At 38.6% G+C, this 65230-nt stretch overlaps 2 protein-coding genes and 3 long non-coding RNA genes across 6 annotated transcripts; 1 reads left to right on the forward strand and 4 right to left on the reverse strand.

The window, feature by feature from the left end:
• Positions 1-12937: 12937 nt before the first annotated feature.
• Positions 12938-14853, reverse strand: LOC131019462 (uncharacterized). Its single transcript, XR_009100262.1, has 4 exons — positions 14387-14853; positions 14133-14207; positions 13307-13375; positions 12938-13217 (listed from the first exon to the last, which is right to left on the reverse strand). It is a non-coding gene; the product is annotated as an uncharacterized LOC131019462 (long non-coding RNA).
• Positions 14854-17151: 2298 nt separating this feature from the next.
• LOC131019461 (copper-transporting ATPase PAA1, chloroplastic-like) lies at positions 17152-19147 on the reverse strand. The gene is made up of 2 exons (XM_057948013.1): positions 18728-19147; positions 17152-17609 (listed from the first exon to the last, which is right to left on the reverse strand). Exons 1-2 carry the CDS (start codon positions 18812-18814, stop codon positions 17358-17360), a joined length of 339 nt encoding a protein of 112 aa, XP_057803996.1. The 5' UTR covers positions 18815-19147; the 3' UTR covers positions 17152-17357.
• A 10419-nt stretch (positions 19148-29566) lies between these two features.
• Positions 29567-48406, reverse strand: LOC131019457 (copper-transporting ATPase PAA1, chloroplastic). 2 transcript variants are annotated; one of them, XM_057948007.1, is made up of 17 exons: positions 47814-48406; positions 47384-47437; positions 46513-46666; positions 40639-40713; positions 39542-39819; positions 38634-38867; positions 38256-38354; positions 37550-37699; positions 36016-36162; positions 35289-35339; positions 35015-35187; positions 33992-34130; positions 33006-33103; positions 32226-32469; positions 31702-31905; positions 31143-31223; positions 29567-30024 (listed from the first exon to the last, which is right to left on the reverse strand). In XM_057948007.1, exons 1-17 carry the CDS (start codon positions 48228-48230, stop codon positions 29773-29775), a joined length of 2850 nt encoding a protein of 949 aa, XP_057803990.1. In that variant the 5' UTR covers positions 48231-48406; the 3' UTR covers positions 29567-29772. The 2 variants fall into 2 exon arrangements, with proteins under 2 accessions (XP_057803990.1, XP_057803991.1); XM_057948008.1 differs by lacking the exons at positions 29567-30024; positions 31143-31223 and adding an exon at positions 31264-31517.
• Positions 48407-52079: 3673 nt separating this feature from the next.
• Positions 52080-54615, reverse strand: LOC131019463 (uncharacterized). The gene is made up of 3 exons (XR_009100263.1): positions 54420-54615; positions 52934-53009; positions 52080-52340 (listed from the first exon to the last, which is right to left on the reverse strand). It is a non-coding gene; the product is annotated as an uncharacterized LOC131019463 (long non-coding RNA).
• Positions 54616-57092: 2477 nt separating this feature from the next.
• Positions 57093-59568, forward strand: LOC131019465 (uncharacterized). The gene is made up of 3 exons (XR_009100265.1): positions 57093-57227; positions 58639-58714; positions 59308-59568. It is a non-coding gene; the product is annotated as an uncharacterized LOC131019465 (long non-coding RNA).
• Positions 59569-65230: the final 5662 nt, after the last annotated feature.

Consider the following 65230-nt stretch of genomic DNA (forward strand, 5'->3'; position numbering starts at 1 on the left):
CTCTCGGTATGACCATTTCCGTAGTGCTGGGTCGCACTACTCCCTTGCGCTTGACGCCCTTGGGTCTTGAGGTGAGTGTGCTCGTCACCGGCTTAGCAGGGGCGATCACGTCCTCTGAGTTGGAGCTTTCGACTGTCTCGGTTCTCTCTGGATCTACTTCCATTGGCTCTTCCATCTCCTTGGCCTTCCCTTTTTCGACTGCAGTGGGTTTCCGTGGCTTCTTGCTCTGTGCAGCTCTGGTTCGGGTCTTACTGCCTGCCTGCGTCGGTTTGGCCTTGACTGGTAGTGGGGGTTTTGCAACATCTAGCTTTCTCTTTACTCCAGGTCTCTTGCTCTGGGGTGTTGGGATTTCCACTTCCTTCTCTTGAATAGCCTCAACTTCCTCTGCTTCATCAGCCTCCTCCTCATCCACCTTCTCTTCTTCGCTCTTCTCCTCCTCCGCTTCTTCTTGTTCTTTCTCTTCCGTATCCTCAGAAGCTGTCCTTCCTTCCTGCATGGAGGTTTCCGGGATTTGTGGTTGCGGGTGAGTTTGAACAGGTGGTGGCGCGACAGCTGATCGCGCCGGAGTTGCTTTGCTTTCCAGTCCCTTCTTTGATTTCTTCACAAGAGGGGTGAGCTCGGGCTCTCCTTCTCCCGGTTGAGTTGACTCAGCAGCTGTTTTTGCTACTTCTTGTTCTTCTTGTTGAAGGACTTCGGCACGCCCTCTGTCTTCGGGCTGGATTTTCAGCAAAGGATCTTCAGTGATTTTGGTGGAGGTTTCCTCCGAAGCGCTTCGCCTTGTAGTGCGCTTTGGAGGTGGAAGTTTTGTGCTTTTCTTCTTTGGTGGTTGGGTGTTTCCGGAGCCTGCTCCTTTGGTCTTCGCCATTGTGATTTGCAGAGCTCTAGAAGATTTAGGATTTGTGCGGAAGTTTTGGATTTTGTGGAATTTTCGGAGGCGAGGTTGGTCTTTAAGAAGGGTGATTGGTAATTATGGAAATTTAGGGTTTGGGGTGAGTGGTGATCGTGGTGTAGCGGTTATCGGAGGTTAGGGTTTGTGGGGAAGAAAATCGTGGGTTGAGGCCTTGAAGAAGGTAAGTGTGACGGTTTATGGCAGAAAAAGTATTTTTAAGGAAATAAAAAAAAAATCACGGCCAAAATTTGAAATTCAAATTTTCTGCGAAAACCGAAGGGTTGCAGTCACATCGCCGCCTGCCCCTGACATGCTTGCGTCATTTCCCTGTGTAAGCCCTTTCCCAGACCGTTCCAAACCCTAGTTCTCCACCTACACACTTTGCAACGCAAAGTGGGCTCGGATCAACCTCTGGGCCCTTTTTCCATTATCTCGGCCCGACTTACCTGCAAGTTAGTGCATCCAAACACAAAACCCAAACAACTTAAAGGAAAAGAAAAGAAAAGAAAATTCGGTATAGATCATACCGAAATAACCACGCTGGGTTGCCTCCCAGCAAGCGCTCTTGTTTCCCGTCTTGAGCTCGACCTCCCTTCTCTCTTCACTCGTACTCAGGGTCGAGAAGGTAGCACTCCTCCTTCTCCTTTTCTATTTCAGCAAGCTCGTGATAGGGCTTGAGGCGGTGCCCATTCACCACGAACGTATCAACTCCATTGTGATCATATACTTCAATGCTTCCGTTTGAAAAAATTTCTTTGATCACGAATGGTCCTGACCATTTTGAGCGAAGTTTTCCAGCCATCATCTTGAAACGTGAGTTGAAGAGTAGGACCTTCTGTCCCACTAAGAATTCCTTCTTCCTGATCTTGGCATCATGGATCCTTCTGGTTCGCTCCTTATAGAGCACCGCATTGTCGTAAGCCTCCAACCGCAGTTCCTCCAACTCACTCAGTTGCAGTTTCCTTGTTTCTCCAGCTATGGTCATACTGAGGTTGATTTGCTTGATTGCCCAGTACGCCTTGTGTTCAATTTCCACGGGTAAGTGACATCTTTTGCCATAAAGTAGGCGAAACGGGGACATTCCAATGGGCGTCTTGAAAGCAGTCCTGTATGCCCATAACGCATCACCTAGATGGTCACTCCAGTCCTTACGGTTGGGGTGCACCACCTTTTCCAGGATACTCTTTATCTCCCTGTTGGAGATCTCGGCCTGGCCATTTGCTTGGGGGTGATATGCAGTGGTGACCTTGTGTGTCACCCCCATTTTCTTGGTTAGCGCTCTGATAATGGTATTGCAGAAATGCGACCCTTGGTCACTGATTAAAATTTTGGGTATACCATATCTCCCGAACACTTGCTCCTTCAGGAAACCTGCCACGGTATGAGCATCATTACTTGTGGTTGCTTTGGCTTCAACCCACTTTGATACGTAATCTACTGCCACCAAAATGTATTCATAGTTCCTTGACTTTGGAAAAGGTCCCATAAAGTCAATCCCCCACACGTCGAACACTTCGACCGGCATGATTGGAACTTGTGGCATTTCATCCCTTGCGGTAATCCCTCCAGTCATCTGGCACTTCGGGCAGCTCTGTACCCATTTCCTTGCATCCGCAAATATGGTTGGCCAGTAGAGTCCACTCTCCAAGATTCTGTGGGCCGTGCGTTTTCCTCCAAAATGTCCGCTGTTAGCTGTTCCATGACACATGTCCAAAATTTGGGCATGCTCATCCTCAGGTATGTATCTCCGTATGACTTGATCTGCTCCAGTCTTCCAGAGGTATGGGTCCTCCCAGTAGTAGTATCGCGCTTGTGCCAGTAACTTCCGTTGTTCGAACCTTGTCAACCCTGGTGGCAGCTCTTTGGTAATCAGGTAATTAGCTATATCCGCATACCAGGGCTCATGTCTGGTTAGGGCGTACAGTTCTTCTTCCTCTTCTAGGATGCTCATGGAGTATAGCTTTTCATCCGGAAACGTATCGGTAATGGGCATACCGTCATCCTCTTCTAATTGTAACCTGCTCAGATGATCTGCTACGAGGTTTGCAGCCCCTTTTTTGTCCCTTATCTCTATATTGAACTCTTGTAATAGCAAGATCCACCTGATGAGCCGAGGTTTGGATTCCTTTTTGGCCATCAAATACTTTAATGCGGCATGATCCGTGTAGACCACCGCCTTTGTTCCCAAAAGGTAGGAACGAAACTTTTCTATGGCAAACACCACCGCCAAAAGTTCTTTCTCGGTAGTGGTATAGCTGGATTGTGCCGGATTCAGTGTTTTGGATGCGTAATAGATCACGCAACTCTCCTTGCCTTTCTTTTGTCCCAGTACTGCTCCAACGGCGTGGTTGCTGGCATCGCACATGATTTCGAACGGTATGTCCCACACCGGTGGTTAAATAATGGGGGCCGACACCAATTTGTTTCTCAAAATTGTGAATGCCTCCTTACAATCATCATCGAACTCAAACGGCACATCTTGTTGGAGAAGCCTGGTCATGGGCTGGGCAATCTTGGCGAAGTCTTTGATAAATCGCCGGTAGAAGCCTGCATGGCCGAGGAATGCCCGTATGTGCTTTACGGTTGTCGGGTAGGGTAATTTGGCGATGGAATCAACTTTCGCCTTGTCCACTTCAATTCCCCTTTCTGAAATCACGTGCCCGAGCACTATTCCTTCTCTCACCATAAAATGGCATTTTTCATAATTGAGGACCAAGCTCTTCTCCACACATCTTTTCAAGACGAGTTCTAGGTGTTTTAAACATGTGTCGAAAGAGCTACCATACACGGTGAAATCGTCCATGAAGACTTCAATGCAGTTCTCCAATAGATCGGAGAAGATGCTCATCATACACCGTTGAAAAGTTCCTGGTGCGTTGCAGAGTCCGAACGGCATTCTCCGGTATGCAAATGTCCCAAATACGCAGGTGAAAGTTGTTTTCTCCTGGTCCTCATGTGCCACAAAAATTTGCATGTATCCGGAGTATCCGTCTAGAAAACAGTAATAGGCATTACCGGCCAACCTTTCCAACATCTGGTCGATAAAGGGCAGTGGGAAGTGGTCCTTCCTGGTTGCATCGTTCAGCTTCCTGTAATCAATGCAAACTCTCCATCCAGTTTGCAAACGGGTGGGCACAAGCTCGCCTTGATCGTTCTCTACAACCTGTATCCCTGACTTCTTCGGTACGACATGGACTGGACTCACCCATTGGCTATCGGATATGGGGTAGATGATTCCCAATTCCAACAGCTTGAGAATTTCTTTCAGCACCACCTCTTTCATGACCGGGTTCATCTTCCTTTGAGAGTCCCGAACGGGTTTGGCTCCCTCTTCAAGGTAAATGTGATGCATGCACTCCGTAGGACTGATGCCTTTAATATCAGCTAGGGTCCAACCGATGGCTTCCCTATTTTCTCGTAATACTCTGACCAATCGCTCTTGCTGTACGACAGTTAGATCAGAACTGATGATGACTGGTAGCGTCTCTTCTGATCCCAGATAAGCATATTGTAAATGCTTAGGTAATTGTTTGAGCTCCAAAACGGGTGCTTTCTGGATTGAAGGTAGCAGCTTTTCGTTCTGCCCATACCGAGCCAATAACTCCGGTTTGCTTGTCTCTGCTCCCCCAGCTAGATAGACTTCCTGGATTAATCCCTTGATCTTCTGGTCCACCTCCACCTCGGCTTCCAAGGTGCTTTCTCTGAGGGAGTAGAGCTCCATGATAGCTTCCTTCATTTCATCGTCCTCCATATGCTCGGCATCCCGATCCGTTAGACCATACTGAATCACCTTCTCTGTGGTATCCCTGGAACCGAAAGTGATTCCTTGTTCTTGCACCAAAGGTTCGAATACATCGATCATGTCCACAGTCTCCATTGCTTGTTTCCTCTTCATGGTCTCATAGATATTGAATTCCACTTGAACTCCGTCAAACTCACATGTTAATATTCCGGTTTTCATATCGATCTTGGTTCCGGCAGTCATCATGAACGGCCTTCCCAATAGTATGGCATTCTCTCCAGTTTCAGGTCCGGTATCCAGAACATAGAAGTCTGCTGGGAAAATCAAATCTCCCACCTTGATCAGTACGTCTTCCACTACTCCTTCAGGGTAAGCGTTAGACCTGTCAGCCAACTGTATGACCACACGTGTGTTCCTCATTTCGCCAACATTCAATCTCTTGTATACAGCCAATGGCATCACATTAATGGAGGCCCCTAGATCCATCATTGCCTTGTCCATGTTGGTTCCTCCTATGTTGCATGGAATGGTAAACATCCCTGGATCCTTTCGCTTAGTGGGAAGCTTCCGTTGGATCACCGCCGAGACACTTTCTCCCATCACGTAGCGAACCTCTTCCTCCATTTTGACTTTTCTTGAACAAAGGTCTTTCAAGAATTTAGCATATTTAGGAATTTGCCTGATGGCATCGAGTAAAGGTACGCTCAACTCAACCTTTTGAAACATCTTCATCATTTCACTTGCTTCTTTCTCTCTAGCTTTCTGTTTCAGGCGTCCTGGGTAAGGTGCTTCGGTTGGGTTGCTACCTCCAACTTGTTCTTCAGTTGGACCCTTTCCGTTCTTATTCCAGTCTCCTCGAAGCAATTCAGCCTCCGCTAATAATTCTTCCTCCTTTTCTTCCCCCTCAGGAAATTCGGTTAACACCACTTGGGCATGCTCCCTGGGGTTGATTCCCATGGCTGGAAGTTTACCAGCGTTCTCCTCTAGTTTGGCCACTGCCTTAGTCAAATGACTAATTTGCTGGTTAGTTTGGTTCATGCCGGCTCGAATTTCATTGCGAAACTTCTCGCTCTCCTTAGCCATGCTTTCAATTGCTTCCTCCCAAGGTGCTCTCCGATGTGGGGGTTGGTAAGGAGGTTGTTGCTGATTCTGGTTGTGGTGTTGAGGTGGTCCTAGCTGGTACTGTTGTTGATGCTGGTTCTGATTATATTGAGGACGTTGCATTGGTACGCCCATATTGTTCTGCTGCTGGGGCTGACCATCTTGCTTCCACCGAAAGTTGGGGTGATCCCTCCACCCAGGATTGTAAGTATTTGCATAAGGATCGTACTTTCGTGGATTCCCATCATGTCCTCCGATGGCATTGACATCAACAATATCTTCCCCAAAATTTGGACAATTTTCAGATTGGTGTCCAGTGGCATCGCAAAGGCCACACTGGCGGATCTTCTTCGGTATAGTCAAACCCGACAGAAGTTCCTTGAGTTCATTCATGCTCTTCTCCATTGTTTTCTCCAAATTAGACATCTCCCCTTTCTCTTCAGCTTTCCTTGGCTTCTCCAGATTCCTTTCATGCCCTTCATCACGCGATTCCTCTGCCATGGTGCCCAACAGTTGGAAGACTTCCAACGGGGTTTTGCTCATCAATGACCCATTACAAGCTGCTAGTACCAGACTGCGATCATTCCTCCGCATGCCCTTTACAAAACTCTCCACCTGATCTTTTGGAGAGATCTGGTGATGGGGGCAATTGCTTAACATTCTCTTGAATCTCGTCCAGTATTCGTAGAAGGATTCTAGCCCATCTTGCCTGATGCTGCGGATATCCCATCGCATCCGCTCCACTCGTGCTGCTGGGAAGAATTCTTCCAAGAAAGCCTGTTGCAGTTGTGCCCATGTAGTGACACTCCCCTCTGGTAGGTCATACAGCCATCTTCTTGCATTGTCCACCAAGGTAAAAGGGAAAAGTATTAACTTGACATACTCTTGCTGCTCGTCATTTGATTGGTGCATGATTGTCATCTCAAAATCTTGGAGATGAGTATGAGGATCATCTCCTTGATATCCATTGAACTTTGGTAAGATCTGAAGCAATGATGGCTTCATGTCATACCGACGAGGTGCGAACGGATTGGCGGGTAAAGTGATTCCGTTCGGCCTCAAGTTGAGGTTAGTTGGATATGCCAACTGTCTGAGGGTCTGCTCCGGTACGGCTTCTGCATGCTCTGCGTCTTCTGCCATAGCTTCGCGTCTCGCTATCCGTGCTCCTGCGCGTAGTCGTCTCTCGGTGCGATCAATATCAGGGTCAAACACCAATGCTCTTACAGCTCTACGAGTTCCACGCATACACCAGTAGCGGAAAATGGAATGAGGAGAGAACAAAATTGCTGCGCGTCACTCCCCGGCAACGGCGCCAATTTTGACACGCACCCGTCGTGCGGTGCGGACAAAATACCTGTGTATGCCCAGTACAGACAATACACGCTCCTACTGCTCACAACAAGAACTCAGTCTTAGTGGTAAGTGTAGGGTCGAATCCCACAGGGAGTGAGGAACCACTTTGTTCTCCTACGACAAACTGAGGTGTCACAATTCTCAATCTGTATATGCTGCACAAGAAATAGACAAGATCAATAATAACAAAGGGGTGAGGTTATTCGGTTAGGTCATAACTGTTGTTAACATTCGTTTCGGTCATAGGCACACTGATGATCCGTTTATGATCCATGCAAACCCAAGGCGTGGCCCAAAGACATCGGGGCGTTTCAAGGGTTTACACTTCACATATAGGATGGTTGATCTCATTGTGGTCACTTGGTCCGAAGGTCACTCAATCCCCGGTCACAAGGCAGTGCTTCACTCCTCCTTAGATAGTAGTCATACCCGTTACTCACCAAGTATGACCCTCATCAACCTTCTCTCCCGAGGTCCCCAACTCCGCACTAGAGTGACACATGCCTCCTGGACTCAACTATTTCCGGCCTTGTCGACCGACCAGTCATAGACATGCTACGGCGCCGAGATTGCTTTCCTCGTTTGATAACCATGGCTTTATGCCTCGTCACAGTTGATGGATATTTTCTAGAGAAGCCCAAGATTGAGGAAGGACAGTGTATCCCATCAATCCTTTCCCCACCTTTCGGATCTACAACGCCTTTTGTTGACGTTGCTCAGCTACTCGGTCTCTGGTATACCGGTTGTTATTCCTCGGTACACCCTGGCCTTTGCTTGACACGGACAGCGTTTTACCGAACGAGGGTCTCCCGTTAGGCCTCTACTGCCCATGATGTCGAACAGATCCTTCCGGAACCACGAAATTCAACCGAAAGAGCAAGTGCCTCACGAATGTTTACATGTTAACAACAATTATTTCCACCCCTAAAACCTCACCTAAAGGATTACTCACACATAATAAAATTCATAGATGCAAAAAGAATTAAACTCATGATGGAGCGAAATGAAATACTGAAATAGATAAAATAATACCTAGGCTTCAAGCCTTCGAACTTGTCCAAAAGTAACAACACGACGGAATTAAAGTACGGAAATGTAAAGTGTTTTTTTTGAATGCCACACGCGGCGAATAAAAGCAATAACTGAGGAAAAGTAAAATGTTCGGGGTGCCAAGAGTTGTGCATGCTGCACGCTGTTCTTCTTTTATACTGCCGGATGGTAGAGACCTAACCCTAGCTGCGCCGGTTCCAAATCTTCGTCGGGATCTTCTTTCCTTAATTAGCTTGATCTTTGATTGATCCTGATTGAAGATGGCGTCCAGCTGCAAACTTAGTCAACCTTTCCCATCCCTTCGGTCCTTCTAGTCTCTTCTTCTTTCTTCCACTTGCTTCGAGATTTCCAAGATTGACCTTCCTTTTATGGCTCTGGCTGTCTGCTTCCTCTGGTAACGATCAGACTGACTGCTCTTATCGGTATGGCTCATACCAGGTGGTTACTCCAGGTTCCCATGCTCCAAGTTGAATTGGAGAGGTACTTGTTGGCCGAAGCTCCATGCTGGTAAACATGGTTTGGCAATCTGGGCTCGGTAATGCCCATTCTGATCGCATTTTTTCCGTTTCCGCTCTACTGATCTTCCTTCCTCCACAACTTTGTTTTCCCCCTGGACAGACCTGAACTGACACAAATAAAGGAAAAAAGAAGGCCAAATGGCCCAAAAGTCGAAGACGCATCACCCAAGATGCTACATATTGATGCGTCTTTGACTTTTGGGCCATTTGGCCCTAATTTTTTCTCTTCTTTGTGTTTGTTTGAGTCGTCTAGGGGAGAAAATAGGTATTCAGGAAGAGGAAGCTCGGAAAAGGGCATATGCATGAAATATAGTCAGAATGGGCATTACCGGAACAAAACTCCCCAAGCTTCCAAAAGTGAAACTTACTAGGAAGAGAGCTCGGCGAAGTACCCCTTAGAACCATTCGAGGCGCGGGAACCTCCGAAGTGTACCACCTGGGGTGAGGCTAACTGAAGGAAGCAATTTGTAAGGCCATGACAGCCAGTTGCAGTCAGCACAGATGGGCTATATATGAACCAGGAAGAGAGCTCGGCGAAGTACCCCTCAGAACCATTCAAGGCGCAGGAACCTCCAAAGTGTACCACCTGGTATGAGGCCAACCGAAAGAAGAAGCTGGTAACGCCATGATAGCCAGTCGCAGTCAGCAGCTGGAGCTATATATGGAAAGACGTGTGGAGGAGATTTCCCGAAAAATTCTGGCGAATTCTAGCAATGGAAGGGTATGGAATAATGTGGAATTAACCCCAAATCCGCTGAAGATCCATTATCAATCAAATCAAATCAAGGATCAAGCTAATTATGGAAGGAAATAATCTGCTAGATTTGGTCTGCCGGCTAGGGTTTGACTGCTACCGAACTGTTATATAAACTTCAGCATGTGTGGCTGGCAGAGGGGAGATTTTCAGAGAACACATTGAGAGACCTATGAAATTTTACACTTACACATTAGTTTTTAGTGCTCTCTTAGACTTAGATTTTAGTTAGTTCACCGAGAAAACAATTTATTTTCAGTTCTTTTACATTTTTCGCACCAAACACTTTATTTGCTTTTCGTATTTCAATTCCATTGTGACGAACAAAGCCAAGGTTGTTGCCTTAGGTATTTTTATATTAAGTATTTCGAATTCCCTTTCATTCATGTGTTCATTCTATTTCGCATTTACGTTTTCCAATATGTGTGAGTAGTTCCCTTGGTAAGCTTACGGGTGGAAATAATTATTGTCGATATGTAAAACTATTGTGCGGCATTTGTGCTATAGGTTGAGTCTAGTAGTTCCGGGATCTGGGCAGAACTATGGCCAGTAAGGACCTAACGAAGAACTCCGCTCGGTACTATCCTGTCCATATCAAGCAAAGATCAGATGCCCTGGGCGTGACAACCAGTAAGGTGCTGACCGAGTAGCTGAGCAATACCATCCCAAGGTGTTGTAGATCCATCCGGCGAGAAAATAATTGATGGGATACACTGTCCTCCCTCGATCTTGGGCTTCCCTAGTGACTACCCATCAACTGTGACGAGGCATAAAGCCATGGTTATCAAACAAGGAAGGTGCTTATTGCATCGTACGTATGACTATGATCGGTCGATTTGGTATCGAAAATTACAATCCTGAGAGTCATATGTGCTCAGGGTGCAATTCCGGGGACCTTGGGAGAGAAGGTTGATGAGGGTCATACTTGGTTGATAACGGATATGACTACTATCTACGGAGAAGTGAAGCACAGCCTTGTGACCGGGGAAAAACCGTGATCTTCGGACCAAGTGATTACAATGGACTCAACCATCCCAAGTGTGAAGTATAATCTTTTGAAACGCCCCAATGTCTTTGGGCCACGCCTTGAGGTTATACGGAGCATGGACGGATCTTCAGTATGCCTATGACCAATACAAATATCGACAACAGTTATGACCTAACCGAAAGCCTTACTCCCTTGTTATATTTGATCTTTGTTTAAGTTTACTTGTGCAGATAAACAGGTTGAGACCGTGACAACTCAATTTGTGCACCCGAAGAGTAAAGTGGTTCATCACTCTCCGTGGGATCGACTGTTCTTGCTGCTAAGACTGTTCTTTGGTTGCGAGCAATAGGAGCGTGTACTGTCCGTCTGGGGCATATACATGTATTTTGATCGTACCGCACGACGGGTGCGTGTCACATATTCATTTTTGGGTCGTCCCAACGAAGATGATACATTTATATGTTTGGCAAAAATAAGGTATTTTATACACTTAAGAGTGTTTTTATTCTAGCCCATATATATAGGGGAAGGCTACGGTATAAACACTTCTTAACGTATAAATATAAACTAATTAAAATGTATGAATTCTATGTAGAACACCTATGAATTATCTGTGTAAATGTCTGAATTACGGAGAAAAAAAAATTGCTACCTTTGGGATTAGAATTCAGGACCATGAATTCATTCAACATGATGATGAATCAACCATAGATCTTGATGATCTAAGGGCTGAAAATGGTTCCTATTTTATACTTTAAAAAATATTTTTATTTAAGCCCACTCATATATATATATATATATATATATATATAGGTGAAGGTTCAATTGAGAATGCCATATATTGTTAGAATTGAGAATGCATATCCACCATTAGATCTAATTCATCAAACTGTGAGTATTTATTTTGATAACGGACGATTATTATAGAATTAAGGTTATGATAGTCCTTTTATCACATTCATTAAACGGAAATCCCACGATTTAAGCTTTTCAATATATGTGTTGTTATAGAAAGTTTTGTTCTAATACCTTCTTTCCTACTCTTACGTTACGTTACACTTCATTTTACACATGAACGTGATGGACAGTCTGATGATTATTTTTCAGGTTTTGAAATTTCTATAGTTCTGTTATTAAATATTAAGGAACACATTAATATTATATTTTTTATCTCATGAATAAATGATTTGGGCTTGTATTACTTACAAGTTCACTACAAGTTCAAATGACTTCTAGTATAAGTTCATGGCTTATTAATTTAAAGTTCGACGAGTAATACAGTGACATATATTACTTAATTCAATTTGTATTACACATAATTAATTAAATAATGCAGATACCATGTTTGTAAACATGTAGGATACAAAAGAAATGTAAGTTTTTATAACTCATGATTATCTTATTCATTTCCAACGTTCTGCAAATTATGGAATATGTTCGCAACACCATTAATACAATGATTCCCAAACTCACATATCTTAGAATGGTCAGCTTTATGCAATGCATATAACAACAGTTCCTTAAATCTACAACTTTCATATCACATCCAGCAATATAATTCCTATCGTCAAGTTTCAATGGAATTGTCATGTATGTTCTTTACAAGTATAGTTAATAAATATTGTTATATTGTGAACAAGTTAATAATGTCAGCCGTTATAATTCATTTGATTTTCTTACGAACCTTCATGAATTTCTTCATGAACATCCAAGTTCAATCCTGTGAACATGAGTTTATAAAAACTCAAATGTTATTTTTATTTATATCATACTTGGTTAGATTTTCTGTTGAACTTCGTATTATACATGCATGAACTTGTATACATTACCTCAAAATTACAATTTAGTTAAATAATTAAAATTAGTTTTTATTTCTATCATACTTTCTCAGAATATTCTGTTGAACTACACATTTTATATTTATGAATACCAAGGGTCACCATGATTATAGAAATTGTGGCGGGGTATTTATCAGTATTTTTAATGCTTTGACATTTAGACAATCATTTGTTTCCCATTATGTAAGCACATCACTGGAGCATTATTTTCTTACCTCAATACTCATTTTGTTTTGACTTTTTGACAATTCTTCTGTTGGTTTTCTTTTATCTAGTATTCATGACTTTCCAGTTTTTTTCTAGTGTTGGATTGCACACGCATTTTCAAAATAGAGCTAGCATGCCCATTCAATATTGTCGGAAAACCACCAAGTTCGTCTAATTTACACCGTACGTTCAATATTTGCATTTGACATTATTTTTTGTGATGTATCATTCGCAGCTAGAACATCCTTTAAATTAACAATAATCATGATGAACAAACCCCTTCATACCAATCTTAAAATTTGTACATTACACCTCTCATCTTTTACCAAAAATTAAACATAAGTTATATAGACAACCCTAACCCACACATTAAATGAAACCATTCTAAGTCATATGAAATGTTTTTCTCATGTTCATTATAAATGAGGCAACGTTCACGAAAATTATAAAAAACAAGTCATATCCTCTTCATTCATAATACGCAACAATGAGCCAGATAAAAGCTCTAAAGAATCGATACCATTGAATGTTGATATTCAATTTGTTGTTCACGCAACAACGAACCAGACAAAAAACATTTATTATCCAATCAACAACATATTGACATTCAAATTCTTGTTCACGCAAACTTCGCTCCAATGCAAGGATGCCTGCTTTGCAACCTCTCACCGACTTGATTACCTTCTTTTTCCTCTTTTAGCTGATTGTTGCTCTCACATCAGAATCCATCACATCATCAATACCCGCATCAGCCATATTCGGCGCTTCATTTTCCTCCTACATGTATCAATGATTAAAATTTAATTTGGTGTATATCAAACAATTATCTATATACATTAACATAATATTATTCGCAAACCATAAACCGTGTTGAATTCACTATCTGTTCCCTCTTGCTGCACACCAACATCCAGCCCTCCATGTTCATCATTTGGCTGCACATGTTGAACATGAAGTTAACATGTGTTGAACTTTATAAATTATTTGATGAACACGCACAACACGGTGTGGGAGTAGCACAACATCTATGAATATATTGACCAACTTTACTGAACTTTGTTATGTAAGGGTGTATTCACTGGCTGGATGCCATAAGGAGCACCAACCGAATTAGCTTCATCATCCACAATTTCATTTGAATCCATTCCATGCGTTGCAGCAATATCAATAATAATTTCATGTAACATAACACATTATATATTTATCATTCAGTGCGTATACGTTGAATCTTAAAAAAAAAAACACTTTCCACAACTGTCATGGATAAAATGAGGAAACATTCATTTCATATCTCATTTTTATTTGTAAAATTGGACACATACATGAGCATTTACCGAGCACATAATTCATCCGGAAGAAATGAAAGTGACCTACATGGAAAATTAATATTTTCGTTGAACAAATTTAATAATACCATCTTTTTATTTTAAACTCACATAATCGCACATTGGTTACGCGTAAAAATATAAAACCACACGCCATAATTTATTACTTACATGACACTAGAAAATATCATGAAGTCAGGATCCTATTGTTAAAACCACACACACTAATTTACTACCAACACAGTAAAATAAATATAACAATAATGAATGATTTGTGCCCCTTGGAATTTTAAGGTGTAAAATCTTTTCAATTTGAATTGTCATAAAAAGCAAATACTTGATTCTAATGAAATTTAGTATACTATACCTCACTTGAGAACCTTTTTACCACCCACAAATGCTGAATCAATACTATCTTTCACAGCCATAGATAACATTTTACCTACAAAACAATTCATCAAACAGTTGATGTGTTTAATGAACACAATGTTCACATGGATAGTGACTTAGGTTCAACGCATATGTACCTTTAAAAAATAACCAATAATTTGAACAAGTATTTATCCATAGTTTCACAAACGAAGAACATCCCAAATAAAATTAAATCTGTCAAAATTGTACCTTAAAAAAATTCCTTGAGTATGTGGAACAAGATTACTCACGACAAACACGTTCGGCGGCTGATGAAACAAGCGAACAGATGAAAAATATCTCCAAAACAAATAAATCCATTCCTTCAAAATCCATTTGAATGTATAAAAATTTATTAATCTCTTGAATCAATGCCAAAAATCGATGGCAAAAATTGATAAGTCAAAACTATAAAGATGAATTAAACTATATCAACGAAATTAGAACGATCACCTTCAATATTTAGATCTGTCTGTTCCTTGAATCAATAACTTGGGGCTTCGCCAAAACCTTCCCTCGCCGTCGTTCTTCAAAAGTATGATCGGTTCGACGAAATGTTGGGACAGTGACGAGAAACAGGTAAAATATATCCACATTTTACTCATTTAGAATCCAAATTGATTAGGGGAAGTGAGTGCAATCCGGGATACATTCAATCCATAAGATTTTGATCGAAGATTTTGGACTGAATTAGCCCTCAGGACCCGAAAAATAATTATAAAGAATTTGTGTTAATTAAAAAATTCGAACAGCATCATAGATCTCAGCCGTTCGCTGCCACTTGATCAACGGACAATATGTTTTCTTTATTCTAACTATAGGGGGTCTTTCTCAATTGAAGCCCACCCTATATATATATATATATATATATATATATGGGAGAGCTAAAAATAAGTACACTTCTTAAGATATAAAATAAGAATCATTTTCAGCCCTTAGATCATCAAGATCTACGATTGATTCATCATCCTGTTGGATGAATTCATGGTCATGAGTTCTAATCCCAAAGATAGCACAAATTTATTTTTTGCAATTCATACCTTTATAAGCAAATTCATACGTGTTCTACATAAAATTCATACATTTTTCATAGTTCTTATTTCTTATTTTAACAGGTGCTCTCACGGTAGCCCTTCCATATATATTTCATTGAAGAGACATAAAATTTTAAAAGTTATGTTATGATGAATTCAAATTGGAAACATTTGGGCTAGTACACACACATGTTATACATCGAGTATTTGCTAATACAAGGTGGTACTTCATTAAAAGTTATTTCGGTGTGTAGTGTTGGCCTAATGATAGAGTGATTAATACATAAGGCAAAAGATTTCAAGTTCGAGTCTATCATCATACATGCCAAAAATTAAAAACATAAAATTTGTAATTATTCAAAATCAAAATTCAGAGAGACATTTATTTCTCTCGATATACCTCAGGGGGCTAGTAGTAATATTAATGGCTCGTTTGGTACGCGGTATGAGATAAGATGTGATATGTTTGACTGTCATGTCTTTTACTATATGTCATATTAATATCATGTTTGGTAGAATGCATTAAAATATCTGTATAATGTAATATGTTGTTTGGTATGATGAATTAAGATTATATAAAGGTAATATAATAGTTATAATTATGAAATGTACTACACATACCACCTCTGTATGTGGTATACATAATCCCTCAAATTAGTATAATATTTTCGGGCTTTTATTTTATATAAATGATCATGTGTTTCATATTACTTCTTAGCAAATAAGATATTAAGGTGTCATAAATATATTATACACCATAATCACTTGTACCATATGAGCCATCAAGTAAAGAGAATTACATTTTACATTCGCAATCACAAAAACTTGTGTTCAACATGTTGCACCATGCAACAGGGTCACCCGCAACCCCCCGACTCGCTTTGACCCAACGCGGCATATAAAAGCAAAAACCTAGGGCTCAAAGTTGTACCTATTCTCCTTCATGCACCACCTCTTCCCACTTGATCTTGCCGCTCCTCCATATCATTGTCGCCCCATCGCCTCACCATAAGATTGTGCGAGCTTGGCCCCCACTCGAGCGAGTATCACCCGGAGCCACTGTCAATCATCACGAACCACTCCTCCACCGGCACCATGTTGTGTCTGAGAGTCAAAAGAACCATTAGTGTTCAGCTTCACCTATGGAGACACAGGGGGGAGCTCGCACACCATAATGGAGCGAAGGATCCTCCTCACGTGAGGACCTGGTGGCATGAAGTCAACCTCACGTCAATGAATACCGATGACTGTCCCAGCCGCAACAAGAAAACGTAGATAATGAGTAACCTGTCAAATCACATGAGAAGCACGAAAAAGAATAGCCCTAAGCTTACAGCTATTCCTTTCCGTCAAAAGGAACCACATAATCAAACAAGGAATTAGAAACTTTAGTGTAGTAAGTTTAGTTTACTTATTAAATTTTGTAGTTTCAATTTTGAAAATCATAATTCATTTGTACATGTAAATTATAATCTTTTTAAACATTGAATTCAATAAAAATACAAATTTTCTTATATTTTGGTGGTAAATCGTAAATGTGTTATAATTTTATTTCATTTATACTATAGTTTATTGTATTTCGTCTTGATTATATTCACTAATAAATAATTCATTACATGTAATGTATTTCATAATGCAATTTCATACACAAAACATTAAAAAAAAAAAAAACACTGTCGGTTCGGACCTTGAACCGCCGATTTCCGACCCGATCTGAAACCGCAGATTCAAGGCCTAGAACCAGCCCTTCCAGAATTCTTCATGGGCCGGTTACAGTTCACCTTCCTGGTGAACTGTGAATTGCCGGTTCAGATTTGGAACCGATGATTTTGGCCGTGAACACCACTAGTACAACATATTGCACACAAGACCACCTTATCCGCAATTACCCATTATTACACAAATGAAGGAAGTTCTATATTTCTATTGGGGCTTCATACATGTGAAAATCTCAATTTCTAAGCATGAAATATTTGTATTACATTCCGAAACGATTAATCTTTTACAACCGAAAGAAGAATCAAAATCATTTGGGGTTTTATAGAGCTGTAGCAAGATTCAGGATTCAACATTCAGTCACTTGACTTCCCACACCATGCTATCTGTGTTCTAATTAGTGAATGTACAAACGATTCACCGCTTCAACCTCATCTAGCAGCTGGATATTGGGGTTGCAATCTTGCATTTTTATTCCCTGTATTTTCAGCATTCGAAGGGGCCTTGACGTGCATAGATGTTTTGTGTATATCTCTCTCTATCGATTTAAACCTCAATCTGAGAAGTAATGAGTTCGACATCACACCAATGGAACTCAACCCCATAAGTGCACCAGCAATTGAAGGTGATAGCATGGTTCCAGTCACAGGCAACAACGTTCCAGCTGCTACGGGGATTCCTACCTGTAGAAACGAACAGCATGTTACTCACCAAATGGCAAATATACCTAGGAATTGCAGAAGACAAGAGAATGCAGTGGCTACTTCGGATAAATAATACTCCCTCCGTCCACTTGGCCTGTATTCCTTTATGGGTACAAATTTACACTACATTAAATATCAGCCCACACACCTTTACACTACAATCTTACTCCTAAATAACCGTATTGAAAAGAACTAGGCCAAGTGAGGTGGGACGGAGGGAATAATAAAGAAACCAACAACGGTCTGAAACTCGAAAGAACAATCAAAGAAGCAGAACAGCATCAAATGCATCAGTCTTCTCACTGAAATGGTGGCAAGAAACATTGTGTATCATGAATAATGTTATTAACTGGCAACATAAAGAGCAGTATAAGTTTGTTACAATCTAATATCGTCCAACAAGCATCAAACTTTATATTGCCATTTTACGAGGTTAATATAAACTATGGGTTGACAGTACTCAAATGGCATCGAGAGCATAAATTCCACAGGGGTGGAGAACCAATTTGATGTAATACAATATGGGACATGATGCAAGCACCATTAAATTTGCATGGGAAATTAACATTTTCAAAGTATCAGTTGCTTCTATCCACCATTTACATGTAATCATTTTGCTAGGTCCTAAGAGACACAATCTTGGAGCTGCGTAGGTAAAATTCATAACATCCTCATACAAGCTCAACAGACACCAATTAGTGCATGTCCAGTCCAGAGGAGCAGATAATGTTGCATTATCTTGGGTAGTAGGAAGTACCCATTTGACGCAGGTTCTCAGGCCAAGATTTGATAGTTAGGACAAGCCACAGGTCACCTATGCTGAGCTGAATCAAGTGCCTAGTAAACTTTAGCCATGGACCCTTGATGCTCAAAAGTCCATAATCAGTCTTATGTGATCTTTTCACCCATGTGATATGACAGTAGTTTATGCTTTTTTAACCCACATCCTTCTATAAATATTCCTAAGTCCTAGACATAACTCCGTTCCCTTTTTGTTACACAAGATTTGTTTTACCAGGGATCTATAACTCAAGAAAGTATAAATATTAGAAACTGTGCTATGAAGAAAATAAATTGCAGAATTGCAAAAAACTCACAATGTTGTATGCGAAGGCCCACCAAAGATTTTGCTTCACAGTCTTCATGGTAAGTCTACTTAGCTCCAGTGCATCAAGCAACTGCATGGAAAACCATATCAAGCAGACACACAAAGCTGCACGTTATCTGAATTCATGAAACCCACTTGGGATCATCACAGGAGCTTTTTAATTTGGGGTTCACGACTTGGTAACTTAACTGATAGCATGTGAACTTGTTGTCCTCATTTAAAAGACGTAAATCACCAATCCCAAGTCCAGATATATGTACATAGGCCCAGAATATCTTGCTCTCACATGTCATAGAAGTCTTTGCAGAAGATAGAAAGTAAAGCATTTTTGGATTATACATGCTATGGGGCCCATAACTGACAGCTACATGTGTAAAAATAAATTTTCTTGTTATTAAAAAAAAAAAAAAAGAATCTTTAATGGGATATATTATGCACCCTCAAGCTTAGTAAAGAACTCAACCTAATCTACTTCAGAAACATAACAAATGCAGAAACCAGCAAAGCTCAAGTGCCGATGCCAAATTAAACTATTAAATTCTAGATGGAAATTAAAGGCCGATAAAAGATAACGTAGAAAAGGAAAGCAATTATGGAAACGAAATAAAATAATGAAAATTAATACTCTAATCTAGATTACAGAAATGGAATTGTAAATCATAAAACATAACATAAACGAAACTGAATTCAACAGATTAAAATTAAAAGGAAAATGCGAGTACCAATGAATGTCACGAGAATAGATCCACGCGTCACTGCTTACAACCTCTATGGAATTGAATTACTGAAAGCTAAAAAATCTCAATAAAAATCTCACTGAAAAACAAAAAGCTACCAGGACAAAACTCGAAACCCTAAAAACGTTTGGTGCCAGAATGTGGGCGGAAGTATGATCTCCTTAACACTGAGAGTCTCGCCCCCCCTTTTATACTCCAAAATAAAAACACGCTCTTTCTCCTTTTTTTTCTTTTAATTCCAGAACTTAAGCACGTGGCATAATCTTATTGGAGCATAAACCTAGTTTGAGTTATTCAGGTCCTCGACTATATGCAGGAGCAGATCGGCGATTGGAAGGTGGAGCTCGGCGAGTTGCTGTGTGGATTGCTGCTGAATCGGCGATGGAAGGTGGCGAGGAGATGAAGGCCTCGCCGAGCTCAGTACAGGTCCTCGGCGAGTTGCTGTGTGGATTGCTGCTGAATCGGCGATGGAAGGTGCTGAAGCTCGGCGATGGGAGGCTGAACTCGTCGATGGAGTAGATGACGCTCGAGCGCACGGCTCGGCGATGGAATGGAGTGCTCGCCGATGGGGGTGCTGAAGCTCGGCGATGGGAGGCTGGATCGGCGAGGGGGGCTGCAGCTCGGCGCGGAGTGAAGATGGCGAGGAGATGAAGGCCTCGACCTAGCAGTATTGAGAGATCGGCGATCTACACGGCGAGCTCTCCAAGGCATCGGCAATCTGGAATAAGACTCGGACTCGGATGTAAGCGTGAGTACACGGGCGCATGCGCCACACGTACTCCGCCTTCTTTTGCTCCCAGAAAATACTAAATATAGACATTACCTTTATTTCCACAAATTCCTACAAAGAATAGGTAAATGTCATTCAAAACACCAATACTCATAAGATATAAGACCAAAATGCACTCACAACTCCCCCACAATATGAACAAATAGGCACAAATCAACCCCCCCACACTTAGTCTTTTGCTTGTCCTCAAGCAAAATCCATAGGAATTTAACAAAGGAAGATATCAACGATGCTCATTTCCAACCAAACATTCCAACAGCCAGTTCAAAATTTCCAGTCAACACATGTCTCCCGATGATGAAAGTACCTTAAAGTTTAAGAAGCAACACAACTGTAATGCAAGTAATTCAATCAGACCCAATTCTCCGCTAGAGGTGAATTCCCTAATGTGATGCCTTTATAATCAATATCTTTCAAGTTCATACTAATTTTCGACGGTTAAGCCAACTTTCATGAGATAAAACCTTTTGGAGGTAATCCAAAGTCTTCTCACGTGGTTTCCCATGCTCATAGATAACTAGAGGAGCAGAGACTCAGAGCTGTCAAAACATTCTAAATTCGAACACTTCACACAACAGTTAGGCCATACTTCATGAGATGTGTTTAGCCCTATTTTGTGATAAATCGCTGGGTGTTTACGTGTTATATTGACTTTTATTTTGGTCTCTTTCACTTAAGAGTTGAATGATTTGAGCTTTTGTGCTAATTTTGTTGTCTCAGGATATTGTGCTCACATTGATTGATATGTGAACAAAATTAAAGTCAGAATTTAGTTGAATGGTCTGATGAAGAATCAAAGTTCGTCTCGATACGAGTTCGTAGGCGAAAACGGATCTAAAATCCGACTTGAAACGAGGGAGAACGGACCAAAACAAAAACGCCGCGCGCACGGCGCCCGCCTAGCCTCGCCGCTCGCCTACTTTGGATTCACGAAAGGGGTAGTAGGCGGCCGCCTACTTCTCTAGGCCACCGCCTACTCTTGCGGCCACCGCCTACTTCTAGGCCACCGCCTACTTCTAGGCGGCCGCCTACTGCGTGATCTGGCAGTTACGAATTTTTTAGTTTAAAACCCATCTCTAGAGTTTCACTTTATCATTCTCGTCTCCAGCAGCCTCCATAGGCGATTTCCACATTTTTCCTTGGGTTTTTAGAGTTTCAAATCAATTACTTTCGATTGTGGATTCATTGGATTGCTTTGGATGTCAATTAACACTTCATCGGATTGGTTTTCCTTGGATTGCTATGTTTTGTAAGAACTCCCTTTGATTCTCTTTGTTTATGAATCCCTTGGTTATTTGAGTTTTTGTTTCTTGTCTTTGATGAATGTGATGATTGGAGATTATTATTGTTGAGTTTAGATAATCTTGATTATATGAATTCTTTGGTTAATTGAATCCTTGTTTTATACTTTTGATGGATGTAAGGATTAGAGATGATTGTTGTTGAGTTTAGATAATCTACGTGATTCGTAGTTCGTTGCTATTGCTTACGTTTTTCCCTTCTTGTTGGTGAAAGTTTAGAGATTTCTTTTTATGGAGATTAAGATTTTCTTTGCATTCGAATCTTATGCTTGATTTAGTTTCTTGCCTAGGTAGTTATTAATCTTTGATGTTTACAAGTTTATGATCGTTTGGTTTAGTGTTGGAGTTGGAAACTCTTGTTGATTTCGTTAATGTTCAAATACCATGTTCTAGTTAGTTCGTCGTTGAGTTGCTTGCGGAATTCTCTTGGATTGTGTGTGTTTGCTTAACATTCATTTGATTAAATGTTAATATGTTAATTCGCCTAGATAATCGTTGTTTATGGTGTTGAATTGATGATTGCTTTCTAGATTGCTAGTTTAGAACCTTAGCTTTGTTTTCCTTCTTGCGTTCTTATTGGCTTCCTATCTTTTGCCTAGTTAACTTTATATGCTTTATTTTAATTACGCATTAGTTAATCGGAGAGAAAGTGTCAGACCCAATTACCCGATTAGAGTGTTTAGATTTCTTTTAAGTTTCTTGTGAGCAATACGATTAGAGCCCTGCTAAGTCTTCCTTGTGAGACGACTTGAGTCACCTTACCACCCTAGGACGACCTCGTACGATTGCGAGTCAATCCATTAGGTGTTTTGGGTTGAGTCAAGATGAAGTCTTTTGGAGGTAATCCAAAGTCTTCTCATGTGGTTTCCCATGCTCATAGATAACTAGAGGAGCAGAGACCTAGAGCTGTCAAACATTTCATCAATCAAACCACTTCACATATCAAGATACGATAATAGGCAATCACACTGACAACACTCCCTCTAGCATCAACCGGACAAATCATGTTTCACTTACTTACAAAAATGTTGCAACCAAACTCCAAAGTCATTTCACAAACAAGAGACATGCATCAAAATAAAAACCAGAACAACCGCCAATCAGCACTCATTCCAAAATTTACATCGAAAACACTTCACTTCCTCAAATTCATACAGATTAGCAAGCATCCAAGAATCTAGCCAAGTACAGGGGGACCATTTGCCCAAAGTCATAAAACCACATCATTGCACTTATCAAAATAAAGACACCCCTTCCCCACACGAAAAAGCATGCCATGTCCTCAGGGCAAAAGATAAAGTAAGGAAAACGTCCCTGAGTATTGCCAATGACGAATAGAAGGAAAGCTCGCATATCCAAACCACAGGAAACTGCAACCAAAATATTGTGTAGAGGCATTTCATTCTTTCGTCCCAGATTTCCTACTCTCTGACATCTATCACAAGCCAGATAAAAATTATGTGCATCTTTAAATAAAGAAGGCCAAAATAAACCAGATTGAAGAACTTTATGCGCTGTCTTCTGTCCCCCAAAATGTCCTCCACAATGAGCTTCATGGCACAGACTCAGAACTCGTTGCTGCTCTTCTGCCGGTACACATCTTCTGATTACTTCATCTTTTCCCAGCTTGAATAGATATGGGTCTTCCCAGTAATAATGCCTGCACATAGCAAGAAATCTTTTCCTTTCCTGGGATGTCAGATTCGGTCTTAATTCTCCACATGCCAAATAATTCACAATATCAGCAAACCAAGGCACCGAAGTCAATTCATATGCATGCTCAAAAGGAAAAGATTCAGAAATAATTTTGTGGTCAGATTCAGCCAAATTATTTTCCAACCTTGACAAATGATCTGCCACAGAATTCTCACTGCCTTTCCTATCCTTAATTTCTACATCAAATTCTTGCAGTAATAAAATCCATCGGATAAGTCGCGGCTTAGCTTGTGTTTTAGTCAGTAGATATCTCAAAGCCGCATGGTCACTGTGAACAATTACCTTAGATCCAATAATGTAAGCACGAAATTTATCTAAAGCAAAAACCACAGCAAGCAGCTCTTTTTCCGTAGTGGTGTAATTTATTTGTGCACTGTTTAAAGTTAAACTAGCATAATAAATTACACGCAACATTTTATCTACACGCTGACCAAGCACGGCTCCTACAGCAGAATTTGATGCATCACACATAATTTCAAAAGGCAAAGTCCAATCAGGAGTAATGACAACAGGAGCAGAACTCAATTTCGACTTAAGCGATTCAAAGGCAAACATGCAAGAATCATCAAAATGGAAAGGCACATCTTGGGCTAGCAGTTTACACAATGGTTGACTTATTTTAGAAAAATCTTTAATGAAACGCCGATAAAATCCAGCGTGACCTAAGAAACTTCTAATTCCCTTCACATCAACAGGAGGAGGCAATTTTTCAATTATCTCAACCTTAGCTCTATCAACCTCAATACCATGCTTTGACACCACATGGCCCAAGACAATACCACTTGTTACCATAAAATGACTCTTTTCCCAACTCAAAGTTAGGCCACTTTCTATACACCTTTTCAGGACTAAATCAATCTTAGCTAGACAATCACTAAAAGATTGACCAAACACCGAAAAATCGTCCATGAAAATTTCCACAAAGTTACCTATCATTTCCGAAAAAATCGACATCATGCACCTTTGAAACGTCCCAGGTGCATTGCACAATCCAAAAGGCATCTTTTTCCATGCAAACGTCCCAAATGGAGTGGTGAAGGCTGTTTTGTCTTGATCTTCCGGCGCAATCGCGATCTGATAGTAACCTGACAAACCATCAAGAAAACAGTAAAAATCATGTCCAGCTAAACAGTCTAACATCTGATCAATAAAAGGAAGAGGAAAATGATCCTTTTTCGTAGCGGCATTCAACTTCCTATAGTCGATGCACATTCGCCAACCCGTGACAGGACGAGTCGGCACCAACTCCCTTTTATCATTGAGGATGACAGTGATCCCTCCTTTCTTCGGCACTACATGCACCGGGCTCACCCATTCGCTGTCGGCGATGGGGTAGATGATCCCCTCCGCCAGTAGCTTGAGAATCTCCTTGCGCACCACCTCCATGAGGACGGGATTCAATCTTCGTTGGCCATCTCTTCTTGGCCGAGCTCCCTCCTCGAGGTGAATCCTGTGCATGCATGTAGCTGGACTAATGCCACGAATGTCAGCCAAACTCCATCCAAAAGCTGCCTTGTTTCTCTTCAACACCGACATCAACGCTGTCTCTTGCTCCTGAGTAAGTGCAGATGATATGATCAATGGATTCTCATCCCCTTCTTCCAAAAACACATATTTAAGATTTGCAGGGAGTTCCTTCAGCTCAAGTACCGATGCCAAATTAAACTATTAAATTCTAGATGGAAATTAAAGGCCGATAAAAGATAACGTAGAAAAGGAAAGCAATTATGGAAACGAAATAAAATAATGAAAATTAATACTCTAATCTAGATTACAGAAATGGAATTGTAAATCATAAAACATAACATAAACGAAACTGAATTCAACAGATTAAAATTAAAAGGAAAATGCGAGTACCAATGAATGTCACGAGAATAGATCCACGCGTCACTGCTTACAACCTCTATGGAATTGAATTACTGAAAGCTAAAAATCTCAATAAAAATCTCACTGAAAAACAAAAAGCTAACAGGACAAAACTCGAAACCCTAAAAACGTTTTGGTGCCAGAATGTGGGCGGAAGTATGATCTCCTTAACACTGAGAGTCTCGCCCCCCCTTTTATACTCCAAAATAAAAACACGCTCTTTCTCCTTTTTTTTCTTTTAATTCCAGAACTTAAGCACGTGGCGTAATCTTATTGGAGCATAAACCTAGTTTGAGTTATTCAGGTCCTCGACTATATGCAGGAGCAGATCGGCGATTGGAAGGTGGAGCTCGGCGAGTTGCTGTGTGGATTGCTGCTGAATCGGCGATGGAAGGTGGCGAGGAGATGAAGGCCTCGCCGAGCTCAGTACAGGTCCTCGGCGAGTTGCTGTGTGGATTGCTGCTGAATCGGCGATGGAAGGTGCTGAAGCTCGGCGATGGGAGGCTGAACTCGGCGATGGAGTAGATGACGCTCGAGCGCACGGCTCGGCGATGGAATGGAGTGCTCGCCGATGGGGGTGCTGAAGCTCGGCGATGGGAGGCTGGATCGGCGAGGGGGGCTGCAGCTCGGCGCGGAGTGAAGATGGCGAGGAGATGAAGGCCTCGACCTAGCAGTATTGAGAGATCGGCGATCTACACGGCGAGCTCTCCAAGGCATCGGCAATCTGGAATAAGACTCGGACTCGGATGTAAGCGTGAGTACACGGGCGCATGCGCCACACGTACTCCGCCTTCTTTTGCTCCCAGAAAATACTAAATATAGACATTACCTTTATTTCCACAAATTCCTACAAAGAATAGGTAAATGTCATTCAAAACACCAATACTCATAAGATATAAGACCAAAATGCACTCACAACTCCCCCACAATATGAACAAATAGGCACAAATCAACTACCCATCAGCTGTGATGAGGCATAAAGCCATGGTTATCAAACAAGGAAGGTGCTTATTGCATCGTACGTATGACTATGATCGGTCGGTTTGGTATCGAAAATTACAATCCTGAGAGTCATATGTGCTCAGGGTGCAGTTCTGGGGACCTTGGGAGAGAAGGTTGATGAGGGTCATACTTGGTTGATAACGGATATGACTACTATCTACGGAGAAGTGAAGCACAGCCTTGTGACCGGGGAAAAACCGTGATCTTCGGACCAAGTGATTACAATGGACTCAACCATCCCAAGTGTGAAGTATAATCTTTTGAAACGCCCCAATGTCTTTGGGCCACGCCTTGAGGTTATACGGAGCATGGACGGATCTTCAGTATGCCTATGACCAATACAAATATCGACAACAGTTATGACCTAACCGAAAGCCTTACCCCCTTGTTATATTTGATCTTTGTTTAAGTTTACTTGTGCAGATAAACAGGTTGAGACCGTGACAACTCAATTTGTGCACCCGAAGAGTAAAGTGGTTCCTCACTCTCCGTGGGATCGACCATATACTTGCTGCTAAGACTGTTCTTTGGTTGCGAGCAATAGGAGCGTGTACTGTCCGTCTGGGGCATATACATGTATTTTGATCGTACCGCACGACGGGTGCGTGTCACATATTCATTTTCGGGTCGTCCCAACGAAGATGATACATTTCTATGTTTGGCAAAAATAAGGTATTTTATACACTTAAGAGAGTTTTTATTCTAGCCCACCCCTATATATATATATATATATATAGGGGAAGGCTACGGTAAAAACACTTCTTAACGTATAAATATAAACTAATTAAAATGTATGAATTCTATGTAGAACACCTATGAATTATCTGTGTAAATGTCTGAATTACGGAGAAAAAAAAATTGCTACGTACCTTTGGGATTAGAATTCAGGACCATGAATTCATTCAACATGATGATGAATCAACCATAGATCTTGATGAACTAAGGGCTGAAAATGGTTCCTATTTTATACTTTAAAAAATATTTTTATTTAAGCCCACTCATATATATATATATATATAGATATAGGGAATGGATCAATAAAGAATGCTAAATGTAGAAGGAAACAACGAAGACTGAATAACTCAATACATTTACTGAATAAATCACGCGAGCGCATGAACAAAAAATGTACGTGTTTATTCAGTAAAATAACTATTCGTGCGGTCGCGTGATTTATTCGGTAAATTTATTGACTTATTCATAACGAAATATAGTTACTTCTTCATAGGTCCCAACCCTATATATATATATATATATATATATATATATATATATATATATAGGGGAGAGCTAAAAATAAGTACACTTCTTAAGATATAAAATAAGAATCATTTTGAGCCATTAGATCATCAAGATCTACGATTGATTCATCATCCTATTGGATGAATTCATGGTCCTGAGTTCTAATCCCAAAGATAGCACAAATTTATTTTTTGCAATTCATACCTTTATAAGCAAATTCATACGTGTTCTACATAAAATTCATACATTTTTCATAGTTCTTATTTCTTATTTTAACAGGTGCTCTCACGGTAGCCCTTCCCTATATATATATATATATATATATATATATATATATATATATATATATATATTTCATTGAAGAGACATAAAATTTTAAAAGTTATGTTATGATGAATTCAAATTGGAAACATTTGGGCTAGTACACACACATGTTATACATCGAGTATTTGCTAATACAAGGTGGTACTTCATTAAAAGTTATTTCGGTGTGTAGTGTTGGCCTAATGATAGAATGATTAATACATAAGGCAAAAGATTTCAAGTTCGAGTCTATCATCATGCATGCCAAAAATTAAAAACATAAAATTTGTAATTATTCAAAATCAAAATTCAGAGAGACATTTATTTCTCTCGATATACCTCAGGGGGCTAGTAGTAATATTAATGGCTCGTTTGGTACGCGGTATGAGATAAGATGTGATATGTTTGACTGTCATGTCTTTTACTATATGTCATATTAATATCATGTTTGGTAGAATGCATTAAAATATCTGTATAATGTAATATGTTGTTTGGTATGATGAATTAAGATTATATAAAGGTAATAATAGTTATAATTATGAAATGTACTACACATACCACCTCTGTATGTGGTATACATAATCCCTCAAATTAGTATAATATTTTCGGGCTTTTATTTTATAAATGATCATGTATTTCATATTACTTCTTAGCAAATAAGATATTAAGGTGTCATAAATATATTAGACACCATAATCACTTGTACCATATGAGCCATCAAGTAAAGAGAATTACATTTTACATTCGCAATCGCAAAAACTTGTGTTCAACATGTTGCACCATGCAACAGGGTCACCCGCAACCCCCCGACTCGCTTTGACCCAACGCGGCATATAAAAGCAAAAACCTAGGGCTCAAAGTTGTACCTATTCTCCTTCATGCACCACCTCTTCCCACTTGATCTTGCCGCTCCTCCAGATCATTGTCGCCCCATCGCCTCACCATAAGATTGTGCGAGCTTGGCCCCCACTCGAGCGAGTATCACCCGGAGCCACTGTCAATCATCACGAACCACTCCTCCACCGGCACCATGTTGTGTCTGAGAGTCAAAAGAACCATTAGTGTTCAGCTTCACCTATGGAGACTCAGGGGGGAGCTAGCACACCATAATGGAGCGAAGGGTCCTCCTCACGTGAGGACCTGGTGGCATGAAGTCAACCTCACGTCAATGAATACCGATGATTGTCCCCGCCGCAACAAGAAAACGTAGATAATGAGTAACCTGTCAAATCACATGAGAAGCACGAAAAGGAATAGCCCTAAGCTTACAGCTATTCCTTTCCGTCAAAAGGAACCACATAATCAAACAAGGAATTAGAAACTTTAGTGTAGTAAGTTTAGGTTACTTATTAAATTTTGTAGTTTCAATTTTGAAAATCATAATTCATTTGTACATGTTAATTATAATCTTTTTAAACATTGAATTCAATAAAAATACAAATTTTCTTATATTTTGGTGGTAAATCGTAAATGTGTTATAATTTTATTTCATTTATACTATAGTTTATTATATTTCGTCTTGATTATATTCACTAATAAATAATTCATTACATGTAATGTATTTCATAATGCAATTTCATACACAAAACATAAAAAAAAAAAAAAAAAAAACACTGTTGGTTACCACCGATTTCCGACCCGATCTGAAACCGCTGATTCAAGGCCTAGAACCGGCCCTTCCAGAATTCTTCATGGGCCGGTTACGGTTCACCTTCCCGGTGAACTGTGAATTGCCGGTTCAGATTTGGAACCGATGATTTTGGCCGTGAACACCACTAGTACAACATATTGCACACAAGACCACCTTATCCGCAATTACCCATTATTACACAAATGAAGGAAGTTCTATATTTCTATTGGGGCTTCATACATGTGAAAATCTCAATTTCTAAGCATGAAATATTTGTATTACATTCCAAAACGATTAATCTTTTACAACCGAAAGAAGAATCAAAATCATTTGGGGTTTTATAGAGCTGTAGCAAGATTCAGGATTCAACATTCAGTCACTTGACTTCCCACACCATGCTATCTGTGTTCTAATTAGTGAATGTACAAACGATTCACCGCTTCAACCTCATCTAGCAGCTGGATATTGGGGTTGCAATCTTGCATTTTTATTCCCTGTATTTTCAGCATTCGAAGGGGCCTTGATGTGCATAGATGTTTTGTGTATATCTCTCTCTATCGATTTAAACCTCAATCTGAGAAGTAATGAGTTCGACATCACACCAATGGAACTCAACCCCATAAGTGCACCAGCAATTGAAGGTGATAGCATGGTTCCAGTCAAAGGCAACAACGTTCCAGCTGCTACGGGGATTCCTACCTGTAGAAACGAACAGCATGTTACTCACCAAATGGCAAATATACCTAGGAATTGCAGAAGACAAGAGAATGCAGTGGCTACTTTGGATAAATAATACTCCCTCCGTCCACTTGGCCTGTATTCCTTTATGGGTACAAATTTACACTACATTAAATATCAGCCCACACACCTTTACACTACAATCTTACTCCTAAATAACTGTATTGAAAAGAACTAGGCCAAGTGAGGTGGGACGGAGGGAATAATAAAGAAACCAACAACGGTCTGAAACTCGAAAGAACAATCAAAGAAGCAGAACAGCATCAAATGCATCAGTCTTCTCACTGAAATGGTGGCAAGAAACATTGTGTATCATGAATAATGTTATTAACTGGCAACATAAAGAGCAGTATAAGTTTGTTACAATCTAATATCGTCCAACAAGCATCAAACTTTATATTGCCATTTTACGAGGTTAATATAAACTATGGGTTGACAGTACTCAAATGGCATCGAGAGCATAAATTCCACAGGGGTGGAGAACCAATTTGATGTAATACAATATGGGACATGATGCAAGCACCATTAAATTTGCATGGGAAATTAACATTTTCAAAGTATCAGTTGCTTCTATCCACCATTTACATGTAATCATTTTGCTAGGTCCTAAGAGACACAATCTTGGAGCTGCGTAGGTAAAATTCATAACATCCTCATACAAGCTCAACAGACACCAATTAGTGCATGTCCAGTCCAGAGGAGCAGATAATGTTGCATTATCTTGGGTAGTAGGAAGTACCCATTTGACGCAGGTTCTCAGGCCAAGATTTGATAGTTAGGACAAGCCACAGGTCACCTATGCTGAGCTGAATCAAGTGCCTAGTAAACTTTAGCCATGGACCCTTGATGCTCAAAAGTCCATAATCAGTCTTATGTGATCTTTTCACCCATGTGATATGACAGTAGTTTATGCTTTTTTAACCCACATCCTTCTATAAATATTCCTAAGTCCTAGACATAACTCCGTTCCCTTTTTGTTACACAAGATTTGTTTTACCAGGGATCTATAACTCAAGAAAGTATAAATATTAGAAACTGTGCTATGAAGAAAATAAATTGCAGAATTGCAAAAAACTCACAATGTTGTATGCGAAGGCCCACCAAAGATTTTGCTTCACAGTCTTCATGGTAAGTCTACTTAGCTCCAGTGCATCAAGCAACTGCATGGAAAACCATATCAAGCAGACACACAAAGCTGCACGTTATCTGAATTCATGAAACCCACTTGGGATCATCACAGGAGCTTTTTAATTTGGGGTTCACGACTTGGTAACTTAACTGATAGCATGTGAACTTGTTGTCCTCATTTAAAAGACGTAAATCACCAATCCCAAGTCCAGATATATGTACATAGGCCCAGAATATCTTGCTCTCACATGTCATAGAAGTCTTTGCAGAAGATAGAAAGTAAAGCATTTTTGGATTATACATGCTATGGGGCCCATAACTGACAGCTACATGTGTAAAAATAAATTTTCTTGTTATTAAAAAAAAAAAAAAATAATCTTTAATGGGATATATTATGCACCCTCAAGCTTAGTAAAGAATCTAAAATCTATCTTAAAGCATAGAATTTTGAAGAAGAGAAAAATAATCCAGAAATGTACTTCTGAAGTGAAGACAGAGTCGTTATGATACCTGGGACAACCTGTTCTGCATTAGCACAATTGAGGACACCTCACTAGCTGCCCCAACACCACCACCAATTGCAATTCCCACATGAGATGATGCGAGGGCAGCTGCATCATTGATTCCATCACCAACCATAGCAACAACATTCTGACCCTCCTGAAGTCTGCTAATGAAGTTCTTTTTCTCATCAGGTTTGACTCCATACAAAACCTGCAATTAATCATCCATTTAATGCATAGTTACTTATGAAAAGTAGTGATCTATAAAAGTATTTTAAATGAGTGAACCACACAGCAGCAAGTAAAATATTTAATTAATAGTACCAAGATCTCCATCCACCTAGAGAAACTATTATGATACTCTAACTTAAGGATGGTAACTTAACAACACTCACTGATAAAACTTGATACTAACTTTACAATTCTCGAAAATTTGATAAAACTAGCCTAGTCCTGAAAATGATGTTGACTATTCAACCCAAAACTGGCAGTACGTCTGCAATAGGAACGGTGTTTTATGCAACTGCTCACCCTTTTCCTTGGAATACCAACAGCAGAGGCCACGTATTCAGCAGCGCTCCTTTTGTCCCCAGAAAGCAAATATGTCTTGATTCCTTGACGAGTCAAGGATTCTATCACATGCCTGGCATCTTCTCTGATTTGATCCTCAACATAGATCACTCCAGCAAGAATACCATCTATCCCAACATATACAACTGATTGATTTTTAAATTCTTCAGCTTCTTGGAATGGACTATCACCAACTACTCCATGCCTGGATAAGTTTAAATATTTAATGCTTAGGCTTTGAGAAACTTTAGTAGGGAAAAAAAAAAAAAAAGAATACCAGGAAGGTTTTCATGCAACCATTCTCAGTTTCAAATGGAATAACTGAAGCAAATACCAAAGGGCAAGGAGGTTTGATTTTTGACAAATATCTAGATTCTAGGCATACAAAATACCTAGTTGCTTCTAGTAAAATACTAGATTGTTTCCTTCGGTGTCTTACTTTCAGTAAATTTCCAGAAGACTCAATTGTTTCACTGGAAGAATAATTATCATGAGGCCGATTTGCACAGTAACTATCATTGTTCTAGAGTTCAATTGACTGGTGACAACTGTATTCACAATAAGAAGTTTGAACAATGAGTACAACTGCAATCAATCAGTGTTGGGCTGCGGTCAGAGTAATTAGATTGTGCTACACACAAGACCGTCAAATTAGATTGTGCTACACAAAAAAGACCATCAAAAGGATTTTAAGTAGCGGTTACTTGCTACCTCAAAAAGAAGAGTATAGACATATGTTACCTTTGAACCCACTCCATAGTACCAACAGCTACCTTTTTCTTATCAACAGTTGCCACGGCACCAGATCCAGGTTCCTCAAAAAAAGTTCCTTCCGCTACCTACAAGCACAATACTTAGTAAATCTGAAAGTTTTCTTAATAATTTGATAGGATAAAGTTAGAAAATAATTAGCTGAACATCCTACACAAAGTGATGATAATTTCAGTGATCAAGTGAATAATTGACGAAACGTAAATCTGTAGAGCATCAGAAAGTTCCCTTCAAGGGCCTTAATCAACTACACTACAAAATTATACTCCCTCCGTCCACAAAGATTGTGTGTTTATTACTATTTTCGTCCGTCCACAAAGATTGTGTGTTTTCTTTTTTTAGAAACCTCCTTTATACTTTAAACCCCATTCACACTCAATATTTACAAAATATCCACCCTTTACTTTTACAATTTGGTGGGCCGAATACTACCCTTTAACACTAAATCACATCTTTCAACTTTTTTATTAAAACTCGTGCCCTCCACTCCACCACACACTCTTTGTGGACTGAGGGAATATCAAAAAAGAAATGTAAGATACTAACATCACAACAAAAACAAGAGATGAACCAAGTTTGTGCCAGAAATTGGCAATGGAAAGTCATATAGACTGCATCATGTTCAGGATCATACTATCAAGATGTACTACCTAAATAAGTAAATAAAAAGATGAAATAATAGACAGAAAATTATACCAAACAAGTTCTTACAGTCTCCAATAAATAGAACTCAAAAGCAACTGAAGGATGAGGCTCTCTCATATATGATCATAGTAAGTGATTCTAGTCATCGCAAAAACTCATTACTAAAGCCCAAGCCATGAATTTCTAAGAAAATCATCAAATCATTCTTGACTGGAATGCTGAGCATGCAGTGCAGTCAGAACTTCATACTGCAAGTCACAATTCACAAAAAATCCTTGTCTCTAAGTGGCATCAATTGGCAGAGCATATACCTTTACATTCAGACAGTTCTGAGCTTTTGCAGCCTCAACAATTGCTTTTCCGATTGGATGTATTGTACTTGATTCTACTCCAGCTGCCAACTTCAGTATGTCAACTTCAGACCAGTTATCATTTGAAGCTGAATTTAGCCTGCATTGAACTATGCTAAATATCATATAATATCTGGAAAAAACAAAAAAGAAGAAGCTAGGTTGAAAATTTAACTTCAAGCTATCAAACACAAAAATTACAATCATCTCAACAATGCCAGCATTTTTTCTAACCTACCCAAGAATAGTTGAAACCAGCATTTTTTCTAATCTACCCAAGAATAGTTGAAACCAGTTTCACAAAGTCGATAAGGAGAGGACATCTATGTTTCCACCCTTTACTCTTCTTTAGGGGGCATGATATTCAGTGACCATCAAGGGATACTTTCCACATTTGTGTTCACTGTTAAAGTGCACAGAAGCACAACTATCAAGAAACTGGCAAACGCTCTTAATTGGGTATAAGTTGGGCCGTCTCATCTGTCTCAAACACTGAAGCCTTTTTCCTCTCGCTCCAAAAACTCTCAGAAAATCTTTCATTTGGGGACTCAGAACTTGGTGCAAAACTGAAGAACCGTGATCTTACTCCAACGTCTTCCCTTTATCACAAATCATATAGTTTTCCAAATGAAACAGTTGAGTGACTTACTCAGACGGCTATTTGATGTTTAGTCACACGTGTTGGTCCCAACTTTATCCTAACTATTTCAGTTTCATGTTTACTAAACAGGATATCAACAGACAGAGTTGCGGCAGAAGTCGATAGGTCAAATATCTTGAGTGGTTCTAATGGGGCTTCAAAAATTTCAATACCGAGAATCTTAATGAACATTACTTCATTAATTACTTACTATAATGAGAAAACTAAGTTATAAATTATAAACCTGGTTCAGGTAATATCAAGGAACTTAAATGCCAACAGCCTATCCCAGACACATGTTTAAGCAGTATAACAAAATCATATTACAAAATTTTGTACTCAACTCTGGAGGTTTATTGGCTTGAGAGTCTCGTAACACTATTTTTTTCACAATAGGTCTTCCAATTGTTAACGTCCCTGTTTTATCAAATACAACTGTGTTAACAGCTGAAAATCTTTCTAAGATACTTCCACCACGCAAAAGTAGCCCTTTTGTAGCACCGAGTGAAGTTCCAACCTGAATTGTGGACTAAGAGTTAAATAAATGCACTACAAAGTTAAGGCTCTATCCGAACCATGTAAGAGAATAATGGAATCAAATCCCATATATTATATTACCAGAACTGCTGTAGGTGTTGCTAACCCAAGAGCACAAGGACATGCAACAACCTGCATGCAGTCAACAAGGAGAGAAATATCATTTTAATAACTTCGGAAACATAGACGACCAACCACTGAACAGATTGTCAAATAAAGATAGATGGAAATTACAGGAGTTTATCCGAGCATGGAAAAGACCAGGGTTTTGACTGTGATGTCAAGTTCCACAGGTTAGTTATTGATTTTTATCTATTTTCAGGAACATCACTGTAAAAGATGCAAAGTCTGATTATTTAAATTAATTTTGATGATAAGTTTAGATCAATCAGTGAATAGCATGTACTAGTATACCTCGTGTGATTCTTGACACAAGAATATGATTCCACAGACTTCTCATAGGGGTTCTATCTGGAAAGAAAATGGATAGCTTCTATTTCTGTATGTTGATTATCATTTCAACAGTACAGTTATTTTTCTTCCCGGAATAGGAACCCATTTGTACTCACAACTCAAGTCAAATAACTCTAATATAGCAAATCAGAAGATTGACCAACCAGTGGAATAGAAAGTGAATACTTGATGAATAAGGTAGGATTTAAGTGGACGGAAGGATAATTTTTAGGGGTTAAAAAAAGAGCTTTTAGATCTGCTTACTTATTTTTCCAACTCTCTCTCTTTTTCTTTTTTTTCTTTTTTTTGTTTCATATATGACAATAGAATGCCATGTGAGATCAAAAAGGCATACCAAGACACTACAGGAGAGTTGCAATGCCAATGACATGGTATTTCCTTGGTGAATAGCTGCTGGAAGAATTCGTGAACCAAAAATATTCCAGAACATAAATGTTGCAGCAGAAAGTGCCATTACTCCATAACTAAAATGTCCAGCAACCTGGATTTTAAGATAGCAGAGTTGGTGAATTGTCTGAAGTAAAATCAAACAGGAAATTACTCGAGAGTATAAAGTATGGACAATGGTAAACATAATAATAGATTAGTGTGTAAATAGATCACGTATCACAGACACGGTCATCTGTCAAAAACGCAGGAATTGGGGGAAAGAATCACTGGAAGATACGCAATTTATTTAGTTCCAATTTGCACTATGTTAGTTTCTACTGGTTTCTTCTCAAGTTATTTAAGATGGTAGCCATAAACCACTTAGTATCTTGTAACGAAATGTGGGTGGATAAATGTCTTTGTGATCTGCTAATTCTCTACAGAATATGACCCAGAACACACTCCATGCAAATTTAGTCATTCATGTTTAAGAATTTTAGTCTACATCAAATTGGTTTCACCCAGTTTAAAACTTACACAAATGACACAGATAAACCAAGCGGTGGAACCGTGGAAGTAAGTAAATCAGAATTTACCAGTTAACATGACACCCAGTCCCACACCAGAGACTACTCTTAACATTTAAGCACAACAGAACTGGATAGTTTTGCATTCAACAGCACTGAAAAGGATAAGAAAATTATGCCCCTACAAAACAAACATATGACTTATGGTGATGTAAGAAAACTTTATTTACACTCTTGGTGTCCTGTTCAAAATGGTCCTTATAATTTCAGCAACTAACTAAAAAAGCTAATGTTGCCTTAAAGCTATTTCAAGGAGATACTAAGAGAAGCTAACAAAATTAACTTTCAAATATACCATTTGCTAATATCAAAATAGCATGCTAGTTTCATTCTGATTTTTAAGATATATAGATTGGTGGACAAATATAAACATTAAGAATTTAATAAAATAATTAGTTGATGTATAATTCAGTTATAGTTAATTAATACAAGCAAGAGAATATTTTTGTAAACATCTTTATTTTGAGATTAATTTAATTCAGTTTAATGAAATAATAAATTATGAGAAAAAGATAGTTGCAAAATAAAATTTAGTTACATAATTTTCAGTATGTTGATTAAGAAAAATGTGGTTAACTAATTTTTTATGAAAGAAGGAATATGTATATATACAGATAGAGAGAGAGGTCTAGATATCTAGGGATGTAGCTCAATTGGTACAAAAGAAAAAAGAAAAAAAAAAAAGAGAGGTCAAGATATCTAGAGATGTAAGATACGAACATTATAACCAATGGGAGAAAGGAAAGTTACGTTATCGACCTTATCTGCTAAGCATTGTACGGGAGCTACTCTAGAGAGAGAGAGAGAGAGAGAGAGAGAGGGAGGGAGGGAGGAGGAGGAGGAGGAGGATATAGAGATGTCAACTGTAGACATCATAATTAATGGGAGTACTAAACAGTTACGGTTATGGACCTTGTCAGCCAACCGTTGTACAGGAGCTTCTCTGGTCTGTGATTCTTCAACCAACCGGAAAATGTCTCCGATTGCAGTCTCACCACCAGGCCTCCGCACCTCAATGGTGATTTTTCCATTTAGGTTAATGCTTCCAGCTGCTACATCAGCCTAAAACAGAAAGACAGGATCATGTTAACAGAGGGGCCATTTAAAATAACACTTTCAAAATGGAATACCACCCACCATATCCAAAGAAGCAATTATTCAACAAAACTAAGACTGGAAACCCCTCCTAATCCACTCACATTTCCCCTACTGTGGGAATCAAGGAAATAAATAGTGGAAATGCATCAACAGAAAAGGGCACAACAGAACTTTCATTTTATTTCAAAGAGATTGGAGGGTGCAAGTTTGTTTGAAGAGAGGTTTCTGAGCACAACACATTTCTGTGATTTGTGGATAAAATTGCTAGCTTAAGAACAAGAAAGATTAGGACCAAAACAAGATCTAAGTTATTTGTTGAGTGAACTCTGACAAGTATTTTATCACCCCTAAATTTGTTGCTAAGAAAGAACATCCTATAAAAACTAAACTTTTATTTCCTCAACCAGATGCCCCTTCATGCCAACCATAAGCCACAAAGGGAACCACAGTAAACACTAGCAGCATCTCTCTAAAAAACAACAACACCGCAAAAAAAGAAAAAAATCGGCATTATCATTACCCCAGGTAATTTAGTGACAGGTAGAGGTTCCCCAGTAAAGCTAGACTCATCAACGCTGCTTCTGCCTGCTCTAACAACTCCATCAGCAGGTATACGATCCTACATGGATGGCAATATGTGAAAAACATAATGCGAGAGCATATGCGATGATCATGTCCTCATTTTCTTGATGCAGTACCCATATGACAATGATTCTCATAATTGATGATTACAGAAGTTCTAATTTTCTGAAAAATCTAAAATTTCACCAGCTTCATGAAAAATTAGTGGTAAGATACAGGCAGGGTGGATGTATTTTCTCTTCTTTTTCGTTTAGTTTGTTTTTGTGGTGGGGCAGGTCAATACAATGTTGTTGCAAAAGCAATAGGCAATTCTTACACCAGGTAAGACAACAATATGATCTCCCACGGAAAGACTGTTAGATGGTACTTCAACCGTAGAGTTCCCTTCTTCTTCATCACCATCAATCACAAGACGAGCTTTAGATGGTATAATACTAAGAAGGCTGGTCATATCGCTAGATGCTTTTATCTTAGCTCGTTGTTCAAGATTTCTTCCAAGTAGGACGAATGCTATCAACATAATTGGCTCTTCAAAAAATGTCTTCCATCCCTATGCCAAAATAAATTACAGTTAATATAGAATGCAGCCTTAAATGCCATAGTTACACACAAAAATGCTTCAAGTAAGGGATGAAACATAGAGATTAGGGAAAAGATAAAATACTCAACAGTATTAAGATTTTCTAGTAAAAATTTGTAATTGTTGAACAAACCACCAAAAATGAACAGCATAACAATCCACAAATGAGATAACATGATAAAGTAATATGATAAAAGGCCACTGACTATAAATTTCGACTCCATGAAACTACGGGATTTCCGAAATACAAGATTGGAGTATTTCCAACACAATTTGTGAAGATCTTTTAACTGGTCTTGAGATCATTGGGACATCTATGTAGAAGATTGAACTCATTTTTATAATGTGTCAGACAATAATCCTGTCAAATATTGTTTTGGCACTTTGTGAATTGCTTTTAAGGAAAAGAGAATACTTATTAATTGAATCACTGAGTTTAGCACATTAGTATAAAGCATCATGAGCCACAATCTTTAACTTTGCACATTAGAATCTGATTAATTAGGTATCCATCCCTGATGATCATGTAAAAAATTGTAAGCTTCAGATCGAATCAAACATTTTTTACAACAATGTATGTACAGAGATTTGTGTTTATTTTTTATATAAGACCCACATAGAAGATTTTGTTTATAAACTTTTACCAGTTTTGGCACCAAGGCTGCTATTGTACTGACTGAAAAGGATGATAAAGCACCAAGACCAACTAGTGTGTTCATATTTGGGGCCCCTCTAAGTAGACTTTTCAAACCATCTGTAATAAGTTGGCGTCCTGGGCCAAGCAGTGTAAAGAGAGACAAAGACATATGGAATCCCGTCGAGTGCAGTGCATGGATCCATGCAGCGTTGGCTCCAAAGAAATGAGAAATATGACCAAAGATGCACACAGCGCAGAGAGCCCAAGAAACAACAAGACCACGACCTGTTAAATAGGCAAACTTCAATTTAGGTCATATGCCAACAATTGGCCTTAAAAGTGCGCAATAATTTGAACAGGTAATCAAATTCCAAATATTTAACTCTCTAGAAATACTGGATCAGTAATTTATTTAAGATATAGCAGAGTTCAGTGTTGCTCCTGGATCTTGCCCAGATCTTTTTGTCAGCCTTAGGACAGTTAGGAAGGAGGGGGCTAGGGGAGGTGTAATTGAGACTCATTGTCCTGGCTGTATGTTGGGCCAGTATGGCTGGAGATGAACCATTTTTCAGGATAAAGAAAAGTCCATTTTTAGAGTGTTGGGAGGATAAACATTGGGTTTTCAGAAGTATAAAGAATTTAACCATCTGTTTTTATCAAAATTTTACATAGAGAATGAAGTTTACTCTTTTATTTTCATTGGTCTTTCCTCAATTTTGATGATTTGACTACTGGTTGTACTCACTCTGTACATTTTTTGGTTGATGCTTACAGAAAGATCCACTATTTTGCATCTCCAAAACACAAAATAAAGAAGAAAAAGAAAAATATAACAATGTTTAATAGACCTCAACTAATCCCAAGCAAAAATGTTAATTTCTAATCACTAACATTGTTGAGAATTTTCAACCAAGTGCATATCTGTAGTCAACACTCTGCAAAAATCATAAGAAAATCCTTAAAATGAAGGGCTGTAATGCACTGTATTTTTGCAATATTTCAATGTGGACTTCCATCATTTCTAACGTTGTCTTGCCAACTTTATATCAACAGTTCCATTTTTCTGACGATCTAAAGTGAATAACTGAAGGAGAGAAATTTTACCACTTTCTTTTAACAGAGCATGCTTCTCATTCATTTTCTTCTCAAATGTCTCGTGGAAGTTCATTCTTCTCAAATCTGCAAAGTACACTGGGAATTGTTATTGCCACACACAAGCTAAAAGAACGACTCTACTTGAGATCGTTACAACACTCTCACATGCAAAGCAATTACTACCACTGAATGATGCAATGACTTCTATATTTAGTCATAAACAACATGAACAAATAAGTCATAAGACCATTGAGCATGTCAATAACATCTACATTATATTGGGCCCAAACCAGAGGTTCAATTGGCAAATTATGATATATGGAACTTGGGCCATCTAAAACATAGACAAATTTTTACCATACACATTCTCAAGTAAACATTAAATCAAAAATCTCAATACTGCACCAAGTGTTGCAAGATGTTGTGTTTAATTAACATATTCTCTCTATTAGGCCTTGCAGTTATACAAAATACTGTGTAAAGAGCTTCAAAATATGGCCACATTAATGTGAACTGAGAAAGGAAGATCAGTATGTAATAAAGCTAAGATCAGTAGCCAAGAATGAATTCCGAGCTACAATATTTAAGATTATCTTTTCATCATTATGATTCAAGTTCCACATTATCCTTGACTTCAACCACAAAAATGCATTGTTTTTCTTCTCTCTTCCTAGTCTGCCACTTTCACATGTTTGCAGGAGGGAAATGAATCTCAAAACTTTGTGACAAGTTGGATATGATATATCTATATATATCTATATCTAGATATATAGTTATACTGAGAATGCTATTTTCGTGAGAAATGAGAATGACTGCATATGCAACATATATACTAGCTTATGCAGTCATTCTCCATTCTCACCACATTTGTCCATTCTCATTTGATCTTCTCCCTATATATATAGGGATTGGATCGAGTGAGAATATATAACTTATCCTAAGAAGTAAGATGCCTTATAGACCATAGGATCATTATATCTACAGTAGATACAGAAAAATATATATACCGAACAGAGTTAATAAAATCAACGAATAAGTCGGTAAAAAACTACGAGCAAATCAATTATAATCCGTATTAAATTAATGTGATAAAATTTCACCGCCTTCAGGATTCGAACCCAAGATCAAATATTGTTCGCGATTTTATCACCTTGTTCGTTAATCTCAATTCACATGATTAATCTCAACCTTAGGATTCTAATATCTGACATTCCAAATTTAATCTCGCTTCTCATTTTAAGGATCTCATTTGATCCATTTCTCATTCTCTCTCAAGGATTCAATTAATATGGTGAAATTTTTGCTCCCTCCAGTATTCAAGCCCTAGTGAAATTTTCACCTCTCCAAGCAAATATCAACCATAGGATTTGAATATCCTATGTTCCAAATTCATTCTCATTTCTCACCATATTTGGCAATTTTCACCGGATACTTTCTCTATCTCTCTCTCTTTCTATATACATAGATATATATATATAGGGGTGGGCTAAAATAAGAACATTTTTAATTGTATAAAATAGGAACAAATCATGTTCATTATATGTTGGTTGATCTTGTGGCTTGAAATTTGCCTAATCAGAACATAATTCATAACAAAAGAACTTCAAATTCATGCATAGAATATAATTCATAACAAAAGTACTTTCAATTCGTAATAAGAAAACCGTATGAATTGAAAGGGAAATAATTACGAATTTCGGATCTCCATATAATTTGATCTGGGCCATTAATTCACTATGATCTAATGGACATGATTTGTTCCTATTTTATACACTTAAAAGTGTTTTCATGGTAGCCCACCCCTATATATATATATATGGTTGAGATCCAGTGAATGCTAACTTTTGTGAGAAAATATTAATAACGAATAAATCAATAAAATCTATGAATAAGTTGTTCGTAATGCACGAATAGTTATATTTAGTTAATGTGGTGAAATATTTGCCCCCTCTGGAATTCGAACTTAGGTGAAATGGCTATTCGTGCGTTACAAGCAGCTTATCATGGATTTTATTGATTTTTTTGTTAACTAAATACCTCACAATTAATTCGAATAAATATTAGCCATAAGATCTAAACATCTCAATTTCACATTCATTCTCATTTCTCACCACATTTAACCGTTCTCACTGGATCATCTCTCTCTCTCTCTCTCTCTCTCGTGTGTGTATGTGTGGTGTGTGTGTATATACATAAGCTCTTGAGGGAAGTGTTGAAGAGTTTATTTGTATTTATGTTTCCTTGTATATATTTCTACTCTTATTAAGTTTAGATTGTAACCTACCCTTCTATATGGGAGTATTTGTATTTGTTTAATACACAAAACATCTTTTCTTAAATATATGTTTTTCTTTTATTCACTTCTACAATCGCTAATTAGCTATTATGATACTTCTACACTTCTCACACCAGTCATATATAGATTATTGCAAACCATTTAATATCCATCACGACTGTTAAGCACGCAAAAAGAACAATGAATAGGTTCTACAATCAACATCAAGAAATATCATTATTAGACCATTTGAGGACGTAATGAGTTGATAATTGATATTTTAGAAGGTTATCCCAACCAAGCCGAAAGAAATAAGTGATACACTAGCACATGAAATGAATTATTTGCTTCCTTCATGGACTAAAGGCTGGGACAAAAATAAAATAGCAAAATTTATAAAAAAGTAACTTTTTTAGCCACATTCATGGATACATACTTTTGCAATCACTTTTTTCTTCTTCCTTTTTTTTGAGAACCCTTCATGGACTTAAGGGTTGGGATACAAATTAAAAAAGCTATTTTTTTTAACAAAGTAACTTTTTTAGCCAAATCTCTTAAGAGACTTGGCGAGGAAGTCAAGGGTAGCTTCCAAGGGAAGCCAAGAGTAGCTTCCTAGGAAAGCTCAAGGATAAAAGGGCTTGCTAAGCCCACAAACGAACCAGCAGACCAAATGAAAGACAACCAATACATAAGAAGCTACAACTTAAGAATTAATAAACATAGCAGCTACACCCTCGCTTTCGACCTTCTGCGATAAACTCTATCCACAACAACTCCCTCCCCCGTCCCCTTCCTACCCTCATCGCCGACTCCCCCTCTCACCTTCTCTTCCCTTTACCAACTCCCTGTCACGGCTCCCCTTCTTCTTTCTTCCTGTTGTCACTAGCATAGTTACTGCCACAAGCAGTCTTACCCCACTTCTTCTACACCCCATATTAGTCCCACCCTTTGCCCCAGTACTGATCCTGTCCTCATATCTTCTCCCCACCAGCAGCAACTGACAGTGAAACCGAACGGTTCATTGCTGACCCGATGGGGAAAAAAAAAAAAAGGAAAAAGGATAAATCAAGGGCAAAAGGTGAGGTGGCCACGTGTGTATAATATCACCATTCTTAAGTCACATTTAGTCAAACACTCTCTCAATTAGAATATAAAAGTAGCATGTTACCAAGCACAGTATATATTCATTGGTTTGGAAGTGATAAATAGACCACTATCATTTAAAAAGTTCACCCCTAGTGTCACCCATTAAGGTGAGGCCATGCGCTTGAATCATGCACCTGTGCTCGCTAGTCATTCCCGTGGTTATAGGATCCAAACTCTACCAAAGAAAAATTACAAGCTTATCCAGAAATAATGCTGATATCAAAGATGAAACATGGATCCTAAACACTAGAAGAAAATTGAATTCAACAAGATTTCAGATTGATTTCATGCTACATGAAAATTTAACATCTTGATTTCTCCAAATGTGCAAGTTTTGCAAGGCAAATCACTATTAACATCAGATCAGTACTTTTCAGCAATCAAAATTGAATGTGATAATGCACATAAAAGAATGAATTGTAAAGTAGAAAAGAAACCAGAACTTATTCGAAGGGTGAAAGACAGATTTTATATAAGAAAGAAGTTATAGCATGAATCATAAGTAAGAATAATTTGTTAGTGCAAGCAACATATCCCTCGAGAAAAGAAAAAACATAGTAATCTGTTAATAACTGATGTGTTTCCATTACTACATATCCCAGGGTTTGTAATTTGCAACATAGACATAAACGTACAGGAAGGCTCATCTAGACAAAGCTTAGACATAAGAAAACTCTTGTATGTTCTAACAGTCTCCTCTTACATAAGCTAATGCATTAATCCCTTTGGAAAATAGTTAAATGCCTGCTTATATCTAGAAACACTTGTATTAGTAAATCTGCTCAACAGGATAGATATGTCTGCCTTCAACAAATCCACCATTAGTCGCTGAAGAGAGACACCTAAGATGAAAAAACTATGTCATTAGAATATCCTGGGGCTGACATTTTCTTTAGTTGGGTAAAGAGGGGGTCAAACTAGACTATAAAGAAACTCTCGAACATGAATAGAGCCAGGACATACCATGATGGCAAAATGGTGGCTGTTACAAGAATCCATTGCACCCCCTACAACTGAATATCCCCTTCAATAGCTCCCTGATCTGCCAATTTCCCATAAAGTTATGTGTAAGTCATATGAAGGCCACATGCATGATAGAGTTTCTTTTTACTCGAAAACTAGAAGAGAGCCTCAGTGGACAGGTAATAGGTGTCACGTGTGTTTCCATGTTTTAGCAGAAAAGAAGTGGGTGATTGGCATTACAACTATATTTTCTTCTAAAATGCTAATGGTGAAACCATCAAAGTAGATAAAGTAAACATAATTAAGTAGAATTTTAATTTAAAAACCTAGAACCCATTTGAATCACCAAAACAAGGCACAAAAACATCTTTGACAGTAAGTTTCTCCATGTGTCTAAATCAGTTTACTACCTCTGCCTTGCCTAAATATCAGATAACTACCCTCACACTGGATCATGTATGAAGAAATATCCGATAACTAACCTCACATTGGATCCTTCCCTAAATATCCGATAACTACCTTCACATTGGATTATGTATGAAGAAGAAGGAATAACTGTTTGCATCACAAATGCAAATCAAAGGGATATAACTATCAGTTCTTAGATTATCTATGAAGCAAATCATTTGGACTGACTGATTTCATAATTTTCATTATATTTTTATTCTCTGTCCTCGACAAAGTATGCCAGCTGTTCTCTCTCTCTGGGAAAAGAAACTGGTCAGTATCTCAACTTGCCCAGTGACTGAAAAATGAGAAAAGAAAACAAGAATGTTTGAAGCAATATAATTTTGACTGTGAAATTAAGCTTAATGACAACCACCCAAAAATGTATGAAGACAGTGGCCCAGTTTTTGACAGTTTAGAAAGAAAAGATTACAAGGTCCAACTTCCAAGGACTCGCTTCATCAATACTGCAATATGATAACCCCCGCTTCCCCATGAATTATAAAATATCGTGCCAGAGTACAAGTTATCTTGTTTTAACAATAGTATTATTTATAAGGAAAAGGTAACAGCATGTCTGATTCTTTCTCAAAGAGAAACAAATTGGTGGAAAGAAAGAACCACAAAGGAATCATTTGTAGTGTCTCGCCCGTCTCATGGTATAACTAGAATTAGTAGGACATTAGAGTATGGCATGCAAGGTTTCTTGTAATTTTCAACCATTCACCTAATTGGCATGTCCTTAAGAATAAATTCAGATATTTATCAATGGAGAGTGGAGATGGAAAGAAAGCCTCTATTGTGGAGTACTACTGCACCACTGTCTTATAGATAATATATGGACCAAGTGTTTTCTTCTAGAAGTCCAAGGAGATTGAAGTCAAATATGCCATTTTCCCAGATAAATAGCAAATGGAACTCCCTGTTTTAGCATTTTCACAGACAAGACACTTACTCTCTTGAAAGTTTTCAAGTAAAGATTGCAAGATCATAAGTAGCACAACAAACAGCAACTTAAATGAAACACCAAATCAAAGATACTAAATGCGGACCTCTTAGGTTTGATGTGAAACCACAGCTGCTTAAATGCTTTGCAAGAGCTTCTCCTACTTCCTTTTTCCAGTTGGGTGCTACCTTGGCTTCAGAAACAGGCCATACAATCGCTGTCTCCGTCGTCAGGTTTACACTAGCCGAAGAAACCTGCGGCTGTTCACCATTTTGATAGTATTGCAATTAGTTCTACTGTTTTAAGAACTAAATTACTAACAAAACTTTGCCACAGAAAATGAAAGAATTTGTTCATTCCATGAGTCTTCCATCAAACATTTCAACAATCTTTCTCCCACAAATCCTGGCAAAAATATTCTAGAGTAATCCCACCAAAATCCACAGTTAAGTTGATATGTGTACATCTTAAAAGCATCATTCCAACAAGTCATATTATTTTTTACTTGGTTTGGCAGATTAATTGCACTCCTAGTTGTAACCACTAATATAAGAGTAATCAGTAGTGAATACTAAAATAAACTACCTACTGGCAGCCTTATTTTTATTTCCAGTAAGACTAACCTCATTCATCTTTTCATTTAAGTTTTGCCACAATTTCCTTTTGCTCTCACAAGTTAAAAATAATAACAGCAAAAAAAGGCCACTGCCTCGCATCAACAACAATGACAGAGAATCTCAACAAAACAGATAATACAAACATATCAAAATGGGACACTTATATAGCACAAGTATACCATGTAAACAAGAGAGATGCACTAAACGAGCTTCAAAATATCAAGCATAGTGACTTCTAGTCTTCTCTGAAATTCATATGAAGGTCAAAGCAAGACGAAATGCAATACAAGAGGAAGAACAGAAATCAGCAGACATTTGGTTGAAACATATTTTGCACCATGAATGATTACGGATGCTTACTTGACTTTCTAAAATTCTCCTCACGCTTGCAGCGCATCCCCCACATGTCATCCCCTGCAATATCAAGGAAGTTAATATTCTGAACATGAGATGCATCATGTATAATATTTAGCAAATCATCATAAAAATAAGACCCGTATCAAAAAGCTTAGCTCGGATGGATATAATCAACATTCAATTCTACTAAGCATCAAAACACAATCATCTCGGGAACAATTCCGAGTAATTTGAGCTACTGCAGGCTCTCGCGTCTTGCAGTGCAGAAATATATAGAAAACAATCTAACAGAAGTGATCACTCCACTATGAATTAATTTATACAGATCATCAGAAATATTATGCAAAAAGGAACCTATTTGGATTAGCAGAGCTCGAAAAAAGACTGAAAAGAAAAAATAGAGGTAACAAATCAACTCGAGGCAAGTCCTTACTCCAACATCAAGGATAATAACATCCGAACTCAAAGCAGCACCATCGGCCGCCCCAGCAGCCACAACGCCCGGCTTAGCATCTCCACTTCCCGGAGATCCATCGCCTCCGCCGCCGCCGCCGGAACCCCCATCAATGCCGCCAAAACCCCCGCCGCCAGACGCACTCGACACCGAATACCTCGCGGATAACTGCGACCGGTTCGGGCGTAGGTCCGATACCCTCAGCAAATAACCCGGTCCGGATTGGGCCGACTCGACGCAGCGCCTGAGCTGAAGGTGAGCGAGCTGAATGGGGAGAGTGGAGGAGAAGCGGCGATGGAGGTGCGCAATGAGAGGGGTAGAATGGGAATTACGAGACTTGGAGAGGAGCAAAATTGACATTGTTGAAGCGCCGAGTGAGAGCATTGTTGACTCCATTTTCCGATTTCTCGTCGCTCCAGATTCAGTGTGCGTAGAGGTAGGAGGGATAGGTGTGAGACTGTGAGTTGCTCCTTCTTCTGTGGCTGATGAGAGAGAGAGAGAGGAGTGAAGCACGTGGGCCTATTCCGTTTTCCAAGAGAAGCACGTTTTTCATCTTTGATGCAATAAATTTTTAATTAACAATCACAGAGACCTGTCTTCACATTAATTTCGAAAATGGGACACTATTGCTCTGTCCTTCAAAATTGCTGGACGAAATAAATGATACTCCATGGTGCATTATAATATAATATTAGTGCGTAATCTGTCGAAATTTGATGAAAAAATATTTTAAATTATTATTTAAATTATATGATATTCTCATCATCCTCCAAAATTATGTATATATTTTTGTTTTGGTACGGTCCCTAAAATTATGCATACTGTGGAATCTTTTCTCTACTATCATTATTCTTTTAACTTCCACTATTTACTGTGGGATCTTTTCTCCACTATCATTACTATAAATTTCCATGCATAATTTTGAGAGACGGGGGAGTATTATTTTTATATAAATAATTATTTATATATAAATTATTTTTAAATTTATTTAATTTAAGGTAATATATTGATACACGTAATGATTTTAACACTGGTGAACCACTGCACCAAATCAGCTTTGTGTTAATTTAAGGTAATATAGTTGAAATTATATTAATCTGAATCATACTCCTCAATTAAATGTTAACCTATTGTTAGAATAATAAATATTATTTTATATAAATTTTTATTTAATAATATTTTAGAAAAATGTCAATATTGAAGATTTTATTTCATCTGAGCATCATCTCATCTGAACCACCCTATAGGATCATATCATCATCTAAAGCCCGGAAGACGACATCTAATATTTGAACACCAGACTTTTGAGCATCATTTCGTCTAGACCTTAAAATACAAAAAATGAATTTTTATGCGTCAATTTTTTTAACATCACTATTTGGAGGTTTAAAAATCAAATTTGACTTGTGAGATTGTATGATTTGGAGCTTCTAATATCATAACTAACTTGTAAACATCATTTTGTATGGAACTTGAAAAAATCTTGACAAACTTTTATGCATTATTAGCTTCAAATATTATAATTAGGTTTCAAGAATCATCTCGTTTGGAGTTTGAAAGAACAAATTTAACTTGTAAGTATCATCATTTAATTGGATTTCGAGAATCATCTCGCTTGGAGCAATTCAAATTGTATTAATCTCAATCATTCCGTCAATTAAATAATTTTTAATTTGGAGAGCAAGAGTTTCTTCTTGTATAAGTTTTATTTTCGTGAAACCTTATAAAAAAAATCAATGTAAAATGAGGTGATTATATGAATTCTTCACTCGATTGAGATTATTGTAAATTTAATACATAATTAAAGATTTCTAATGTAATCTAACACCATATCCTCTATTGTTCTTTATGTAAACTAGTGTATCACCCGCGCATTGCGCGGTGATTATAATTTTAGACTCAGGTGAGTTACACATATAATATACTTTCTCCGTAAGTACGACACTTTTGATGGGCACAATTTTTAATAAAAAAAGGATCCTACCATTTTAAGAAATAAAAGGTTGAGATTAAATTAAGGATGATATTTTTGTAAATAAATGATATTAGTAAGGATAAAAGATAAAGAAAAGATGTGGGACCATGTCTTAAAATGGAAAGTGTTGCAATTTTTGGGGAAAAGTAGCAATTAAACATCTTACATGAGACCTCTACGATGTTTAGCCCTATATACTCGACAATGCATCAATCAAGCCTCCCTATGTCCAATTTCGTTGCAATTAAACCCCTCCCCCAAACGTCCGTTAAACACCTCATGTACAATGTGCGAAGAATATTATGTGTTGTAAACTTAAATATTTTATTAATAAATACAAAGATTTTCAAATATAATACTTTTATTAAATAATAATGAAAATGTGAAAAATTTAAAAATATCATATATATCTTTTTGGAGCTTTATATTTAATTTTGGCAAACTCGCGCCCGCACTGGGCCCAACCCTCCCACTCCCCTCCCCCCCCCCCCCCCCACCCCCAACCCCAATCGGACACAATATCATTTTTTGTTTTTAAAAGTGTTATATGTATGCATTAAAATTATCATTTCTAATGTTTATCATTTTTTATATAAAATATTATTTGCTTTTATAAAAGAATATCACATGGGAAGAAAGATCATTTGCATCTAAGAAAATTATCCTTTTTTATAATTAGATGTGTCATTTGCATGTATTAAAAATATAATTTGTAATGTATCATTTATTTTTATACAAAATGTCATTTGGTTTTATAAAAAAAATAAAAATGCATAGGGATTATCACGATACATCACACAATATATATGAAACACTTTATAATTATTAATATAATACTATTGAATTTTAAATTTAATATTTATAGATATAAAATAATAGCAAATAACAAAATATAAACTTATATAGATTAAAAAAATTAGTTAGATAAATCAAGATAATTTTGAAATGTTAATAATCAAAAGATATAGAAACTTATTTTTATACCCGTAAAGATAATTGTTATGATATACTACTAAAAGACATGCATTAGAAAATAAAATTATTTTATTTAACAAAAGTAATTCTGAACAAATCAATGGTATTAGAAAGTTAATTGTGAAATAAATCACGAACTTATGCATATTTTGCAAATTCAACTAATTTTTTTAAATTTTATGTGGTAACTTATGCATATAAAGTATTTGCAAATTCGACTTAATTTTTAAATTTTATGTGGTAACTTATGCATAATCATCTATATTTGACTTTTAATTTCATTATTTTTTTTAACATATGTTAAAATTTTAATTACATAATAATTATTACTATTTTTTTTCTATTTTGGTTAGTTAACTCTATGTAATTTTAGGAATATTTTAGTAATTTATCATATATAGGCTTATATATTATATATACAAAATGGTGAAGCGAGTCACTATATACAAAAGTAGGGATATTATATATAAATATATGTACTTTAATTATTTTGAATTTAATAATCAGTATGTCCATATATATAATTTAATATTAATATTGAAATAGTAGAATACGGGCACTAACAATTTTCGACGATATATAATTCATAATTGATTTGATTTTGGTATTATTTATTGGATAAAAATGATTTTATAAACTTGTGTATAATAAGTAGATGTACATCAAATTTATAAGTAAATGACTATGCTTGATAACGTGTACGTATATATAATTAAATATATACTTAATATTCAATTAATTCATTAAAAATATTATTTTAATGTTGAATTAGTTCAACATGTATAGAGAGAGAGAGAACACTTTGGGGCGTAATAAAAATGTTCAATTATGTAATATATATATATATATATTACCTTTTTGAAAAAGGAAAACATTTAATATTGATAATATTGAATTACTTTTATGAAATTGAATTAGTTTTGTTGTATGAGATATTGAACTACCTTATTTTGTTTAGAGGAATTAAACTGCCGGCAGTTTTGCAATCAACTAATTTTAAGTGGTTTAGTGGTGATTCTAATTTTTTCCCATAAATTCCAATTACACCCTTGTAATTGAATTAAATTACATTTACTTTGCTTTTTATATATATAAAGATTTTTCATTTATGCATTACTAATTTCATAACTTTATCTATTATTATTATTATTATTATTTGTCACACCCCAATTCTTGAAGGAATAAACTATAACTGGGGTACGACTAAAATCATATAAATGAACAAGGGAAGAACCTTGTGAAATTCAGATAATAGAATAAAATGTTGGGCAATGCCCTTTGAATGAAGAAAGATAGAAATCAAGTGATACTAATCAATCAACAACATTCAAAGCCTTAGGATCACAAGTTCGGTTTCATGCTTCCGATAACCAACGTTAAATAACATAGAGCTAGAAGTTGAGAGTTTAAGCTCGATAAAAACATAATTCAGAATTTAACATAAAAGTCTTAAGTTGGAGAAACAAAAGACAAATAAATGCTAGTGCAATAGCGGAAGACAAAATACGGAGTTGAACCCTAGCCTCAGCTCTGCCCCGTCATCACCAGCCATTAACCTGAAAACATTTGAAAGAAATTTTGGGCTAAGTACTAATGTACTTAGTGGGCTGCAACTTTTAAAGTATTTCATAATCTGAAGAACAGTTTATCCAATCTTACTGACATGACATAGAAGGTTTTAAAGAGAAATAACTTCTATGCATGTTAAAACATTTTCATATATATATACTTAATTATTTTGCGCGCGTTTGCACACTCCATTCTGTTACTCGCTGTGATCCCGGACCTCTAGCCACCGACGGATCTCTGTCTCCCGCTGACTTGAACTGAGGGCGTAACCCAGCCAAGTATAATAAACCTCGGAAATTAATCCAGACAGGCCTATCATTTCTATGCTCCGGAACACATCCCGTCAAGCACCCTTATAACGCCTCTGGTTAGTGCCCGATGGAGATCAACCCACCGAGTCAGCTAACAAGTGTACACAATTCTCAAACAACGTGTTAGGTCATAAGAGAACCTCAATTGATTAACTGTACGAGCCTTAAACATGGTAGAGTGCACAAAAATATTTTATTGGATAAACAGTTTATATTACACGAATATTTAAGCTCAATAGCTAAATCATACATTTGAAAAATAAGCCCACCTGTATAGGCAAAGCCTGTCGTTTAACCTTATCTCTGAATCGGAATAGCAGTGCTAGTCCTCCTGATGCTCAAAGCCTACAAGAAATCTATTCTCAATAGGTCTCCTTGAATTCTAATCTTAAATCATGGTATAGTGCTTAATATTCTATGATTCACTTAGCCGGGTTTTCAAAATTCAATGAATAAATAATTGAAAATATTTTTCTTGAGTTAAGAACACCAACAATATTCTTACTCATCTTTCTTTAATAATTGGAATTATAAATAAAACCAATTAGATCATAAATATTTCTATTGCAAAATATAATGCAAATCATATCATGCTTAGCATATAATAAGTAATTTACTTAAAATATGCACATAATAATAATATAATATTATTATGAAAACTAGTCTTTGAAAATAATTAATCAAACTAATTAATAGTTCAATTAATTATAATAGGGTAGCCCAATTAATTAATTAAATTAATCAAGACAGCCCAAAGTTTAAAATAATAACTGACCCAAATGATATTTAAAATAAGATCCAGCTGAATTAAACTAATCAGCCCAACTGATAAATAAAATAAAGGCCCAATTGTTAATAAAATAAAAACCGGCCCAACTGATAATAAAATTTCGCAGCCCAAAACTTAATTAAACCCCAGCCCAACACCCAAGCCCACTCCCCAACCAAGCCCAACCCCAAAGCCCAACCCTCACCCTAGCCCAACACCTCCATCCTCTTATCTCCCTCATCAGCCGCACACACACACTATCACATATCTCAACCTCTCTCTCCCAAGGCTCTGTCCCCCTCTCTCTCTCGCGGTTCACGCCACCACCCCCTTCTCCCTCATCCTCACTCATCAAACCGGCGAGGCAGCCGCTCCTCCTTCCGGCGAGGCAGCCGCTTCTCTCTCCTGGAACTCCGGCGTCCGCTTGGACTTCCCCCCCCCTTCACTCAAACTGGCTGACAACGGCAGCAAATGAGACGGGCTGCCGCCGTGCCTTGCCATCTCCCTCGAGTCTCTCTCTCTCCTCGGCCCGACAGCAGCGGGGAGAGCCGCCGTGCCGTAGCTCCTCCTCTCACAGACAGCGTGCCAGCAGCAGGGGAGCCACCGCCGCCGACCACAGTCGTCTCTCCTCGACAACGGTGAAGACCACCGCCGCCGCCTGAGTTTTCCCGACTCAAGCTCTCCAAGCACTCAGATTCGACAGCAACAAATAAAGTTCAAGACTTCTTTCTTTTCTTTGAAAACAGAAATCCATGTACAAATGAATAGATCGTGTATAACGAAATGAAATCTGTACAATTAGATTTTGTTCGAAAACCTTGGCTTAATTCACATGAGTATGAGTGATGTATATACGTATATGTGTACATGAATGTTGGTGTTCTTTTGGTCTGTTGCTCATTACAGAATTGATAAGGGTGATGAATTGAAATTCATGATGCTAACCGTGAATAAGAAAAAAAATGGGTAGAGGTTAGCGGCCTGACCTGCTGTTGAATGAATCGAGCTATGTTGCTGCTCACTTGAATTTTTTGCTGTGGAGAAAAGAAGTATGAAAATTCTGGATATTGAGAATGCCAACTGAAATTGGCTTGAACGTGCTTAAGAATTGAAATTTGACAGCCTGCCTGGAAAGTGAAATTTGGGGCTGGTAGGGTGGCTGGAAAGAGTGTAGACAGCCTGCTAAATTTGGGGCTGGAAAGAGTGTAGACAGCTTGCCTTTAGGCATGGCTTAAAGCTTAAAGCTTAAAGCTGATTTTGGGGGTTGTTTAAAAAGATAAGGTATGGTGTAGGGTGTAGTGTTGATTGGACTAATAAAATCCCTCAGGATAAAATATCGGGATTGTAATAATACTTCAGGGTTTGCTAAATAAATAGCTCGTGAAAATACTTGAATGCTAAATTAAATAAGTATGCAATGCATATAAATTCAATAACTAAATTTACAAATATTTTTGTAAATCATTTTTGTTGGAATTAAAAATAAATTCATTTTCTTTTATCCGGCGTGAATCAACTTAATATCTAAGTTCAAAAATTATTCTAAACTTAGCAAAAAAGGAACGGGGTATTACATCCCTCCCTCCTTAAAAAAAATTTCGTCCCCGAAATTACATACCTTAGTAATCTAGCTGGGGATACTTGACTTTCATTGAATCTTCAAGTTCCCATGTGGCCTCTTCCATCCCGTGATGGTTCCACTTCACTTTAACAAGAACGATGTTCTTGTTACGTAAAACTTGAACCTTGCGATCAAGTATCTGGACTGGTTTCTCTTCATAACTTAAGTCCTGGGCTAGGACCACTTCATCATGCTTAATCACATGTTTTGGATCAAACACATACTTTCTTAACTGAGAGACATGAAACACATTGTGTACGTCTCCAATACTGGGCGGCAATGCCAACCTATAGGCTACAGGGCCTATCTTATCTAGGATCTCAAAAGGTCCTATAAAACGGGGTCGTAACTTGCCCCTCTTTCCGAAACGTATAACTCCCTTTGAGGGAGAAACTTTGAGGAAAACTCGATCCCCAACATTGAATTCTAACTCCGATCGGCGTTTATCGGCGTAAGACTTTTGTCTATCTTGAGCTTCTTTGATTCTTTGCTTGATGTGGTCGACCTTCTCAACCATCTGTTGGACCAGTTCAGGACCTAACAACTTTCTCTCGCCCACCTCATCCCAGTAAAGTGGCGATCGACATTTTCGGCCATACAAAGCCTCATATGGAGCCATTCCAATTGTTGCTTGATAACTGTTGTTATAAGCAAATTCTATAAGAGGTAACAAATCCTCCCAACTTCCACCTTTGTCTGTGACAATCGTTCGCAGCATATCTTCTAGAATTTGCTTATAACAACAGTATCGGGTTGTGTTGCTGCATTGATAGCTAAAGGTGGAAGTTGGGAGGATTTGTTACCTCTTATAGAATTTGCTTATAACAACAGTTATCAAGCAACAATTGGAATGGCTCCATATGAGGCTTTGTATGGCCGAAAATGTCGATCGCCACTTTACTGGGATGAGGTGGGCGAGAGAAAGTTGTTAGGTCCTGAACTGGTCCAACAGATGGTTGAGAAGGTCGACCACATCAAGCAAAGAATCAAAGAAGCTCAAGATAGACAAAAGTCTTACGCCGATAAACGCCGATCGGAGTTAGAATTCAATGTTGGGGATCGAGTTTTCCTCAAAGTTTCTCCCTCAAAGGGAGTTATACGTTTCGGAAAGAGGGGCAAGTTACGACCCCGTTTTATAGGACCTTTTGAGATCCTAGATAAGATAGGCCCTGTAGCCTATAGGTTGGCATTGCCGCCCAGTATTGGAGACGTACACAATGTGTTTCATGTCTCTCAGTTAAGAAAGTATGTGTTTGATCCAAAACATGTGATTAAGCATGATGAAGTGGTCCTAGCCCAGGACTTAAGTTATGAAGAGAAACCAGTCCAGATACTTGATCGCAAGGTTCAAGTTTTACGTAACAAGAACATCGTTCTTGTTAAAGTGAAGTGGAACCATCACGGGATGGAAGAGGCCACATGGGAACTTGAAGATTCAATGAAAGTCAAGTATCCCCAGCTAGATTACTAAGGTATGTAATTTCGGGGACGAAATTTTTTTTAAGGAGGGAGGGATGTAATACCCCGTTCCTTTTTTGCTAAGTTTAGAATAATTTTTGAACTTAGATATTAAGTTGATTCACGCCGGATAAAAGAAAATGAATTTATTTTTAATTCCAACAAAAATGATTTACAAAAATATTTGTAAATTTAGTTATTGAATTTATATGCATTGCATACTTATTTAATTTAGCATTCAAGTATTTTCACGAGCTATTTATTTAGCAAACCCTGAAGTATTATTACAATCCCGATATTTTATCCTGAGAGATTTTATTAGTCCAATCAACACTACACCCTACACCATACCTTATCTTTTTAAACAACCCCCAAAATCAGCTTTAAGCTTTAAGCTTTAAGCCATGCCTAAAGGCAAGCTGTCTACACTCTTTCCAGCCCCAAATTTAGCAGGCTGTCTACACTCTTTCCAGCCACCCTACCAGCCCCAAATTTCACTTTCCAGGCAGGCTGTCAAATTTCAATTCTTAAGCACGTTCAAGCCACCCTACCAGCCCCAAATTTCACTTTCCAGGCAGGCTGTCAAATTTCAATTCTTAAGCACGTTCAAGCCAATTTCAGTTGGCATTCTCAATATCCAGAATTTTCATACTTCTTTTCTCCACAGCAAAAAATTCAAGTGAGCAGCAACATAGCTCGATTCATTCAACAGCAGGTCAGGCCGCTAACCTCTACCCATTTTTTTTTCTTATTCACGGTTAGCATCATGAATTTCAATTCATCACCCTTATCAATTCTGTAATGAGCAACAGACCAAAAGAACACCAACATTCATGTACACATATACGTATATACATCACTCATACTCATGTGAATTAAGCCAAGGTTTTCGAACAAAATCTAATTGTACAGATTTCATTTCGTTATACACGATCTATTCATTTGTACATGGATTTCTGTTTTCAAAGAAAAGAAAGAAGTCTTGAACTTTATTTGTTGCTGTCGAATCTGAGTGCTTGGAGAGCTTGAGTCGGGAAAACTCAGGCGGCGGCGGTGGTCTTCACCGTTGTCGAGGAGAGACGACTGTGGTCGGCGGCGGTGGCTCCCCTGCTGCTGGCACGCTGTCTGTGAGAGGAGGAGCTACGGCACGGCGGCTCTCCCCGCTGCTGTCGGGCCGAGGAGAGAGAGAGACTCGAGGGAGATGGCAAGGCACGGCGGCAGCCCGTCTCATTTGCTGCCGTTGTCAGCCAGTTTGAGTGAAGGGGGGGGGAAGTCCAAGCGGACGCCGGAGTTCCAGGAGAGAGAAGCGGCTGCCTCGCCGGAAGGAGGAGCGGCTGCCTCGCCGGTTTGATGAGTGAGGATGAGGGAGAAGGGGGTGGTGGCGTGAACCGCGAGAGAGAGAGGGGGACAGAGCCTTGGGAGAGAGAGGTTGAGATATGTGATAGTGTGTGTGTGCGGCTGATGAGGGAGATAAGAGGATGGAGGTGTTGGGCTAGGGTGAGGGTTGGGCTTTGGGGTTGGGCTTGGTTGGGGAGTGGGCTTGGGTGTTGGGCCGGGGTTTAATTAAGTTTTGGGCTGCGAAATTTTATTATCAGTTGGGCCGGTTTTTATTTTATTAACAATTGGGCCTTTATTTTATTTATCAGTTGGGCTGATTAGTTTAATTCAGCTGGATCTTATTTTAAATATCATTTGGGTCAGTTATTATTTTAAACTTTGGGCTGTCTTGATTAATTTAATTAATTAATTGGGCTACCCTATTATAATTAATTGAACTATTAATTAGTTTGATTAATTATTTTCAAAGACTAGTTTTCATAATAATATTATATTATTATTATGTGCATATTTTAAGTAAATTACTTATTATATGCTAAGCATGATATGATTTGCATTATATTTTGCAATAGAAATATTTATGATCTAATTGGTTTTATTTATAATTCCAATTATTAAAGAAAGATGAGTAAGAATATTGTTGGTGTTCTTAACTCAAGAAAAATATTTTCAATTATTTATTCATTGAATTTTGAAAACCCGGCTAAGTGAATCATAGAATATTAAGCACTATACCATGATTTAAGATTAGAATTCAAGGAGACCTATTGAGAATAGATTTCTTGTAGGCTTTGAGCATCAGGAGGACTAGCACTGCTATTCCGATTCAGAGATAAGGTTAAACGACAGGCTTTGCCTATACAGGTGGGCTTATTTTTCAAATGTATGATTTAGCTATTGAGCTTAAATATTCGTGTAATATAAACTGTTTATCCAATAAAATATTTTTGTGCACTCTACCATGTTTAAGGCTCGTACAGTTAATCAATTGAGGTTCTCTTATGACCTAACACGTTGTTTGAGAATTGTGTACACTTGTTAGCTGACTCGGTGGGTTGATCTCCATCGGGCACTAACCAGAGGCGTTATAAGGGTGCTTGACGGGATGTGTTCCGGAGCATAGAAATGATAGGCCTGTCTGGATTAATTTCCGAGGTTTATTATACTTGGCTGGGTTACGCCCTCAGTTCAAGTCAGCGGGAGACAGAGATCCGTCGGTGGCTAGAGGTCCGGGATCACAGCGAGTAACAGAATGGAGTGTGCAAACGCGCGCAAAATAATTAAGTATATATATATGAAAATGTTTTAACATGCATAGAAGTTATTTCTCTTTAAAACCTTCTATGTCATGTCAGTAAGATTGGATAAACTGTTCTTCAGATTATGAAATACTTTAAAAGTTGCAGCCCACTAAGTACATTAGTACTTAGCCCAAAATTTCTTTCAAATGTTTTAAGGTTAATGGCTGGTGATGACGGGGCAGAGCTGAGGCTAGGGTTCAACTCCGTATTTTGTCTTCCGCTATTGCACTAGCATTTATTTGTCTTTTGTTTCTCCAACTTAAGACTTTTATGTTAAATTCTGAATTATGTTTTTATCGAGCTTAAACTCTCAACTTCTAGCTCTATGTTATTTAACGTTGGTTATCGGAAGCATGAAACCGAACTTGTGATCCTAAGGCTTTGAATGTTGTTGATTGATTAGTATCACTTGATTTCTATCTTTCTTCATTCAAAGGGCATTGCCCAACATTTTATTCTATTATCTGAATTTCACAAGGTTCTTCCCTTGTTCATTTATATGATTTTAGTCGTACCCCAGTTATAGTTTATTCCTTCAAGAATTGGGGTGTGACAGAATGGTATCAGAGCATGAGTTTTCTTTCATGTTTCTGATAACCATAAGTTTTTAAATGTCGAGTCTAGAATAGTACCTCTAGACTTCTAAGAAAGTTGTTGAACCTCAGCTCGCCGTCACACTGCCGCAGGAAAAAGGTACGATTTAAAAGTTTCAAAGTTATTAAATGTTTTAGAGTTTTCAAGAAGTGCGCGCTTCAGTAAATGATGCTATGTGAATTGCTTAACGCTTTCCATATGCTATAAGTTATGAATTGCTAATTGCTTTCATATAGTTATTTTGAGTCTCCGACTCATATAACCAGCTAAGTATCGTGTTTGGGACAACCCGAGCCCTTAACGATAAGATAAGTCAGTATCGTGTTTGGGACAACCCGAGCCCTTAACGATAAAATGAAGTAAAGTCGTGTTTAGGACTATCGAGCTTTTCACGAATACCAGATGTATGGTCGAGTTAGATTCTTTGAATCTTTCCGGCAATAGAAAAGTTTCATGTGACATTAAATGTCCACATGTTTCAGGTTTCAAAGAGAATGAACGAATAAGAAAGTTATGTTATTGTTTTAGGTTCACTGCCTATACGATCAGAATAATAAGAACTCTTACAACTGTTTGAGTACCACCCAAGAATGTCTTGGGAATGTTAGTCGTGATAGCCCCGCTTGATCGATTTAAGTAAGGACTGGTAAGATAGAAACGTTTAACATAGATATGTTATAACGTAGAAGCAATGAGATAAGATTAAGGATTCACTTGAGTATTCCACCCAGATAGATCAGTTTCCCCATAGAGTTAGCCTTTCATAGGGTTACACTATAGAAGTAATATACCTTAAGTATATCTATGTATGTATATATGTATGCATGCATGCAGAATAAGTCTCACTTTTGTGTTATTTTCGTTCATAAATCAGAATGGAAGACGCACCAAGAAGACGCGGTAGGGGACGAGGACGTGGTCGTGGTCGTGGACGCGGCAGGGGATTCATCCCTGAAGAGCCAATCCAACAAGTAGCACCAAATCGTACTGCTGAAGAGAAGTTTCGCAAGGAAAAACCTCCAACATTTGACGGGCTGGGCGATCCAACAGACGCCGAAAAGTGGGTTAGGGCCATAGAGCGTATCTTTAACTACATCCGTTGCGATGACGAAGACAAAGTAACTTGTGCAACCTACCAACTGGTGGACGAAGCCGACTTCTGGTGGGAATCGGTGAGGCGCACAATGACTGAGGAACAGTGGGAAAATTTCACTTGGGAAGATTTCAAGACTGAATTATATGAGAAATACATACCGGGATGCTATAGACAGAAGAAGCAGAATGAGTTCTGGAATTTGAAGCAGAGGGCTGGGACAGTTACTGAGTACGATAGAGCCTTCAATCAGCTATCAAGATATGCTCCGACGCTGGTGGACACTGATGAGAAGCGTGCAGAAAAATTCAGGAATGGACTGCGCCACGAGATATCAATCTCCCTAGCAAGCCAGGGAGGTCTCACCTACGCACAAACTTTGAGCAGGGCTCTTACCATTGAGTCATTGCTACCAAAGGAAAAAGGGAAAGCTCCGGGACAGTCTGGATTCGTACCACCTCAAGATGGTGGTAAAGGAAAAAGGAAGTGGAACGAAGGAACTGGAGGAAACTCTGGAAATGGAAATGGGAAGAAACCATGGGTTGCTAACCAAAATCAGAATCAACGTCAGAACCAACAGCCGCAAACAATGGGACGAACACTCTGCCCAAAGTGTCAGCGACCTCATTCGGGGGAATGTCTGAAAGGAATGAATATCTGCTATAGATGTGGGGAAACTGGGCACTATGCTTCAGTATGTCCGAAGAAGAACGAAGGAGCACCTCAACAGCAAAACCCCAGAAATCAGCAGCGACAAAATCAGGGTCCTGGAGGACAACGGGGACAGCCACAGAATGCTAGGGCCTATGCCCTTAACCAAAATCAAGCAGCGGGAAACCAAGGAAACTTGGCAGGTATGATTAATGTTTTCGACGTGCCGATTGTAGCTTTGTTTGATACTGGAGCGTCCCACTCTTTCATTTCACATGCTGCTTGTAAGAGATTAGAACTGGCTCCACAATTGGCTGAGATAACTTTAGAAGTTAGCACCCCTGGTAATGGAAGATTGACTGCTAAGGACATTATCTCGAACTTAGAGCTGAACATAGGTGCTGAAACATTTAAGGCAGATTTGTATATCATCACTATGATAGAGTTTGACATAATCCTAGGGATGGACTGGCTTACTCAAGTCGGTGCCACGATACTGTGTAGCGAGAGAAAGATCTCTTTCCAATCCGCTGGAAAGGAGAAGGCAAGTTTTCATGGCATAAGAATGGGAGGAAGAGTACCAGTGATTTCGGCGATGAAGGCCACAAAGATAATGAGAACGGGAGAATGTCAGGCTTTTCTGGTCAGTTTGACAGGAGAACATGAAGTAAAGAAAACGATCGAAGAAGTTCCAGTGGTGCGAGAATTCAAAGATGTTTTTCCCGAAGAATTGCCCGGTATGCCACCGAACAGACAACTAGAATTCACGATTGATCTAGAACCCGGGGCAGCACCAGTGTCAAAGGCACCATACAGAATGGCCCCGCCAGAGTTACAAGAATTGAAAGTGCAACTACAAGAACTGTTGGATCTAGGTTTCATACAGCCTAGCGTGTCACCGTGGGGAGCACCAGTCTTATTCGTCAAGAAGAAAGATGGTTCACTAAGGATGTGTATCGATTATAGAGAATTAAACAAGCTCACGATAAAGAATAGATATCCTCTTCCAAGGATAGACGACTTGTTTGATCAGTTGAAAGGAGCCGGTGTGTTTTCCAAGATTGATCTAAGATCTGGTTACCATCAACTCAAGATGAAAAGAGAAGACATTCCAAAGACAGCATTTCGAACGCGTTACGGACATTACGAGTTCACAGTGATGCCCTTTGGATTAACGAATGCCCCAGCCGTTTTCATGGATTTGATGAACCGAGTGTTCCATCAATATCTCGATAGTTTTGTCTTAGTGTTTATTGACGACATTCTCATCTACTCTAAGACTGAAGAACAACACGAGGAGCACTTGCGCATCGTACTCGAAACCCTGCGTAATGAGAAATTGTTTGCTAAATTCAGCAAATGCGAGTTTTGGTTGAGAGAAGTGATGTTTCTCGGTCACATCGTGTCGACTGAAGGAATCAAAGTAGACCCCGCCAAGGTCGAAGCAGTCAAGGAATGGAAGGCACCATCAAATGTCAATGAGATCAGGAGTTTCCTCGGTCTAGCAGGTTACTACAGAAGATTCATCGAAGGATTCTCGAAATTGGCTAGGCCAATGACTCAGCTTTTGAAAAAGGGGACTAAATACGTTTGGTCTGAAGCGTGCGAACAAAGTTTTAAGGAGCTGAAGACTAGGCTGACTACTGCACCAGTGTTAGCAATACCAGAAGAGAATGAAAAATTCGTGGTGTATACTGATGCCTCGAAACTAGGATTGGGTTGCGTGTTGATGCAAAATCAGAAAGTGATAGCATACGCGTCTCGTCAATTGAAGCCCCATGAGCTGAAGTACCCTACTCATGATTTAGAACTAGCAGCCGTCGTGCACGCGCTGAAGATTTGGAGACACTACCTCTATGGAGTAAAGTGTGAGATCTTTACAGATCATAAGAGTTTGAAATACTTCTTCGAGCAAAAGGATTTGAACATGAGACAACGAAGATGGCTCGAATTAGTAAAGGATTACGATTGCACCATCAGTTATCATCCAGGAAAAGCGAATGTAGTAGCTGACGCACTGAGTCGAAAGACGAAGGCTAAGCTAGGGTATTTCATCACCCAGCAGAAGGAACTTATTCGTGACTTCGCCTCACTCAGTTTGGAAATTGTTCATCCTCCAGACACAGTATCGGGTTGTGTTGCTGCATTGATAGCTAAACCTGATTTGAGAGAAAGAATTGTGCAAGCACAAAGAGAAGATTGGTTCTTGGAGAAGATGCGTCTCGCTGCAAGAACAAATGAAACGAAAGGATTCACTGAAGCAAAGGATAATGCACTTATGGTTGGTGAAAGATTGTGTGTGCCACACAAAGAAGAATTAAAGAACGAGATTATGAGCGAGGCTCATGATACTCCTTACACTGCACATCCAGGCAGCACAAAGATGTATCAGGATTTGAAGAAAATTTTCTGGTGGAAAGGAATGAAAAGAGATGTAGCGTTGTTTGTAGAGCGATGTCTCGCTTGTCAACAAGTGAAGGCCGTGCATCAGAGGCCGTATGGAATGCTGCAACCACTACCTATCCCTGAATGGAAGTGGGAGCACATTAACATGGACTTCGTAGTGAGCCTACCGAGGTCAGCACGTGGAAACACTGCTATTTGGGTCATAGTGGACCGATTATCAAAGTCAGCGCACTTTCTGCCAATTCAAATGACTTTTGGATTGGAGAAACTTGCAAAGTTATATGTCAGAGAGATAGTACGCCTTCATGGTGTACCTGTATCTATCACATCAGATCGTGACACCAGATTCACATCGCGTTTCTGGAAAAGTTTACAAGAAGCAATGGGCACTCAGCTAAATTTCAGCACAGCGTACCACCCTCAGACTGACGGGCAGTCAGAAAGAACGATTCAGATCCTAGAAGATATGCTGCGAACGATTGTCACAGACAAAGGTGGAAGTTGGGAGGATTTGTTACCTCTTATAGAATTTGCTTATAACAACAGTTATCAAGCAACAATTGGAATGGCTCCATATGAGGCTTTGTATGGCCGAAAATGTCGATCGCCACTTTACTGGGATGAGGTGGGCGAGAGAAAGTTGTTAGGTCCTGAACTGGTCCAACAGATGGTTGAGAAGGTCGACCACATCAAGCAAAGAATCAAAGAAGCTCAAGATAGACAAAAGTCTTACGCCGATAAACGCCGATCGGAGTTAGAATTCAATGTTGGGGATCGAGTTTTCCTCAAAGTTTCTCCCTCAAAGGGAGTTATACGTTTCGGAAAGAGGGGCAAGTTACGACCCCGTTTTATAGGACCTTTTGAGATCCTAGATAAGATAGGCCCTGTAGCCTATAGGTTGGCATTGCCGCCCAGTATTGGAGACGTACACAATGTGTTTCATGTCTCTCAGTTAAGAAAGTATGTGTTTGATCCAAAACATGTGATTAAGCATGATGAAGTGGTCCTAGCCCAGGACTTAAGTTATGAAGAGAAACCAGTCCAGATACTTGATCGCAAGGTTCAAGTTTTACGTAACAAGAACATCGTTCTTGTTAAAGTGAAGTGGAACCATCACGGGATGGAAGAGGCCACATGGGAACTTGAAGATTCAATGAAAGTCAAGTATCCCCAGCTAGATTACTAAGGTATGTAATTTCGGGGACGAAATTTTTTTTAAGGAGGGAGGGATGTAATACCCCGTTCCTTTTTTGCTAAGTTTAGAATAATTTTTGAACTTAGATATTAAGTTGATTCACGCCGGATAAAAGAAAATGAATTTATTTTTAATTCCAA

Source organism: Salvia miltiorrhiza, chromosome 4 (genome assembly GCF_028751815.1).
Source record: "Salvia miltiorrhiza cultivar Shanhuang (shh) chromosome 4, IMPLAD_Smil_shh, whole genome shotgun sequence".
In the NCBI taxonomy this organism is placed as follows: domain Eukaryota; kingdom Viridiplantae; phylum Streptophyta; class Magnoliopsida; order Lamiales; family Lamiaceae; genus Salvia; species Salvia miltiorrhiza.

Coding starts and splice junctions, on each gene's coding strand:
- LOC131019457 (XM_057948007.1), bottom strand. CDS start 48,230: ATGGAGTCAACAATGCTCTCACTCGGCGCTTCAACAATGTCAATTTTG. Junction 36,163..37,549: donor TACAACGGTTGGCTGACAAG/GTCCATAACCGT, acceptor CTTAAAATCCAG/GTTGCTGGACATTTTAGTTA. Junction 30,025..31,142: donor GGGCCTTCGCATACAACATT/GTGAGTTTTTTG, acceptor TCGTTTCTACAG/GTAGGAATCCCCGTAGCAGC.
- LOC131019461 (XM_057948013.1), bottom strand. CDS start 18,814: ATGCAGTTGCTTGATGCACTGGAGCTAAGTAGACTTACCATGAAGACT. Junction 17,610..18,727: donor GGGCCTTCGCATACAACATT/GTGAGTTTTTTG, acceptor TCGTTTCTACAG/GTAGGAATCCCCGTAGCAGC.